The following is a 70,946-nucleotide window of genomic DNA, read 5'->3' as shown; positions in this document are numbered from 1 at the left end:
TCAATTTGCGGTGCGAGAGTAAAGGGGAGCATGATAGATACGTCTCCCGGAATAAGCTTAAGATGGACGCCAGCAGGGTCCCTCTTAATGAGGACGAGAAACGGGCAATGAGGCTGTTTGAGGCCGAGAAGGATGGGACGCCGAAGGGATGGATGCCCCCGACGCAGATCGTTCTTCAGGATGAGCTACTATGCCACGTCGGCCTCATACCGGCCCTCGAACGGGGTGAGTGGGGTCGGTGTGAGGCCCATCTTTGCTTTTTATGTTTCTGTTTTTGAACTTGTTTTATTTCTTTTGCTTAACTTCTGCTTCGTTTCTTTTGCAGACCGATTTGGCCCGGGACTGTCTGTCTCTGCTCTCCAGAGGTTGGGACTTGACGAGAACGGGAGAGTTGTTGAGCTGCATCTTAAGGCCCAGACACGTGATCGCCGACTGGCTCCTAACGAACTCATGGACCAGCGGTTGAAGGCACTGGATGTGACGGCGGCTCAGGCGAAGGTTGCCAGTAACGTGCCGCGCCGCAAACCAAAGGCAACGTCTATGGCGGCGACGGCGTCAACTCCGGCTCAGTCTTCAATCCCTGTGGTCCAAAAGCAGCAGGTGGTCATCGATGTTGAGGAGGAGGTCACTGTTGCAGAGGCTCCTCCTTCTTTGAATAAGAGAAAAGAGACCGAGTCTGCCGCCGCTGCTGTTACCGAGGCCGGTAAAGAAAAGGGTCCTCCAACCAAGAAGGCCAGGGCTGGTACGGATCTAACCTATGGCTCAGATTTAGCTGGTTCCTTAGGCATTCCTGATGACAGACTTTCTGACATGTCGATGAATGTTGACATGGATGCTCTGTCTGAATTTTTTGTAGATCAACCGCCGCCGTCTGCCGGTCCCACTGAACGGCAATTGGAGAAGCGGCCTATGCAGACGGTCAATCAAAATGTCACCGTCGACTCCTCATCCCCGAAGCCTACCGCCGCTCAGCTTATGGCGGAAGGCACAAGGTTGTGCAAGAAGCTGGCGAAGTGGAACGAACTAGCCGGCGCTCATATTATGGAGCAAGAAACGACCATGGCTGAAGCTGCCCCTATGCTTGAACGGCTTAGGCTCGAGCTTGCTCCCTCTAATAGGAGGCCGAGAAGTCGGCGAAGGACTTCCAGGCTGCTAAGAAAGACCTCCTTGCTGAGCGAAAGCTTAGGGAGGATGCTGATAAGGCGATCCTAGCCGAGAGAGCCAAGGTTGAGGCTGCGGAGGCTGACGCCTCTAAGCTGCGGGAGGAGCGAGAGAAGCTTCGGGGCGCTTTCGATGTTGCGGTTGATAAGAGGGAAGAATGGAAGTCTCTGTATACGGCTCAGGCGAAGGCGCACCGGAACACGAGGGCCATCCTTGCTCAGAGGGAGAAGGACATTGAGACGCTCCAAACTTCCATTGTCCCTGAGATGTGTGCCCGGTACCGGGACCAGGCCGAAGATGCCACCAGGGAGGTAATTAAAGAGCTCTTTCCTGACGGCTCCTTCCCGTGGAAAAATTTTGAACGGCTCCTTGATGAGAAGGCGACCGCTGCGGAGGCTAAGGCTGCGGAGGAGGCAAAGGCTGCGAAGGCCGCTGAGGAGGCTGCGGAGAAGGCGGCCCATGCTGAAAAGGTGAAGGCGGCTAGGGAGGAAGCTGAGCGGGCAAAGGCAGGTGAAGCTGTCAAGTCGGCTTCTGGGTCGCCCACCAAAGACGATGCTGCTGATGTCGCCGGTGGCGAGCAGCAACAGGCATAGGGAGACGGGCGGTCGTCACCAGATTCACCCGGCATCTCGGATAGCTTCAGCTGTTCGGGGGCCAACTATTGAGCCTTTCCTCCCTGTCATCTTTTGGCACTTCATGTCTTTATGTCTGTAACCTTTTGCTGTTCCTTCCTTTTTGTAAACTTTGGTAGGTAGTGTTTAGGCTATCCCTATGGGGACGGCCGTTGACTTCTTTCTTGTATTACCTGTAAACATTTTTAATAAGAGTTTGTTTATTTTGCCTCTGGCTTGGCCGAGGTCTTTATCTCATTTTCGTCTGAGTTGTCTTCTTGCGTTTTTAACATATTGAGTGCTTTTTGTTTTTACCTTCGGCCTGGCCGAGGCAGTTAGGATGCGCATCTCAATTGTACTTAAACGTCTTTAAACATGTTGGCATGTCGGTCGCTTCCTCCTTCACTCTCGGTCTGGCCGAGGCGTCAGATTTGCGCTTCCCAACCGCCGTTGTGAACATGTTAGCGTATCGGTCGTTGTGTCCCCGTCACTCTCGGTCTGGCCGAGGCAATCGAGGTTACGGCTCGATAGCGTTCGTATCTGTAGACGTGTCGATCGCTTCCTCTTTCACTCTCGGCCGGCCGAGGCGTCCGATTTGCGTTTCTCAACCGTACTTATACGTTCCTAAGCATGTTGGTCGCTTTCGCGAGTATCAATCGCTTTGTTGGCAGATCGCGTTTCCCTCGTCACTCCCGGCTTTGGCCGAGGCAACCGAGTTTACGTTTCGACTGCTTTCCGTATCTATAGACATATTGATCGCTTCCTCTGCCACTCCCGGATTGGCCGGGGCGGTCAGATTTGCGTTTCTCAACAGTGCTCATACGCTCTTCTTCTTGGGTAGTGACTGCCTGACCTTGGCCGCGGCGTCTACTTTGGTAGGACTATGGAGGGGGATTCTTCATTTTGATGGAAAACTTGGAACACTTTTCATTAGATATAATCATGCGTTGGGGTGCCCACAACGGTCTCGGACACCTCCGCCGCTATATGAAGTATTTTCTAAGGTTGTCGGTGTTCCAGTGGCTCATTAGAGGCACACCCTCCATGTCTGTCAGCCGGTATGTACCCGGCCTCATTTCTTCAACCACTTTGTAGGGTCCTTCCCAGTTGGCCGTTGTAACGCCCCGTAATTTCGGACCGTTAATATATTTCGGAAATAATTTATTAGTCAAATAAAATTTGATATTTAAGTATTTAAAGTAAAAATAATTCAAAGAAATATAATTTTATTATATTTTGAAGAAAAGTATTTATTTTGATAGTTTCGAAATGTTTAAAAATGGTTTAAACCGTGTAAAACTTTTTATTTCGAAGTAAGGGCGTATCGGGGGGAAAATGCAATTCTTTTGAACATTGGGTAAACGATTTTGGAAATGAGTCGTATGAATACTCAATTTTCTTGTAATCTCGTGTTTAAAAACTTTGGTCTTGTCGGAATTTGCATTTGACCTACGGTTTTAATTATTATCGAAACGAGTCAAAACCGACTCGAAAAATCCCGACTCAACCCCGCTCTTTCCTTTCCTTTCTCCCTTTCCCGCGGACCACACCCCCTTCCCCTTCATTTTTCTGATTTTTCTTGTTCATCTTCTTCAACTTTCCCAAAAAACAAAACAAAACACCATTTTACCCAAATTCAAGCTAATTTGGCCATAACTTTCTCATTTCTTATCGGTTTTTCGCATAATTTATATTTCCGGAATCCCCTCGTCGAGATCTACAACCTGGTATAATTTAATTTCAGTTTTCTTGAAGTTGTTTTAAGACGAATTTTCGGAAATTTCGGTGTTCATGCTTATTTATTGTGTTTTTATTGTTTATTTAGGTGAAGAATTGGAAGACGAGTTAGGGGACTCGTATATTGTCGAGGATAGCGGCTAGTTGTTGTTAGGGTTTGGGTTTTAAGGTGCTAATTGCTCTTTTTCTAGCTTAAGGTAACATATTTCGAGTTACTCGACGAAAGATCGTCACATGCTTTGTTGTTTTTGGATGTTTTGTGATTTTTGGTTTGAGTAGAAATTTTCACATGTTAAAAGTTGATGCATGCATGCTTAATTTATGCCTTTAGTTAGTTTAAGTTAACAAAGTTGAATTGGGAACGATTAATTAGTGTTCAGACGATGTTGTAATGAACAAAAATGGAAAAAAGAGAGGTGGGGGGCGAAGAGCCGGCAAAGCAGCAGCCGCGAGCCCACGGCTGGCCCGGGTTGGCCCGTTGCTTGTTTCGCGGTTTTCCATGCATTGTTCGTCATTTTAGGTTCATTAATGATATAATTAGAATAAGTAATGTATGGGTAAGCTTTTGAAGTAAATCAAATTAGTAGTAAAAATTATGTTAAAGGTAAAAATTATATTTATTTTGGTAGTTGCACATGTTAGTATAGGTTAGAAAATGAAATTGTAAAGATTAGACTCAGAATGAATTATATAGCGATAATTGTAATGTTTTGTTGATTGTGCCGAAAACTGAGCCTTAGTCCCTTTGACTGATGCGATGTCAGTTAATTGAGTGATTGGTCACCGCAATTTAACCGCACTGCCGCAGGTGGGGTTGCGGGTAAAAATTCGGTTGAATGAATTAGATAATCGGTCTTTTTCTTGTTTTAGGCCATCTATTGTATTTTTATTTCACATGTGTAATTAGTTGATTTAAGTAGCTTCTTATATTGTAGAAACGGCCCTAGATTCCCTGAAGCCTTTAACATGGTTAATATTGTTAGAATTGGAAATTAGTATTGAATTCTTATTGAGGACACTGTTGGATTATCTGCTGAATAGACATTTATATAGCCTTTCACATGATAGAATGTTAGCATTTAGGTTGGTAAGTTTGACTTTTTGTCCTCTTATGGTTAAGTGGGTGTCTTACTTGTCTTGTGTGGTGTGGGCTAAGGTATTCAAGCTGGGACTAGCTGGGACTAGGTCCTAGGTGAGTATTTCGGCCTTCATCATAGATAGGTCTTTATAGTCTTTGACGAGTATATGTTCACTGCTTGATAGCCTTTGTGTTCCTGACTAGTGGATTTATATCCAAGTTGGGGCATGACCTCGTTACTTATTTTGTTAGTAAGTGGTCAGCTTAAGTACTAGCCAACCCTTTGGTGGACTCCTTAGGGTACTCACTTTGTTTTAGAAAAATTGTGGGTCTTGGGTGCGGTGGTGTGTATCCGCATGTCTAGGTCTGCACAGATTTTAGGCTAGGGTTGTGTTGTGTCTTGGCCATGTTTTATTAATATTAACCGCTGAGCCAAGATACCGGTTCGATTACCTTCCCTACCTCGTGGTATAGACTCGAGTTACAGAGTGACTATTGACGGTGCTAAGAACTTATGCCTGTCTTTGATATATTGCCCTTTCTTGTTTGATGATTCTATGAATCATAGAAGGTGAGATGCAAGCCGGCTATGGTTGATAGAGTTTGGATTACAACTTGTTATATTTTTCACATGATAGTTTAAATTAGTCAATTTAGCATTCATATGTTAGGATACTTGGAAATTAGATTAATTATCATATAGTTTACATGTCTTACTACATGTTACATTAATTATGACGATTCGTGGCTGGGAGGACTCGAAGTTACTCCCCACTGAATTGTGGCTTTCGTGTTTGTATAAAATGCGATTGACAGGTACTTGATGCTTAGTTGGGGTCACAGACGAGCTAGTGAGCAAGGAACCTTGGACCTAGTTTGGCTTTCTTTTGTAGAAACCTTTTATCTTTTGGTTATGTATATAACCTTTTATCTTTTGGTTTTGTATATAATTTGAAGGGACATATGTCTCCCTTTTCTATTTTGTGTTTGTATCATTACATTTTCTTATCGTTAGCATTGCAGGTTTTGGCACCCGCCTCTTGGGACATGTTGGAAATGTTGTGATTGGTTTAGAAAAATTTTTGAAATTACAGGTTTTTATATAGTTGGACCAATTACAAACATATCATACCAGTTTTTCCGTAGATTTTAGAAATTTCCCGAAGTGAAAAGTAACTTAGACATCATAGGAGCAGGTATGCTAAAAGGATTCAAGCTACCAGTTTCGATTCATTCTTGAAAGTTTATATCCTACCAGTTTTTCCGTAGATTTTAGGCGCTAATTTATCGCGTTATTTAAGGGTGTCACAGCCGTCATTTTGCCATGGATGTTTCCTTTGTTGGTGGCGGCCGACTTTCTTAGGACTAGATCTCCTACTCTTAAGTCCCTTTTGTGGACCCTTCGGTTGTAGGCTCTTCTCATTCTGTTTTGGTAAACGGCTAAGTTGAGCCGTGCCGTGTCTCGACTTTCTTCGACCAGGTCTAGGGAGGCTTTCAGGCCTTCCTCATTTTCGACTGGGTTAAAGGTTTGCGTTCTGAATGTCGGCACCACCGCTTCAATTGGCGGGGACGGCTTGGACCCATAGACTAGGTGGAATGGATGTATCCCGTTGCTTCTTTCTCCGTGGTTCGAAGGGACCACGGGACGCCGGGTAGTTCATCACCCCACCTTCCCTTTAGATCTTCAACCTTCTTTTTCAGCCCGTTTAGGATTGTTTTATTAGTCGCTTCCGCCTTTGCCCGTTGCTCCGAGGGTGGCGAGACGGAGGAGTATGCAAACTTGATCCCGAGCTCTTCTAGCCGATTCATCACCATGTCACTCCAAAATTCTCGTGGTCAAATACCATGACTTGGGGTAACCCAAAACGAGTTATGATGTTCTCCCAAATCACCTTTCTTACGGCCGCCGTGGTCTTGGCAGGTACCGCGACAGCCTCGACCCATTTGGTGAAGTAATCAACGGCGACGATTAGGTACTTCCTTCCTCCGGAGGCCGTGGGAAATGGCCCTAATAAATCCATCCCCCACTGTGCAAATGGTAGGGGGCTAAGTACTGGTTGTAAGTCTCGGGAGGGTGCGTGTATCACCGGAGCATGCATCTGACAATTCTTGCACTTCTTGGTCTTAGCTCTGGAATCCTCAAGCATGGTAGGCCAGAATTAGCCGGCTCGGAGAGCTTTGTGGGCTAGCGTTCTTGCCCCCATGTGATGTACACAGATGCCTTCGTGAATTTCTGTCAGTATGAGCCCCGCGTCGGCTGGGCCGACACATTTTAAAAGTGGTCTTATTACGGACCTTTTATACAATTCTCCTTCAAATACCAAGTACCTTGCGGCGATCCTTTTTATCTTTTGAGAGAGACTGCGGTCCTCCGGTAACTCTTTTGTTAGTTTGTATTTCATTATCGGAGTCATCCACGTCGTCTCGGCTTCGATGTCGCCCACCATGCTGACGGTCTCAGTGATGCTTTTAGCATTCCTGATATCCACTAGCACGGTCCGGCTGACATTCTTGATGGTTGAACTGGCAAGTTTTGAGAGAGCGTCGGCTCGGTTGTTCTCAGACCTGGGGATGCATTGGATTTGGAAAGATTTCAATTTTGCAGTGTCAGCTTTTACTCTTTCCAGGTATCTTACCATCCCATCGTCTCGAGCCTCATACTCTCCTCTGATTTGGTTAGTCACCAATAGTGAGTCTGTCTTCAACACAATGTGTTCCGCCCCGGCAGCTCTAGCTAGCTCGACTCCAGTTATCACCGCCTCGTATTCGGATTCGTTGTTTGAGGCCGAGAAGGTAAACTTCAAGGCATACTCAAACTCGTCCCCGTTTGGGCTGATGATAAGGATGCCGGCTCCTGAGCTGTTCGCCGTAGAGGACCCATCGGTATATACTTCCCATACGCCGGGCTGTGATTCTTCTTGGTATGTGCACTCGGCCGGGGAAGTCTGCAAGTGCCTGCCCCTTTATCGAGGGCCTCGACCTGTATTGAATGCCGAAGCCGGATAACTCTACTGCCCATTTGATGAGCCTGCCGGATTGTTCAAATTTTTCCAATGCTTTCTCCAATGGTTGGTCGGTTAAGACCGTCACGGGATGCGCGTCGCGATAAGGTTTCGATTTCCTTGCGGCAACGACGACAAAGAAAGGCTGCTTTTTCAATCAGTGGGTAATTTCTTTCGGCGGGCAACAGTGTATGGTTGATAAAGTAGATTGGGTGTTCTTTGCTTGTCTTCTTCTCTCGATGATTACGGCAAGATCGACCGTGGCCGAGGTAATCGCTATGTATAGATATAGCGTCTCCCCCAAAGATCGGCCCGGACGGGGTTGGGAGAGTTAGAAGATGAGCTTGAGTTACCGAAAGGCGTGCTCTGTTCCTCCCCCCAGCTGAAGTCTTTATTCCCCTTCAACACTTTGAAGAATGGGGTGCTCTTGTCGGCTGACCGAGAGATGAAACGGGCGAGAGCCGCCATCCTCCCGGTCAACATCACAACCTCTTTTCGATTCCTCGGCTCCGGTAGGTCCAGTATTGCTTGGACTTTCTCTGGATTGGCATCAATTCCCCTGGCGCTGACAAGCACGCCGAGGAACTTACCTGCCCGGACACCGAAGTTGCATTTCATTGGGTTAAGTTTCATCTTGTATTTACTTAGTGAACAAAATGTTTCGCTCAAGTCGGCCAAGTGCTCACTGTCAGACTTGCTTTTTACAATAGCATCGTCGACGTAAGCCTCGATGTTTCGCCCTTTTTGATCTTGAAACACTTTGTCCACCAGCCTAGTGTAAGTTGCGCCAGCGTTTTTCAAACCGAACAGCATCATTTTATACATGTATGTGCCGTGTATGGTGATGAATGCGCACTTAGGCATGTCTTCTTCGGCCATGAATACCTGATGGTACCCTGAGAAGGCGTCTAGCAGGCTTAGCATAGTGTAGCCTGCCGTTGCGTCAATTAAACTATCTATTCGAGGCAAGGGATAGCAATCTTTAGGGCATGCTTTATTAAGATTTATAAAATCAACACACATCCTCCACCCCCCTGATGACTTCTTTACCATTACAACATTTGCTAGCCACTCAGGGTAAGTACAAGGCATGATAAAGCCCGCCTCTAATAGTTTGTCTACCTCGGCCTTGATGGCCTCATCTTTCTCGGCCGAGGAGTTCATCATCTTCTGCTTGACAGGGCGAGCGTTGGAGAGTACGTTCAGCTTGTGAACTATCACCTCTCGGCTCACGCCTGGCATCTCGGCGGCTGAGTACGTGAAGACGTCTTTGTTCTTTCTCGGCAGGTCTAGGAGGTCGGCTCGAATTTTGGCTCAGGCCGACACCGCGATTACGGTGCGCCCTGGGTCAATTTCTATTTGCTCGGTCTCGGCTCCCTCGACCATGCTGACGTTGTTGGTGCTCATCGGATCACCCTCCTGTCGTAAGGATGGGCTCTTCCTCTTCTCTGATTTCTTCGCCACTTTGAGGGATTGCATGTTGCACCCTCTGACAGATATTTGGACATTGACAATTTCGTCTCTCTCGTCCTTTGAGACGAGCTTTTGTGCCTCTCCCCGGTCCGAGACATACATCAATGTCAGGGCCCGGATGGACATTACAGCATCGGCCTCGCTCAAAGTGACCCGGCCTATTAAGACATTGTAGGCGGACGAACCATCAATGACCACGAACTCGGACCAAACGTTCTTGGCCGCATCGGCTTGGCCAAACATCACCGGCAACTTGATTGACCCCAGGGGTACCAGGCCGGCCCCAGAGAAGCTGTATAGTGGGTTAGTGCAGGGGCTCAGGTCCTCAATCTTCAGACCGAGATTGAGGAAGCATTCCCTGAACATGATGTTCGTGTAGGCGCCTGTATCAATTAGGCACCTCTTAACCAAGTGGTTGGCTATGTCCAGGTGGACTACCAGCGGGTCGCTGTGCGGGGCTACGACTCCTTCGTAGTCTTTCTTTCCGATGGTTATATCGGGGACGGTGGAAGCGGGGATCGCTGTGGTGGGCACAAAGTTGATGGCTTGGTAAAGCTCATTTAGGTGCCGTTTGTGCCCATTAGCTGACCCTCCGTTCTCGTTTCCTCCGGTAACCACCTGGATCACTCCCATCCTGCGGAATACGATTTCCTATTCGCCCCGTCGGAGCTCGTTTCCGGGGCCCCAGCTACATACTTGCTGAAGGCCCCCTTTCGGATCAGCTCCTCGATGGCGTTCTTCAGATGCCGACAATTGTCGGTCTTATGGCCGGGCTGGCCGTGGTAATCGCAAAATTGGCTTGCGTCGCCTTCCGCCCTCGTCTTGGGGGGTCTTGCCCATTTTTGCCCTTCATTCTTGCTTAGGGCAAAGACCTCGGCCGGTGATTTGACCAGGGGGGTGAGACTATTGTACCGCTTATGGGTGTAAGGCCCCGAACTCCCCCCGACGCCCGCCGAGTCCTGCTTCCTGTTCGATCTCTCAGGCCGTGACCGATTACTGTCACGGCGACCTTCATCAGCATTCTCCCGGCGGCTCCTCCTTTCTGGGTGCCCAGCTTCACTGTGGCCTACCCAGGTCTTGTGGTAATCCTCCACCTTTACGGCTCGGTCGGCCATCTTTCTGGCGGAGTCCAGGTTGAGGTCCTCGCACTTGATCAGCTCATTTTTGAGCTCGCCTTTCGGGAGGCCTTTCATTAGTGCGAAGGCCGCCAGTTCGGTGTTCAGCTCACGGATCTGCTGAGCTTTTGCGTCGAACCTCTTCACATAGCTTCGCAGAGACTCGTCATCCCCCTGTCGGATAGTGAGGAGATCCGATGTCTCCACGGCCCTTCTTTTGTTGCAAGCGTACTGGGCTATGAAGTTGTCTCTCAGGTCGGCATAGCAGTATACCGAACCATTAGGTAGCCCCTTGTACCAAATCTGGGCCATCCCATGCAGGGTTGTTGGGAAGACTCGGCACCATACCTCATCGGGCTGCTCCCATACCGACATGTACGACTCGAAAGCCTCGGCATGGTCGGTTGGGTCGCTATCCCCTTTGTATGATAGGGACGGCAGCTTCAGTTTGGTCGGCACGGAGACTCCGAGGACATAGGCACTGAGGGGCTGTCTGACCACGTGTCGAACGACACGTGGCGATCTGCTCCTCGCACCCCTAGTCCGGCTTCTCTCCCCGTGGCGGGAAGGGCTTCTTGTTGCCCGACTTTGGATAGTCGGACTTCTTTCTTCATTTCTTCGGGGCGGGCCTCGTTGTTGCCGCGGCGACACTGTCCTCCCGCGAGTGGGGGAAGGACTTTGGTCTGCCACTGGCAGCTCGGGCTCCGCCGGCGTCCTAGTATGCATGGCTCCTTGTATTGCCCCGGACAAGTTGTTCGGGGTCACTTTATGGGCCCTGGTCACTGCGGGTGTCTTTGCCGAAATCACCGTCGTAGCGGCGGGGTGATCGGCGTATTACCCATCAGTCCGGGAATAGCCGATTTGGTGCATCGACCACATGTCCCATGACAATGACGTGGCGGCAGTGCAGCGGTGTTCAGTAGTATTGGCATCCCGTACGCCGGTTGGATCACTCGGCCGGTTGGGGACTGCCTGATCTCAGAATTAGGGACTGTGTCATCTTGGTAGAATGCGGTTTCGTCACTCACAACTACGTCTTGTTGTTTTGACATCTTCTTAGCTTGCTGGGTGGGTTTTGTTTTGTTTTGTGTTTTTTTTTTTTTTTGTAAGGGATTTGACTAGCTTTTAGTATCACTTCCCCACAGACGGCGCCAATTGTTCCGGGTGTAATTCCGGAGCAGGATTTGTTACCACGTGAGCTTGTAGAATGATGACTTTGCTTGACTCTTCCTTTCGGCCTCTCCTGAAACAATGAACAAACTGAGGGCTCGGCTTGGTACCGAGCGAACTCACTCCGACGCTCAAGTCAGTAAACTTAAAAGGGATTAAGTTGTGTGTTACTTGGCAAAGTATATTGTAGAGAGATAAGGGAGTTAATACCAGATGAATAGTGAGTTTATTTGATTATTTTCGGATCCCCTTTTCTCAATGAGAGAAGTGGAGTATTTATAGACTTTCACCTTTTGTCACGTAGTGGCCAAGTGGCAGAGCAGGTGGAAAGACTGTTCTACCCTCGGCCGAGGGACCCATGGCAGGCCGGCTGGCCGAATTGACTCCATGCCGAGGGGTCTTGGATGTGAGTACGCGGATATGTCTCCCGGCTGGCTGGTTGCCTAGCCGAGACTCAAGTGACAGGCCGACAGGCTGCGTCGGTTAGGCTGTCTAATGCGTTGACTTGCTGTGGATATCTTTGACCTTGCTCAATATGTTGACTCGGTCAGCGGGTGCAGAATATGCCCCATCAACTACTAATTAACCTACTAAGTACTACTAACTATTACACAAATTTTAACACGTCAAAAAAAAAATGGCTTCTATCCTAATTCAACATGCATCAACACTAACTACTACTAATTAGACTAATTAAACAAAAAAATTAATTAAAAAGAGATAAAAAAATACCTAATTAATTTTACTAATAAGTAAAAAGGAAGGATGAGAAAGAAGGTGGAGGGGTGGACGGCGACGGCGGCTGTGGTGGACGGCAACGGTGGTGGCGGCAACAACCTATACAAATAACATAAATAAAGACAAGAAAATGAAAAAAGAAAAGGAAAAGGAAAAAGAAGAGATAAATGACAAACCTGGAGTGGTGGTGGTGGTCGCCGGAAGGAGAGGGTGGTGGTGGTGGTGGTGGTGTCGGATTTGGGGAAGAGTTTAGGGAAAAAATTGATTTGGGGAAAAATAAATTGTGCGATATGAACAAGGCTGTCGCGGCTGTGATTCTATTTAAGAAAGTCCTGACGGAATTTCCGTCAGGATACCGTGTTTTTGGAGAGTCCTGAAAAACACGGTATCCTGACGGAAATTCCGTCAAGATCTTTCTTTCAATTATTGTTGTTTGGGCAATAATTGAGGGAAATATACTGACGGAATTTAGGAAAGTCAACGTCTCTTTGACTTTCCTGACGGAAATTCCGTCAGAAGCTTTCTTTCAATTATTGCCGTTTGAGTAATAATTTGAAAGGAGGCATGTGACGGATTATCCGTCAGTTATTGAAACTTTACTGACGGATTTTCCGTCAAGATATAATGGCACCTTTAGATTTTTTAACGCGCCAGTATAGTCTGACGTATGCTGACGGATATTCCATCAAGAATAGAATACTGACGGAATATCCGTCACAAATCCGTCAGTATTTTTAAATATCTGACGGACTCCAAATTCCGTCAGTTTTCTGAGTTTTTTTTGTAGTGTATTAGTGAGGATGGTCACATATTGAGTAGAATTGTTTCCACAAGGGTCGTTAGTAGTCTGTCAAAAATGCAAATTACTGGCGGAAAATTCGTTAGGATTACGTTTTTCGTGACGAATCGTAGGGATACGTGTTCTTGACGGAAAAACCATTAGAAATCCGCATTTCTGACGGATAACGGTTGTTGTTGACGGATTTTGTCCGTTAGTATCCTTTGTTTTCCTTATAGTGTTATATTCAAGTAATATTTCGAATTTTGATATAAAAACTTTTATATTTCATTTGATAAAAAAAGTATTAATGAATAAAAATCGTACTACGAAAATAAACTCCCAAAAAAACAAAAAACGGTCCCTGTTATTATTTTATCCTAGCTTCGTCATGGGTGAGGGCCTAGATTAGGTATGCAGTTATGCTTATGCACCTGCCTTCCTTGATTAGGGTCTTGCCCTATATCCATGGCTTACCTCTTGGCTCACGCCTGAGAAAGATTTTATGGATAATATGTCTCTTTTTCAGCGATTGTTCAGACCGATTAATTTGTTTCTTCCATTTGTTGTTTTAGGGGAAAAAAAGAGTGATTATATTCACAAAAGTAGTGCAAATGATTGTGTTCACCATATACCCTCTCTGTTCCAATCGTTTTCTCATTTTGGTTGAGATTGCCTAGTTGGCTACATACATTTGACCCTTTTTTACAGCATGAACCTTTTACATAGGCACTGGATGATACTGACATAGTATGTACTTAGTTTGATCCGAGGCTCGGCCTCAGCTAAAGCAGGCCGCGCTGACAGCTCAATATAAAATATCCCTTTGCTTGTTATGATTTCCATTATTATTTTCAAGGTAAAATGAGTCGAGACAGCAGTTTTGATACTGCCGAGTCTTGAACCTAGATCATGGGTAGCATATCAGGCGAGTGGCGACAGTGCAATGTGATATGGGCCATCCTGGTAGCGGAGCATGTGCTGAGTTTGGAAGGAGCCCATAGCCTTAATGTCCTTCATTGCTCCAACTAACAAATCTGCTAGAAATAATACAAGTACTTGAATCACATGTAGTGTATTAAGGTGCTGCCAAAGAAACCTGGAATTCAATGAGTATATACTTATTTCGGTGCAATTATGTCAGGAAAAATAAGTTAAATTGCCGAGGCAGTAAACAAATGATCAAAGTTCAGGAACCCACTCTAGTATTGTGCGGTCTGATATGTTATTGTCCCATACTCATGCATCAGAACAGTAGGAAATTTGTCAGGCGCGGTATTAATTTTGGGTCACGACACTGTATCACTTGGACTCGAGATGTTTCAAAATGATGATATAGCCTATATGTATATTGACAAATGTTTTAAACAAAATTTGATAATAAATACATGAAAAATGTAGATTTTTTTTTTAATGAAATGGAATTGAAAGATCTTCGAGACACAAGATTTAAAATCATATACTCTGTAAATCCGTAATTCATGCTCTATGCTTCATATACTCGTCTTTACTTCCACTATTGCCATGCAAGCTTCCATTTTAGCTTCATTAGAAGAAATGTCAGACTAGTAAATGTCGAGTAGAAATCCCGTACCCATATCTTTGAGTTTCGTGTTGGACATGAGTATTGGCTCAAAAAATGAGGAGTCGGAGTAATACATTTTCCCTTCTATGATCAAGATATGGAGTTCCTCCACCTTCTAGGTGTTTTCCTGGTCTGTTCTGGTGGCGGCTGATCAGACCCATCATCATTCTCCAAATTGCTCGTCTTTCCAAGCCGGCTAAGCTTCTTCCACCCACTAGCCCAACCCGATGTTGAATGTTGTTTCGGTTTGGTAATCAACTTGTCAAATTGTTGCTGCATGCTCACCATCTTACTCTGTAGCTCAATGTACTTAGTCTTGACACTATCTATCTCGAATTTGAGGGTATTTATGTCTTTCTTTGCTGTTGTCCACCCTTCTTGGAATGATTGTGGGGTCCCTTCAAGCAGGGATTTCCGGTTTGAGACCATCGGCTGGTACTGAGTTTCTGCTGACGAGTCTTTCAATGAGTTATTGGCTATTGCATTGCTTATCTTGACCTGCTCAGAGAAGAGGACTTGAACAACTACCCTAAGGGGAAGGCGCTCATTCTGAGCAGCATGCATACAGGCGTCGATTGACAGCTTCTGGCAGTCCATTACGCGACACAACCTCTTCCTCTCGTGTTCTGATAGTGTAGGGTGTGCCTGCAGGTTTTAGATACACAAATATGAATCTTGAGTATCATTATTCGTGTAAAAATTCTGATCACATTGCTGTTTAACTCCAAATTCAGTAAATTCAGTAAGTTAATGCTGAAATACCTTGAGATACGAATCAATTGCTCGGTACAGGCCATCATCAGAAGTTCTAGCAGATTCAGGAAGAGCCTCGGCCAGAACATGAAACTTGGTGAGTGAAAGATTCCTATCCCGAGCAATCTCTGTAAGGTAACTATCGATCAGTCTAGCCACGCGCATCTTAGCATTAGAAGCATCCCCTTGTTGGCTCTCATCGTAGCTACTCTTGTCCAAGTATGCTCTCCTGCTAGGACTTGCACATTCAGTCGTCTCTTGCATTAAAAACTGCTCTAGGATTCTCTGAACCAAATCCACATCATACAACGTCTCACTCTTACTGTACGATGGTATAAGAAGGTTCGACAATGTTGCCTGCTCAAACTGCATTCCTACGCGCTTTTCAAGCTCGTTCACCAATGCAGGAGCCACTTTAAGCATGTTAGCCATCCTGAGAAGCTTCAGGAGGAAGCTGCAAGAAACACAGTCTCTTTGAGGTGGAATTATACTTATGAGACTCTCAACGATCATTCTTTGATCCTTGGCCTTAATGGTTTCCGGGTTTTCTGTGATTCCCAAAGCTGTCAAGTGAAGCCCCCCTTTCCAACTCCCGCTATTACTGCTGCTGCTGCTGCTACTGCTGACTTCTTCCGTAATGTTTCCTATTCCCGGCAACCACTTTGATGCATAATGCATGATTGAAGTACCGATGAGCTCAAACCTCATTCCCTTGACTCTAATGGCAGTTATAACTCGGACAAAATGGTCAATCCTTAGGATAGACACGTCCTCAAACCACCAATCTTGAGGGACTTGACTCGCGCTACTCGGACTCATGTCTTTCATCTCATTCCACTTTGGGCTAGCAACCATTGAAGGTCTCCCTGTATAATTCCATTTAATCCCCTTTGGATTTGCACAAGCCTTCCAAGCAATCGACTCACTACACCTCCGAACAATCTGGAGATTTTCCGCCCATGGAGAGAGGTCCTCACAGTTTTTAAGCACTATGATGGAGTCTCTCCAAGACGACAAAACAACGTAGCTTAAGAAGGCTTCAGTTTTGAAGATTAAGTTGCCTTCTTCTAGGTCTTCTGTCATCTCTAAATACTCTGCTGCACATCTTAGACCTGATATGTTGGCCGCTGTTAGATCAACAGCGATCCCATAGCAGAATTTTGCTGCTAGCTCGAATGACTCGGCCCCACCAGGTATGTCATCCATGGATATCTTGTTTAAATTACCATCATGTGTGTCATAGATGATTCTACTCAATTTCCCTGACCTTGAAATCAAAGGATACTGTGTTTTGTGCAAGAAATAGACGGAACAACCAGTTAGTTAATATTTGTAAAAAGGGATTCTTGAGAAAAAATAATTTCACAAGCACAAACAATGTTGTTTGGACTCGGCTACAAGTATCCAACATTTTCAGGCTGAAATAAAGCATTGAACATCAAGCGCTCATGCAGTGCCTGTGATGGTATTAAATATTTAAATCTAGCTTATGATACTGAACTGCGATAAAGCTACCGCATTTTGAAGCAGTATTGGCTGCATTTAGGATGCAATTATCGAGATCAGACCGTGATGATCATTTCGTTATAAGTTGTCACACTAAATTTAATACCATGAAAAGTTGAATAACGCATCCTTATAGGAATGATAATTACATGCTAGCTGATGATCCATTTCCAACAAAAATAAATTTGTTACCTTATGCAAGTGGAAGCTAACTTCACCAATTTTGACCAAGAAATCACTTGGAATATCAGTTGCAACAAACCTTGAAATGAAAACACAAAAAAAAAAAAAAAACACTCAGAATCTGTTTCAAAAAATATATGCCATAAACCAAGAAACTGATGTCCGATTCTTTGGAATTGCCTCATTTGTTTAAAATCCCCGCGCAAATTTTGAGAAATGAGACTATTCCAAAGAAACCAAGAAATTGATGTCTGGTTCTTTGGAATTGCCTCATTTGTTTAACAAAATCCCCGCGCCGCGCAAATTTTGAGAAATGAGACTATTCCAAAGAAACCAAGAAACTGATGTCCGATTCTTTGGAATTGGCTCAATTGTTTAAAATCCCCTCGGAAATTTTTATAAATGGGACAATTCCAAAGAATCCGAGGGAGTACCAACTACAGAGTTATTGGAGGAAATACCAGGATTGTCCTCTTTGCTCAAATCCATCATTGTGAAGGCCGTGTTTGGTTGCAGAAAGAGTTTCATCACCATACTCATTACCTCCAAAACACTCACTTTCTGACTCCCACATATTCAAACTTCTCTGCTCAAACTAACTTGAATGATGTTTTTTCGAATTTCGCTCAGGAAAAGTGATGGAAATTATGGAGAATGGAGTTCAGAAATGAGCAAGAGAATTGGCATGAAATGTTAAGAGTTTTGAGTTGTAATACATGGGTAATGTTTGGTATTATTATCTTCAAAAAGAAAAGCTGTCTGTCTTTCTAATTGGTTTTTGACTCAAATTGTGGATGAGTCTGAGTCTGAGTCTTGCTGCATTATACAGGCTGTTGAATGATGGGGTAAACATTTTTTGTTTCCGATGGACCCATAATATATTAATTTCTAGCTTCGAATTGTTAGAATCAACCAAAATTATTGCGCTCTAAATTGTTGGCGCAATTAAATTACTCCGTATGAAGTATTTCTGACAGCGGTGAATAGATGATCAAATTCGAACTTAATCCAAACACGGACCATTTTTAAGTCGCACAAGAAAATTTATTGGTTTGGGACAGCAAATATATTGTTTGTAGTTGCCTCTTTTGCGGTCCAACGAGTACGTTCCAATGTGTTGTCCTAGTCCTTAACCCACCCATTTACCACTCTCCGCTAGGGGTGGGCATAATCCGGTCCGGACCGGAAAAATGGACCGGTCCGGACCGGAATCGAGTGGACCGGAACCGGAATTAAAAATTCCGGTCCGGTCTCCGGTCCACCATTTTCCAAGTTTCCGGTTTCGGTCGGTCGTCCGGTCCGGTATTTTCCGGTCCGGACCGGTTTGGACCGGAATTATGGTTATTTTCATTTTTTTTCTTAAAATTGTATTTTTATTCCGGTCCAACCGGTCCAAACCGGTCCAATGAACCGGAATTTTTGGACCGAAATTGAAAAAGTGGGTAATTCCGGTCCAACGGTCCGTCCGTCCGTCTTGGGCCGGATTTTTCGGTCGTCCGGGCGAATTTTATAATCCGGTCGGTCGGTCATGAATTTTACCAATTCCGGTTCCGGTCCGGTCCGGTCCGGTTTTGGACCGGTGCCCACCCCTACTCTCCGCTATATTAGTTAGGTTAAACTAGGAGACACAAGAGTGCAATTTTGATGCTGACGGGTTTTAAACCTAAATCGGGATTTGATAATAATATTGTTGTTTAGTACAGTAACATGCATTATGCATAACAGTAACATTATCAGGAGTAGAATACTTTCAGAAATTTGATAGATGAATTTGTGGAGAGAGTTGGGTTTGTTTTCGCTGTCAGGAACAAGAGTAGTTATCAGAGTGGGCACTGCTACAGCATTGGCTTTGTCTGATCCCTGCCTGCCTTACTTCCTTATCAGGGTTTTTTTTCAAGTGTGCAAATTGTTACTGTTTTCAGGGCGGCTTTTATGATTCGACTTACACGATGTGGATGGATATTTTGTGCCTACATGTATCATCATCTTTTCGAGTTTTTTCAAACCTAAAATAAATTACGTTAGTTTGTTCCAATTTACAGGAAGTGATATTACAGGTAAAAATGTCAGTGAGGCGCGTAAAACTAAATACCGCTCCACGCCTATTCAAGTCAGGACGGGTGTGGGGCAGTATGACCCGTATGATTATAAGTTATCGCAAAATATAACCCATACTTGTGTCACCTGGCTGAGCATTTGACCCATTATATTAGCCAAATCTATTCCATAAGTTTGAGTTCCCAATACAGAAGAGTCCACGCAACCTCTTTCTCATTCATAGTAATCCAATCAATCATGTGATAATGGGGACAAACTTCAGTAGGTCTTGATTGTATTTGCTCCTTTCATCCATGAGTCTGGCTTTCACTAATTTTTTCGAATTTTACATTGTACTTCTCGTCTTTTTTAAAACATCACTGGTACCCCTAAAATTAGTGAAAAACTCTAAGAATGCCCAAAATGCATAATCTGCCTCTCTTAAACATCTATTTTACGTACTTTTTGTTGATCTTTTGGCAATAATTTGTCGAAGTGTCAATAACACCCAAAAACGTCAATTCCCAAAAAGAACTTTTGACGAATCTAAAAGAATACATAAAAATTATACAGCATTCCAGTAAACACAAATCTTGTTGATTAGAAAATACTTCCTGCTTATTTATTACACACGAAATTATAAATAACGAGTCATGAGCATATCATACAAAGTTACTTAGGCGATTTCAATAAGCAATATTTACATTCCTGTTAAGTTCTGAGGTAAAGATATTAGAGATGGGTTATGTCAACCCTAGTAGCTTAATCAGAAGGCTGCACATAGGTTAACCTTCAAGTTAGAGGAATGCTCGTGTGAAACTGGATTGGGCGAATTGCATATCCTGACTCGCTTTGACTCGGAAATTTTCATGCAGGAAATTGCAACTGCAAGTGAATCCACTAATCCACTGTCCTCTTCGATCTTACAAGAACTACTTGTTAACAAGTTATTAACATCAGAATCATCACAGCCGTAATGATAACCAGTCGACTGAACCCGGTTACTGTCGACTTCTGACACTACTTTTCTAGTTATGTTGTGTGAGGACAATCTCCTATTTTTGCTTGGCGATTTAATGGTCATTGTCTTCAGAGGTGGATCAGCATAATACGATATCCATGGATGTTCTGAAGAAAAACAAGTATAAATGTTTTGTTTAGATATATTAAGAGATACGAGTAGATATAACCAAACCAATATGGCATCCACCAGATGTTTCATCCAGAAAAGAGGAGCAACAAAGATGGTCAATTACTCGGTGGTGAAGCCATCTGGTATTTTCCAAAACACATTCCTTATTTTTCCGGATTATATATATACTGTATATAAGTATCGAACCTTGTTTCCATTTCAATGGAGCCAGAACTTTACTATTCTTTGGTTTTAGAATATGAAAGGATAAGGCAAAAAGGCTACTATACGGTATACGCTTTGGTGTATTGTGAAGCAGCAGTCGGTTAATACAAATCGCAACTCCAATTTCACTATGGGTCATCCAAACACAGTTTCTCTATGTTCAAAAATAGGGGTTCAGCTGCCTACATCTGATATTCTTTCCCCTTAACTCACCATAGTGAGAGTCTATGAGGCATTACTACATTAGAGTATCGAGCCTAGAAGAAGAAGTGAAAAGTATGCAAAACATCCCTTCCCTCCACGAAAAATCCTCTAAGAATTCTAAGATGTTAAAGATATATATCAGGATATTTAAAATGCTAACATCAGCAAGCCTTAAACAGTAAATCCAGTGATCTCGTGCAGAAATACAGTATGATGCCACACCATATATAAACTCATTTAAGGAAATCATAGCAACAGTAGTTTGTGCAGAGTCAAAAGTAGCAAGTCTTTCTAGAAGCAATATAGTGAAGGCAGCAGATCATCAAATGAGAAAGAAAGTGTGAAACTTACTTAATATGTCATCAGCGGATGGTCTTGCAGAAACATCTCTTGTTAGCATACGAGCAATTAAATCTCTAGCAGGCTGGGAAACTGACATCCATAAGCCACCATTAAAGTCAAGATCCACATTCTTGATGGATTCAAAACAAGCTTCTAAAGAACTTCCTTGAAATGGCAAGACACCAAGCAGAAGAGCGTGAAGAAGCACACCAGCACTCCAGATATCCACCTTCTCAGAATATTCCCCCGACAAAACTTCTGGGGCAACATAAGCCGGAGTTCCAACCACACCAGACAAGCTCTGACCTGAGGGAGTATAATAAAGGAAATATCAATACTCCCTCCATTTCGCTAAATATGACATTTAGATATTCACGAAAGCTTCTAAAAAGTACTTGGGAAAATTATGAAACCTATATCACAAGATTAGTGGTAAAAGATGATTGCATACCACTAATACCAGTACACATTTTATTATATGCACTTGTATATTTTAAGAGACGTTGAAGAGAGAAGTGTATAAAAATGTGAACAACTTATACAATAAGACATAAATGAAAAGTATAGAGGGAGTAGTTCTCTTTTTCTCGTCTCTATAATTCATTTATTTCACTTACATAATATGTACCAACTAAGAAGCGAATACAGGAAATCAAAGGAGAGGGCATTTGGATATAAGTTGGTTACGAAAATAAAGGAATCACCAATAACTGGCCCCTCTTTTGTAACAAACTTGTGTATTTTAGATGTGGTAAATACCATTACTCACTCCCCCAACCCGACCCCTAGTGTGTAACTTTGACTTGCTTTTATTTATTTGATGTTCCAACTTTCCAAAAAAAGGAAGGGGAGGGAACGCAAGAGAGACAAAATACGTTGTTTTGTTACAACATGGTCTAACATGGTTAGTTGATTTGAAAATATTAGACATTTCTACCACCTCTATACAAATATTTTTCTTTTATATAAATAATCCTTCAACATATTCCAAATTTTTCTAGGTTTTTAATTTTTTATATAGATTAAATTAAACAAGATGTTAATTTTAACATGAGATAAGTTGTGATATACCCTTGAATTTACCTTTTCTGTAAGCATGAAAAAGAATAATTGATTTTGTGAGGGAAAAGGAGGTTTACCTAACAGGAATGTTAGGTGAACAAGCATTCAATCATAGAAACCTTTTTTCTTAATTAGCTCAACTCCCTTCCACCCAACTGTATTAAGTAATCCCTCATGTAGATCAGTTATATACCCCCGTCCCCATACATGTGCTTTTAATTAGACTCACATAATCATTCACAAATCTCATTTTTAAAAAAGAAGCAGAAATAGAATTGATGGCAAGCGGAAGCAGGCAGGATGAGCGAGCAGGGGCAGAGATCGTCTGCGGGGCAGAGGCGTGCAAGAAGTCGTCGATGGAGATGCTTGAGGAGCTAGGGTTCCCAAAGGGAGTAATGCCCCTGAAGGACCTGATCGAGTGTGGGAGAGTACGTGACACAGGTTTCGTGTGGATGAAACAAGAAAAACCCTCCCAGCACTATTTCGAAGGAAGCAAAAGCCTTGTCAGCTACGCAACCGAGGTCACGTGTTACGTTGAAAAGGGGCGGATGAAGAAAATGAAGGGGGTGAAAAGCAAGCAATTTCTCATGTGGATTACAATATCTGAGATGAGCGTCGACCAACCTTGTTCTGGTCAAATACACTTCACCACTGCTCTTGGCATTACCAAGTCTTTTCCGGTTACTGCCTTTATGACCGAGGAGGATGAATCCAAGAGCTCTCTCACCTAGCTACTACCCTCTACCGCTCTACATGATATATACACTATCTCATTTCTATCCTGATTTTAAAATTTTATATTTGTGTTATTGTTATGGTACTTAATATATCAACCTGATCATATATGAACGATCTGGGTATAGCTCCTGTCTATCGTCAACTAAGCTACATTTCTTCTGTTTGCACTCATGTTTGTCTCCAACCCAAAAAATGAATTTATATGATTGTGGTCCACCAACCTACACTAGTATATCAGGGTCAGGGTTTTCGCAAATGGAGTTGTAAGGGTGTCGGCCTGTCGGGTGTACACAAGTACACAACTGTACCTTTCTACATAGCAGGTTTAAGAGCAGCTTTAATGAACATGACTTTCCCGGCCTTAACACTCTCCATCAACTTTTTCTGAAAGGGCCATAACGTAAACTCGAGAATTGCATTTACTGACTACCACTACATCATGCATGAAATAAGTGTTGAACAATAATTTCTAGATAATTATTTATTTTGTAGCTGTATCTTTATATCACTTCGACTGTGGGGGTGTGTTAGATTGAACTATGTACGGAGTAAATAATTTTGTATTTTCTGTCTATATTTGTTTACCAAATCGACGGTCGGAGAGTGATAGACAATATTATGTATGGAGTAAAATAATTTAGTATTTCTCAGCTATACTTCATTACAAAAAGAATGCAGTTTAGCTAAAGAAATTTTGCGAGGACATCAAAGATCCATTGCAAATAGGACATTTGCAACGGACTTTGCACATTCAGAAAGCCTCACTCATAATTACTAATTAGCACTGCAACATACTAAATAGATTAGTATAGGTGTCACTTACCAATCGAAATCCTCACTGCCAGTCCAAAATCTGCAAGTTTCAAGCTTCCTGATGATGTAAGAAGAACATTCTCTGGCTTTATATCACGATGCACAACACCCATTTCATGACAATACTTGATAACCAAAACAAGCTCCTTGAGTATGTTAGCAGCCCGATGCTCGGAATACTGCCTTTCTCTAGCCATTTGGTCAAGCAACCTTCCTCCAGAGCAAAACTCCATAACAAGGTAAAAAGATTGAGCATCCTCATAAACAGCCTTCAGTGTAACAATCCCAACATGTCCTGACAAATGTTGCATAATCTCGACCTCCCGATGCACAGGATCCTCCCCCTTGGACAACATCTTACAAGCAAATACCTCACCATTAACTTTGCTCCAGCACATTCTCACAGACCCGAATTTCCCTTTCCCAATAGTCGCTCCCAGATAATAATCCTGCTCAATTTTCTTCTTCCTCCCCGTTCTAGTCGCAGCATCAATACATCCTATTTTCCTCTTTAGACCCCTACCAGGCGAGCCTAACAAGCTCCCACAGGGTGGGGCAGTGACAGCTCCACTCACCCTAGTTTCGACCAATCCGACATCTTCTACAACTATATCTTCCTTACCCCTTTTCCTTAGCCTCGGATACCCTTCTAAAGATACATGAGACCTAATATTCGACAACGACTGCGAAACCTCACCTCCCTTCCTTTTCTTACTCAAGCAATTCATCTAAACCCTACCACTAACACCCACAATCAGTTAAAATCAATACACCCCCATCTACAACTATTCTACCTATCTAATTATCTATCAATACTCCATTCATCAAATCACAAATTAGCAATTACCCATGAAAATTATCATCAAAATCAACATCATAATCTAGCAAATCAAACTAATACTATTGATTAACATACATTAGATTAAAAAGATTGGAACTTTCACATCAAGGACCACATCTAAGTTCATCAAACCAAGCCCAAAGCATTAAAACCCTTGATTCCTCATCAAATTCTGAAAAAATTCAATTAAAACACAAACAAACACCCAAATTAAAGCTACATTCTTTATTCTTTAATAAATCAACAATCAATCAAAAACCCACAAAAAAGAAGAGGGTTTTAGTCATTGTACCTTGAAAAGTGAAGTGTTCTTCAATTGTAGGACCCATTTTCAGCTCAATACTTAAAAACACTGAACAAATAATTAATAAAAATGAAACCGTTTTAATGTTAAGATGGATATGACAAAAGATGAAGAGTGAAAGAGAAGGGAGAGGGTGAAAAGGGAGATGGGGGTAGGTGTGTTGGGTGATATGATGAGGTTAAATAAGGAGAGTAAATTGCGTAGGGAAGAAGAATAGCGTGAAGTGAAGTGGGGTGAGCCGTGAGTATTGATTGAGTGAATGAAGAGTGAAAAACAATGCAAAGAAGAGAAAACCCGTGAAAGAGTAAAAGAATGGATGAAGAAGGGAACAATGTGCGCGGGTGTCAAGGGGTGGTTGGTTGTCTTGGTTTTAGTGTTTTACCCCTTTTGCCTTTCCAATGGGGCAATTTTGGGCGGTGTCTCTTTATTCTAGGACTAGTATCTTTGGAGTATATACCATCCTCCCGTGTCAGTATCGGAGCCAGAATTTACGGGAAGATACTAAGAGCATCCATATTAAAGATGATATCCTCTTTAGAAGTAACAAGGAACAACACCCTCTCCTTCTCCCCCAACTCCCTCAAAGTCGCCTCCACCCAATCTCTCACCAAAGCAACACCCCGCCACACCCCCGTACCAAGCCCCACATCCTCCCAAATCTCCTTGCCCCAACCACAACCTCGTATAGCATGAAGGCAAGACTCGCGCTCACTATGGCAGCGAGGACACGCGACATCATCACTACCCAGACGACGAGCAATGTTAACCTTCGTTGGAATCGCTTCATGGCATAATTGCCACATAAAAACCTTAATCCGCGGGAGAACAGGTGCCTTCCAAATCGCCTTCCATAACCAACTTTCGTTAGCAAAATCGGACTGCTCAACCTCCGACGCCCCATCCTCAACTAGCAGCCTATATCCCGTCCTCACAGTATACTCCCCATCACGTGTATGATCCCATACCCAGCTATCCACACCTCCCCCGTCACCAAGTCGAATACTTCTCAATAGATACAATTTTATGGGAAAGGAGGAATAGGATGGTTTTTGAGGAGGAAAGGTGGGATGTGGGTGGGATTATGAGGAGAATTTGGGGTATCATATGGGAGATGGAGTCGGTGCAGGACAATAAGGTATCGTGTATTGTGGAAGGAAGCCGGCTGGGGAGCTGGGAACCGCCGGGTAGTGGTGTGTCTAAAATCAATACGGATGCAGGGGTCGTGGAGGGAGTAGGTGTGGGATTGGGAGCGGTTAGTCGGACTTCGGCGGGTGAGGTTGAGTGGGCTGTGGTGTTGCAACGTGGCTCGGGGTGTGCAGTAGATATGGCGGAGGCTGAAGCGATATTGTTAGGACTGCGTGAAGCAATCAGGATGCAGTCAAGAAAGGTGGTCATTGAAAGCGATTGTCTGATCGTGGTTGAAGATTTGAATAGGAATAGACGTGGTAGAAGTGAATTGTTTGCGATATATGAGGAAATTAGACAGCTTAGTTTAAGTTTTGAGTCGATTGTTTTTAAGCATATTAGTAGGAATTTTAATAAGTTAGCACATATGTTAGCACATGCTATGCCATGGTTTCATGGTAGTCGTTTTTGGACGTCGGATTTGCCAGCTGAGTTTGGTATTGTAGCTCTCTTTGATGCTAGTAATATATTTTAAGGCCTTTATGGTTTTTTACAAAAAAAAAAAAAAAAGATGATATCCTCTCCCTCTTTTTGATTTTTTCTAATCTTCCCAATTTTTTCATTATCTTCCCCTATTCTTCTCCGCATCAAAGAGGATCTCATTTCCTCTCTTTTAAGTAGTCCCTACCACCCATTTTCTCTCTTATTTGGCACATGAGTCAAGACAAGGGGATGTCTTCCTCTTCAAAGAGGATGCAATGAGAATGTTGTCACATTGAAGAAGACATCATCTTAGCACTCTCTTTCATCTAAGTGGATGGACAATTTTCTTCAATATGGATGCTCTAAGAAAGACGGAAATGAACAATTAATAACATAAAAGTAAATCCATCACTGCCCACCTCATTTTCATTGTCTCGAAATGTAAAGACGGTATTCCATAAATGTATCACAATTTTTTTTATTGAAGAGGGTCTTAATTTAAAATGGTTTTCATCTTTAATTAAAATAGAGGTGAAAATGATGAGTAACGCGAATCAACAATCAACATACAATTTTTATATGAGTGAAAACACCTCTCGGCTCTCTCTAAATTTTTTTTTACATGTGAGGGTTGTCCCACATTGATAAAAGAGGAGAAGAATTACCACTTTATAAGGCAAGAGGCTACTCCCTCTATTGCAATTGGTTTTAGACTGGAACCCTCTTGGGCCTACGTTGTGGATTCTTTCTCTTCCGTTTGGGTGCGGCCCAGGCCCGTTGTTGAATTTAACAAATATCAAATTTTTGTAATTTTTAATAATGTGTCACTAAAGATATTCACGTTGCAAAACGTGCCTCGGCAAGTGTGATAAAGCAACTGTTATCTTTGGTTTGGATGGGAGGGAGTATTGAATTTCTCATGAGATTTGGGTAAGGGGCTTAATTTCACTTTTTGTACAATTAATGGGGCGTAAATGCGTAATCACTAGTTCACTACATTCTAAACTTAGGGGGCTTACTCTCACGATTAGCCAAAGTAATAGAGCTCAATTACCACTTTCGCAATTCCCGAAGTTACTACAACTTTTAGGTCAACTAGTTAAGCCGTGGAGGAGCATAACGGCTTTACCTAAATCATTCCTTCATTTTCTCTTAAAAGTTGCCACCATTTCTGGCCATATGCTAAGGAGACAAGCCGCTGGGTAATTTCACGACTTCACCTAAAAAGCGGAAAAAAATACATGTGATAACGTGGATCCATTAGTCCTAAGGGGGTGTTTGGTTCACGCGTAGGTATGGGTTTGGAATCAGGAATCATACCCGGGTGGTATGGGTTTGGAACTTGATTCCTCATACCATGTGTTTGTTTCAATTTTGGGTGGAATGAGATCGAACTTCATGAAAGTTAAAAAAATCTAAAATACAACATTAAAAATATTTATTTTTGATATTAAAAAATCATGAAAATGAAGAGTTGATCAAATAAATGTAAAAAAAATTTCATTTAAAATGTTCTATTTAAGTTTTTTTCATGTTTTTTTTCGTTTTTTTACTTGATACCCATGGGTATCAATCTCATACCCACCTCTCCCCTTGGGTATGAGAAACCCATACCTCATGGGTTTGAGGTATGGGTATGAAACCTCTATTTTTGCCAAACAAACACTTGGTATGGGTTTGGCTCATTCCAAACCCATACCTCATACCTTTATGAGTTGAACCAAACACCCCCTAAATAGTTTGAAACCGACTCCAAAATGTCAATTAATTTGTCAAATAACCCCATTTAGCCAAAAAAATTCTGAATGTGATCCACAATGTATAGATATAGTGTTAAATGTGTCTCATAATTTGGTGGGTAGATTTTATCTTAATCATAATTTTTAAAAAATATCACAAAAAAATGTATTATAAATGGTAAATGTATAAATTAGACAAGTCAACACAATTCTCATCAACTCATTGAATTATTTTGATTTGAGAAAAAAAAATTAATCTCAAAATTAATTAAGACCGTCCCTCCCCGACCTTGAAAAACTGACCCAGACTCCAAAGTGAGCTGAACTTGCTTACCCGAATATGACCCAAAATCAGATTGACCTAACGCAGATCAGACCCAAATAACAATATTTAGCCTACCCAAAAAGATCGACCTGTAATTGACTTGATTTGAAATGACTTGAAGTGAAACAATGATCTGAAATGGCAAGTACTAAGTCATATTAATATTATTATACACCATTCGTTCCATTGTGTTCATTACGTATTCCGTTTTGGGTCGTTCCATTTCATTGTTTAGGTTTCCTTATATGGACATCCTTTAATCTACTAAATGACTAAACTTTCCCTATTATTACCCTTCTTTAGTGATTGTGACAGTAAAATTGTTAATTTGCTAATCCAACATATAAAAAGAGTAGATACCCCACTTATTTGCACTTTCTTAACATTTGTGCAAAAGTAAATGTAAAAAATTCAGGCAATATAAATCAAAACAAAGGTTCATTTGATATAAAAATCCCTATTAAAGAGTAAATAATTAATTTTGCAAAAATAGTGTTTCCTAGTTAAAATATTACTTGTACTTCAATAAAGCTGTTCCGGGTGTAATTTCGGAGCAGTGTTGTTACCACGTGAGCTTGTTGAATGATGCCGTTGCTTGACTCTTCCTTTCGCTCTTTCCTGTTTAAGATAAACAAACTGAGGACTCGGCTTGGGGCCGAGTGTACTCACTCCGACGCTCAAGTCAGTAAACTTAGAGAGATAAGTTGTATGTTACTTGGCGAAGTATATTGTAGAGAGATAAGAGAGTTTATACCAGATTATGTGGTTTTAGGTTTGATTTGTGATAGATTTCGGATCCTTTTCTCGTTGAGAGAAGTGGAGTATTTATAGACTTTCATCTTTTGTCACGTAGTGGCCAAGTGGCAGAGCAGGTGGAAAGACTGTTCTACCCTCGGCCGGGTGACTCATGGCAAGCCGGCAGGCCTGGTTGACTTCATGCCGAGGGGACTGGATGTGAGTACACGGATATGTCTCTCGGCTGGCTAGTTGCCGGAGCCGAGACCTAAGTGACAGGCCGGCATGCCTCGTCGGCTAGGCCGTCCTTCTTGTTGTCTTTTATCTTTGACCTTGGTCAATATGTTGACTCGGTCAGCGGGTGCAGAATATGCCCCATCAATTTGCCCCCAGCGTAGTCTATGCCGTGGTATGGGCTCCGATGCGTGTTGAGCGTATATTCTGCGCATGTTTGAACTTCTCCATCGGCTTCTTCTTCTTCGGCTTGACTCTGTTCCCTTGGTTCTGTTCAGACCGTACCATATCCCCCCTCCACATGGTTGTGTAATGGACATCCAATGTGGAAAAGGAAAGGGCGCTGGCCGAGACCAAGGTTTGAGAGTGCCGCGTGCTTTTGATTGCCCCCGGCCGGTGCTGTCAAGCTTGGTTGATCAGCTGGCCGGTTTCCAAGTACATACCAAGGAGCGTGTCAAAGAAGTTTGGTAACTGTTGTGTCGATTGACATTCCGTGGCTGCATGCGTGACACGTGTCCTGGTGTCGGTTGGTGGACGCTTCATGGGCTTTGCCCTGATTGGTCAATTGAATGGGCTTTGCTTCTATAAATAGAGCAGTGTGTCCCTCAATTTTCCGCACAATCTTCATTCTTTCAAAAAATTTCTTCTCTCTAGTTTTTTTCGAAGAGTTTCTTTCTCTTTCTAGTCTTCAAAGCGTTACTCGGCGTAGCACTTTTTCCAAGGTAATCAAACAAATTTTTCCAACTTTTTACTTGTTAATTATTTGTTGTCAACATGTCTTCTACTGATGCCGGACCCAGTACCTCTGTGCCGGGGGGCGAACCGTCGCGTCCTTATGAAGAGGAGCCACTGGCTGCCACCCCGATAGAGTTTGGGGGTCCCAAGTCGCCTTCTCCGGAAATTGCTGATGAATTTTTGGAGGGTTTTTCTGATGAAGATGATAATGATGATAATGATGATGAGGCGACCCCATATGGTTCGAAGAGGCCGCGTTTCTTGGATCACGGCGGCGCCTGCTCGATCAATCCTGATCGTGTTTGGACAAATAAATTCGCCTCTTGTTCTGGGCCCGATCTTTTTGAAAACCATTACTCCTTCGGCAGGGAGTATAGAATAGTTGTCCCTGAGGGTGATCAGGCCGTCTGTTGCCCTCCTGAAGGCTGTGTCGGCGTGTACATCAGACACCTGGAGTATGGGCTCCGGTTTCCTCTTAATGTACACGTTGCTGCCATAATCAAAGCTATGAACGTCGCCGTGGCGCAACTGCATCCGTTGGCCATTAGGACGATTGTGAGCTTCGTATGGCTCTGTCTCTTTAAAGGGGAGGCTCCAACGGTTAACCTGTTCCGCCGGCTTCATCATCTGCGGCAGACCACCCTAGGCGGCCCGGGGTGGTACAGCGTTCAGACGGAGCCGGGTTACGTTACCGTTTCTAAGTTGTCATCTTGCAAGGACTGGAAGGGGCGGTGGGTGTACGTCGAGGTGCCGGAGGATTACCCACTGCCTCGGTCATTCCAGAGCCGCGTCAATTTGCGGTGCGAGAGTAGGGGGAGTATGAAAAATACGTCTCCCGTAATAAAATTAAGATGGACGCCTTGAAGGTCTATCTTAATGAGGACGAAAAGAGGGCAATGAGGCTGTTTGAGGCTGAGAAGGATGGCACGCTAAAGGGATGGATGCCCCCGACGCAGATCGTTCTTTAGGACGAGCCGCTTTGCCGCGTCGGCCTCATACCGGCCCTTCGCCAGGGTGAGTAAGGTCGGTGTGAGGCCCACCTTTGCTTTTAGGTTTCTGTATTCGAATCTTGGTTTTACTTCTTTTGTTTAACTCTTGCTTTATTTCTTGCAGACCGGTTTGGCCAGGATCTGTCTATGGAGATCCTCGAGAAGTTGGGTCTTGACGAGGACGGGAAAGTTGTCGAGCTGCATCCTAAGGCTGAGCCGCGTGATCGCAGACCGGCCCCTAACGAACTTATGGAGCAGCAGTTGAAGGCCCTGGATGTGGCGGCGGCTCAAGCGAGGATTGGCGGACGTGTGCCGCGCCGAACACCAAAGACAACGTCTACGATGGCCACGTCGTCGACTCCAGCTCAATCTTCGATCCCCGAAGTCCAAAAGGAGCAGGTGGTGGTTGTCAATATCGAAGAAGAGGAGGTCACCGTTGTGGAGGGTCCTCCTCCTTCAAGGAAGAGGAAAGATCCAATGCCTGCTACCGCTGCTACCGAGGCAGGGGGAAAGAAGGACGCAGCCGACCCTCCATTCAAGAAGGTCCAGACTGGTACGGATCTAACCCACGGCTCGGATTTAGCCGATTCTTTAGGCATTCCTGATGATAGGCTCTCTGACATGTCAATGAATGTTGACATGGATGCTTTGTCTGAATTTTTTATAGATCAACCGTCGTCGGCCGTCGCTCTCACTGAAGTGCAATTGGGGAAGAAACCTGTGCAGGCGGGCGATCAAAACGTCACCATTGACTCTTCATCCCAGAAGGTTTCCCCTGCTCAGCTTGTGGCGGAGGGCGCAAGGTTGTCCAAGAGGCTGGCGAAGTGGACTGAACTAGCCGTCGCTCACATTATAGAGCAAGAAAAGGCCGCGACTCAATCCGCTCATGAGCTTGAACGGCTTAGGCTTGAGCTTGCCGCTACTAAGAAGGTGGCCGGGAAGGCGAAACTGGACCTCCTCGATGAGCGGAAGCTTAGGGAGGATGCTGAGAAGGCGGTCTTGGCTGAGAGAGCTGATGCCGCTAAGCTGCGGGAGGAGAAAGACAAGCTTGAGGTCGGCTATAAGACCATGGTTGAGCACAGGGAAAAATGGAAGTCCCTGCATGGCGCCGAGGCGAAGGAGCACAGGAACACCAAGGCTGTCCTTGCTCAGAGGGAGAAGGACATTGAGACGCTCCAAACCGTCGTCATCCCTGGCATGTGTGCCCAGTATCGGGACCAGGCTGAGGATGCTGCCAGAGATGCAATCAAAGAGCTCTTTCCCGAAGGTAAATTCTCGTGACAAGATTTTGACCGGTTTCTTGATGATAAGGCGGCCGCTGCGGAGACAAAGGCCGCGGAGGAGGCAGAGGCGGCGAAGGCCGCCGAGGAGGCTGCGGAGAAGGCGGCTCATGCTGCAAAGGTGAAGGAGGCCAGGGAGGAAGCTGAGAGGGCTAAGGCAGATGAAGCTGCCAAGTTGGCTTCTGGGCCACCCAATGATGGTGATGCTGCTTCTGCTGCCGGTGGCGAGCAGAAACAGGCATAGGGAGACGGGCGGTTGTCACCGGATTCACCCGGCGTTTCGGACAGCTTCAGCTGTTTGGGGGCCAACTATTGAGCCTTTCCTCCCTGCCAAGCTTTTGGCGCTTCAAGTCTTATGTCTGTAACCTTTTGTTGTACCTTTTGTTTTTTGTTAAACTTTGGTAGGTTGTGTTTAGGCTATCCCTATGGGGACGGCCGTCGTCTTTGTTTTTGCCTTCACCTGTAAACATTTTTCAATAAAGTCTGTTTATTTGCCCTCGGCTTGGCCGAGGTATTACGTTTCAACATATTGAGTGCTATTTCATTTTTACTTTCGGCTTAGCCGAGGCAGCTAGAAGGCGCACCCAATTGTACTTAAACGTTTATCAACATGTTGGCATGTCGGTCGCTTCCTCCTCCGCGCACGGTCTTAGCCGAGGCGGTCAGATTTGCGCTTCCCGACCACCGTTGTGAACATGTTAGCGTATCGGTCGATGTGTCCCCGTCGCTCCCGGCCTTGGCCGAGGTAATCGGGGTTACGGCTCGATAGCGTTCGTATCTGTAGACATATTGATAGCTTCCTCTGCCACTCCCGGTTTGGCCGGGGCGACTAGAATTGCGTTCTCAACTGTACTCATACGTTCCTAAGCATGTCGGTCGATGTGTCCCCGTCACTCCCGGCTTTGGCCGAGGCAATCGGGGTTACGGCTCGACAGCGTTCGAAGCATGTTGGCCGCTTTCGCGAGTCTCAACCGCACTTGTAGTGACTGCCCGGGCTTTGCCGTGGCGTCTGCGTTGGCATGACTTATGGAGGGAACAAGTCTTTTGATGGAAAACTTGGATCATTCATCATAAGGTATAATCATGCGTTGGGGTGCCCACAACGGTTTTGGGCACCTCCACCGCTATACGAAGTATTTCCTTAGATTGTCCGTGTTCCAATGGCTCATTAGAGGAACACCCTCCATGTCTGTCAGCCGGTATGTACCCGGCCTCATTTCTTCAACCACTTTGTAGGGTCCCTCCCAGTTGGCCGTCATTTTACCATGGATGTTTCCTTTGTTGGTTGCGGCTGACTTTCTAAGGACTAGATCTCCCACTCTTAAGTCCCTTTTGTGGACCCTACGGTTGTATGCTCTTCTTATCCGGTTTTGATACACTGCCAAGTTGAGCCGTGCCATGTCTCGACTTTCTTCGACCGGGTCTAGGGAGGCTCTCAGGCCTTCCTCATTTTCGGCTGGGTCAAAGGTTTGCGTTCTGAATGTCGGCACCGATGCTTCAATTGGCAGGACGGCTTCAGACCCATAGACCAGGTGGAATGGACTGTATCCCGTCGCTTCTTTCTCCGTGGTTCGAAGTGACCACAGGACGCCGGGTAGTTCATCAGCCCACCTTTCTTTTAGATCTTCAACCTTCTTTTTTAATCCGTTCAGTATCGTTTTATTGGCTGCTTCCGCCTGCCCGTTGCTCTGAGGGTGGCAGACAGAGGAATATGCGAATTTGATGCCGAGTTCTTCTAACCAGTTCATCACCATGTCGCTCCAAAACTCTCGGCCGTAGTCGAACACCATGACTTGGGGTAGCCCAAAGCGAGTTATGACGTTCTCCCAAATCACTTTTCTTACGGCCGCCGTGGTCTTGGCTGGTACCGCGACAGCTTCGACCCATTTGATGAAGTAGTCAACGACGACTATCAGGTACTTTTTTCCTCCGGAGGCCGTTGGAAATGGCCCTAATAAATCCATCCCCCACTGTGCAAATGGAAGGGGACTAAGCACCGGTTGCAGGTCTCGGGAAGGAGCATGTATTACCGGAGCATGCATTTGACAGTTCTTGCACTTCTTGGTCTTAGTTCTGGAATCCTCAAGCATGGTAGGCCAGAAGTAGCCGGCTCGGAGAGCTTTGTGGGCTAGCGTTCTTGCCCCCATGTGATGTCCACAGATGCCTTCGTGAATCTCTGTCAGTATTAGCTCCGCGTCGGCTGGGCCGACACATTTCAAGAGTGGTCTTATTACGGACCTTCTGTATAATTCTCCTTCGAACACCAAGTATCTTGCGGCGATCCTTCTTATCTTCTGAGACAGACTGCGGTCCTCCGGCAACTTATTTGTCAGTTTGTATTTCATTATCGGAGTCATCCACGTCGTCTCGGCTTCGGTGTCGTCCACCATGCCAACGGTCTCAGTGATGCTTTTAGCATTCCTGATATCCACCAGCACGGTTCGACTGACATTCTTGATGCTTGATCTGGCAAGTTTTGAGAGAGCGTCGGCTCGGTTGTTCTCAGACCTGGGAATGCACTGTATCTGGAAAGATTTCAATTTTGAGGTGTCAGCTTTTACCCTCTCCAGATACCTTATCATCCCATCGTCTCGAGTCTCATACTCTCCTCTGATTTGATTAGCCACTAAGAGTGAATCTGTCTTCAACACAACGTGCTCCGCCCCGGCAGCTCTAGCTAACTCGACTCCAGTTATCACCGCCTCGTATTCGGATTCGTTGTTTGAGGCCGAGAAGGTAAACTTCAAGGCATACTCAAACTCGTCCCCGTTTGGGCTGATGATAAGGATGCCGGCTCCTGAGCTGTTCGCCGTGGAGGATCCGTCGGTGTATACTTCCCACACCCCGGGGTGTGATTCTTCTTGATAAGTGCACTCGGCCAGGAAGTCTGCAAGCGCTTGCCCCTTTATCGAGGGCCTCGGTTTGTACTGAATGCCGAAGCCGGATAGCTCCACCGCCCATTTGATTAGTCTGCCTGATTTTTCGAATTTTTCTAAGGCTTTCTCCAATGGTTGGTCGGTTAAGACCGTCACGGGATGTGCGTCGAAGTAAGGTTTTAACTTCCTTGTGGCAACGACGACGGCAAAGGCCGCTTTTTCAATCAGTGGGTAATTCCTTTCGGCGGCCAGCAGTGTATGGCTGATAAAGTAAATTGGGTATTGCTGCTTGTTTTCTTCTCTGACGATTACGGCGCTGACCGTGGCCGAGGTAACTGCTAAATATTGATATAGCGTCTCCCCCAGCATCGGCCTGGACATGGTCGGCAGTGTCAGAAGGTGAGCTTTCAGTTGCCTGAAAGCTGTGCTCTGTTGCTCGCCCCAGCTAAAGTCTTTGTTTCCTTTTAGTACTGTAAAGAACGGTGTGCTCTTATCGGCCGACCGGGAGATGAAGCGGGCAAGAGCCGCCATTCTCCCGGTCAGCGTCATAGCCTCTTTTCAATTCCTCGGCTCCGGTAGGTCCAGTATTGCTTGGACTTTCTCCGGATTGGCATCAATTCCCCTGGCGCTGACAAGTACGCCGAGGAACTTGCCGGCCGGACACCGAAGTTGCATTTCTTTGGGTTGAGCTTCATTCTATACTTCCTTAGTGAACAAAATGTCTCGCTCAAATCGGCCAAGTGCTCGCTGTCAGACTTGCTTTTTACAATAGCATCGTCGACGTAAGCCTCGATGTTTCGGCCTTTTTGATCTTGAAACACTTTGTCCACCAGCCTAGTGTAAGTTGCGCCAGCGTTTTTCAAACCGAACGGCATCATTTTATACATGTATGTGCCGTGTATGGTGATGAATGCGCACTTAGGCATGTCTTCTTCGGCCATGAATACCTGATGGTACCCTGAGAAGGCGTCGAGTAGGCTCAGCATAGTGTAGCCTGCCGTTGCGTCTATTAAACTATCTATTCGAGGCAAGGGATAGCAATCTTTAGGGCATGCTTTATTAAGATTTGTAAAATCAACACACATCCTCCACGCCCCCGATGACTTCCTCACCATTACAACATTTGCTAGCCATTCAGAGTAAGTACAAGGCATGATAAAGCCAACCTCTAATAATTTGTCTACTTCGGCTTTGATGGCTTCATCCTTCTCGGCTGAGGAGTTCCTCATCTTCTGCTTGACAGGGCGAGTGGTGGAGAGTACGTTCAGCTTGTGAACGATCACCTCCCGGCTCACTCCTGGCATCTCGGCTGCTGAGTATGCGAAGACGTCTTTGTTCTTCCTCAGCAGGTCTAGGAGATCGGCTCTGAATTTTGGCTCCAGGTCGGCACCGATAGTTACGGCGTGGCCTGGGTCAATTTCCACTTCTTCGGTCTGGGCTCCTTCGACCATGCCGATGTTGGTATCCATTCGGTCGCCCTCCTGTTGTAAGGATGGGCTCGTCCCCTTCTTTGACTTCTTCGTCACTTTGAGGGATTGCATGTCGCACCCTCTGGCAGATATTTGGACGTTGACGATTTCATCTCTCTCGTCCTTTGAGACGAGCTTTTGTGCTTCCCCCCGATCCGAGACATACATCAGTGTCAGGGCCCGGATGGACATCACAGCATCGGCCTCGCTCAAAGTGACCCGGCCTATCAGAACATTGTAGGCGGACGAACCATCAATGACCACGAACTCAGATAAAACATTCTTAGCCGCATCGGCCTGGCCGAACATCACCGGCAGTTCGATTGATCCCAGGGGTACTAGGCCGGCCCCAGAGAAGCTGTACAGAGGGTTGGTGCAGGGGCTCAGGTCCTCAATCTTCAGACCGAGATTGAGAAAGCATTCCCTGAACATGATGTTCGTGTAGGCGCCTGTGTCAATCAGGCACCTCTTCACCAAGTGGTTGGCTATGTCCAGGTGGACCACCAACGGGTCGCTGTGCGGGGCTACGACTCCTTCGTAGTCCTTTCTTCCAATGGTTATATCGGGGACGGTGGAAGCGGGGATCGCTGTGGTGGGCACAAAGTTGATGGCTTGATAAAGCTCATTTAAGTGCCGTTTGTGCCCATTAGCTGACCCACCGTTCTCGTTTCCTCCGATTACAACCTGGATCACTCCCATTCTCTGGAATACTGATTTTCTATTTGCCACGTCGGAGCTTGTTTCTCGGCCCCCAGCTACATACTTGCTGAGGGCTCCCTTTCGGATCAGCTCCTCGATGGCGTTCTTCAGGTGCCGACAGTTGTCGGTCTTATGGCCGGTTTGGCCGTGATAATCGCAAAACTGGCTAAGGTCGCCTTCCCCCTTCGCCTTGGGGGGCCTTGCCCATTTCTGCCCTTCATTCTTGCTCAGGGCAAAGACCTCGGCCGGTGATTTGACCAGGGGGGTGAGACTGCTGTACCGCTTCGGGGTGTATGGTCCCGAACTCCCCCCGGCGCCCGCCGAGTTCTGTTTCCTGTTAAATCTCTCATGCCGCGACCTATTAACGTCACGACGTCCTTCATCTACATTGTCCCGGCGGCTCCTCCTCTCTGGGTGCCCAGATTCGCTGTGGCCTACCCAGGTCTTGTGGTAATCCTCCACCTTCACGGCTCGGTCGGCCATCTTCCTGGCGGAGTCTAGGTTGAGGTCCTCGCACTTGATGAGCTCGTTTTTGAAATCGCCTTTTGGTAGGCCTTTCATCAGTGCGAAGGCCGCCAGTTCGGTGTTCAGCTCACGAATCTGCTGAACCTTAGCGTCGAACCTCTTGACGTAGCTCCGGAGGGACTCGTCCTCCCCCTGTCGGATAGTCAGGAGATCAGAAGTCTCCACGGCCCTTCGCTTATTGCAAGCGTACTGGGCTATGAAGTTGTCCCTCAGGTCGGCATAACAGTATACCGAGCCATTGGGTAGCCCCTTGTACCAACTTTGAGCCATGCCGTGCAGGGTCGTTGGGAAGACTCGGCACCACACCTCATCGGGTTGCTCCCATACCGACATGTACGACTCGAAAGCCTCGGCATGGTCGGTCGGGTCGCTGTCCCCTTTGTATGATATGGCTGGCAGCTTCAGTTTAGTTGGCACCGGGACGTCGAGGACATAGGCACTGAGGGGCTGTCTGACCACGTGTCTAATGACACGCGGCGATCGGCTCCTCGCACCTTTAGTCCGGCTTGCCTCCCTCAGTCGGGAAGGGCTTCTCGTCCGACTTTGGTGAGTCGAACTTCTTTCTTCTCTTCGGGGCGGGCCTCGTTGTCGCCGCGGCGACGCTGTCCTCCCGCGAGTGTGGGAAGGACTTTGGTCTGCCACTGACAACACGGGCACCGCTGGCGTTTTGGTACGCCCAACCTCTTGCATCGCTCCGGTCAGGTTGTTCGGAGTCACTTTATGGGCCATGTTCACCTGTGGGTGCGCTGTCGTCACCGTCGTCGTGACATGGGTGATCGGCGTACTACCCATCAGGTCCAGGAATAGCTTCAGTTTGGCTGCATCGACCACATGTCCCATGACAGTGACTTGGTCGGCGGGCAGCGGCGTTTCTAGCTCCTTCGGCATCCCGTACCTCGGTTCAGTGAACCGGCCGGTGGGGGACTGCCCAATCCCAGAATTAGGGACTGTGTCATCCTGGTAGAATTCGGTTTCTACATTCACAAGTTCTTGCTGTTTTGACATCTTCTTAGCTCTTTGAATGGTTTTTTGGTTGTTTTTTTTTTAAGGTAGGTGACTAGCTTTTAGTATGTAGTTCTCCACAGACGGCGCCAATTGTTCCGGGTGTAATTTCGGAGCAGTGTTGTTACCACGTGAGCTTGTTGAATGATGCCGTTGCTTGACTCTTCCTTTCGCTCTTTCCTGTTTAAGATAAACAAACTGAGGACTCGGCTTGGGGCCGAGTGTACTCACTCCGACGCTCAAGTCAGTAAACTTAGAGAGATAAGTTGTATGTTACTTGGCGAAGTATATTGTAGAGAGATAAGGGAGTTTATACCAGATTATGTGGTTTTAGGTTTGATTTGTGATAGATTTCGGATCCTTTTCTCGTTGAGAGAAGTGAAGTATTTATAGACTTTCACCTTTTGTCACGTAGTGGCCAAGTGGCAGAGCAGGTGGAAAGATTGTTCTACCCTCGGCCGGGTGACTCATGGCAGGCCGGCAGGCCTGGTTGACTTCATGCCGAGGGGACTGGATGTGAGTACACGGATATGTCTCTCGGCTGGCTAGTTGCCGGAGCCGAGACCCAAGTGACAGGCCGACATGCCTCGTCGGCTAGGCCGTCCTTCTTGTTGACTTGTTGTCTTTTATCTTTGACCTTGGTCAATATGTTGACTCGGTCAGCGGGTGCAGAATATGCCCCATCAAAAGCGTTTTAACATTAACCCGAAAGTAAACCGAGACAAATAACTCATATCCACAAATGACCCAATCCGCTATAACTCAATCCAAAATAACCCGACAACGGATTACTCAAAATCCGAAATAATCCGACCCCATGAATCACTCAAAATTAGCCCGAAATCACCCGAAATCAAAATGACCGGACCTAATGCGAAAGATATAGTAAACCGGAATAGATGTGAGTCATACCAAAATCATGTGCCACCTTCGACGGCTCTACCTCCACAACTCCGCCGAAACTAGTAATGTTATAACGTGCGATTTGAAGTCAACGCCTTATAATGTGAATCTCGAAAGTCTTATTTTAATAATTAATTAATCCTCAGCAAAGTTGGATGACTATAATACTCCATATAGTGTTTCTTCTATTGCTCTATTACAAGCACCTTACATCTCTTGGATCCTCAAGATTACTCCTGAAAGGTACTCCATTTCATATTGTATTTCGCTTTTATTAAGTTTGAGTTTCGATACTACTCTCTCACAAACACGATACATCTCATATTTTGTTCTCTTTTTAATGTGTAGGACTTGTATTCTGCATGTGGAATTTGGTACTTCAAATTCGATACCATCATACCAAGTTATTGATCCGCTGAAGGTTCCATTATCTTTCTCAGGTTAGCCGCTTCCATCCTCTACTCTCTGCTAATTCTTGTTTTATATCTACATTATCGACTTTTTGGGTTTTTGGGAACATTATTTGTTTCTAAAATATGGTGAACCAACAACTTCAAGTCTTCGACCTTTTTATTTCAGATCCGTTTTATAACTAAAATGAGTAATAGATTACACTATTTAGTCATTTAGATACATGGAACGAACCTTTGGTTATCCCACTTGACCCGTTCTAGCTATGAGAATTTATACTCCCTCCGTTCCGACCAATTGTTGTCCTGATTTTGGCACAAATACCAAAAAAAGAGGAATGAGCTAATTACTAAATAACAAGTGGAATAAATTGAGTATTAATGATCAAATTGTTCATCAAGTTCATTCTTTATAATTCTTGTTTAAGACGGACACGATCCGTTTTAAGCTTATGACGGGTCAAATATACCCATGTGGGATAAATAGAACAAAAGCATAATGCATTGGAAATGATAAAAGATTTGTCCTATATAGCCATGTAGGTGATATTTGATCCGTCTTAAGCATATCTAATTGAAATTGAATGATTAACCGTGAATAGTGTACAAAATAGATAATGGTAGTGTGGAGTTGAATGGATGGTTTTTTGATATGGTATCAGAGCCGGTGGTATGGGGATTTTGCAGTTACATCCACACTTCACACTTTGGTTGAGATGGTTTATTGATACCACAAATCATATGAAATAATAAAGATATTATTTACATATCTAATAGAGACTTCAAGTCACATTCTAACACATACGGTTGATCATAGATGATACGGAGTCTGAAGGAAGGAGTCAAGGGCTTCAATGCATCACTCATACATGCTTATGGCGAATATACCAAGTTTCCAAGCATGGAGCTGCCCATGTCTGATATAGAGTTCTTTGATTTGCTATTGAATCTGACAGAGTTTAAGGAAAATGATACTTATAATCCAGATCAAATTGGAATACTGCATGATGATTTATCTACTTGCTTTTCTTTTCTTCAACCTTATACAATGAGGCACGACAAACCAGAGGAAGTCAAGCAGCTATGGACTCAGATTATGAAATTGGGTCGTAAAGTGGACAATATGATAGACACATTTGAGGAGTTTCCTACATGGTATAATAAATTACGAGTTTCTTATGTCTCAGAAGAGGTCAAGCTTATTAAAGAAAATTTGCCGAAAATTTCCAGCACGGAAACATCCAAGACTAAAGTTGAGGGCTCAGGTGCACATGCTGAAAACCAAATGGAAAAAGGCCACGCGACAGAGCATTCCAACGATGAAGTCAGTTTTGAGGAGGAAGATAGACTGAGGACACAACTTACCACAGGCTCACGGAGTTTAGAGAAAATATCGATAGTTGGTATGCCTGGTTTAGGCAAGACAACCCTAGCCATGCGTCTATACAAAGATTGTGCCAAGTCTTTCACTGCTCATGCTTGGTGTTATGTTGGTCAAGAGTTTCAAAGGAAAGAGCTCCTCCAACACATCATAAGTCAGATTAGTGAGCGACCTAGCAGTGAAACCAATGTCATGACGGTGGAAGATTTAGCTAAGCTCTTGAAACAATGTCTACTTCAAAAAAAGAACTATCTCGTAGTCTTAGATGATGTATGGGATGTTGATGCTTGGGATGCTCTTTGCAAAAGTTTCCCACCTAGCCACAATGGAAGCAGAATACTAATAACAAGTAGGTACAACATTGTCGGAAAGAAAGTTTGTGGTGATAAAAATGTAACAAATGTCATAAAACTCAACCTCCTAACTGCAGACAAAAGCTGGCATCTATTGCAGAAGAAAGTATTTGGGGCGAGGATTTATCCTAAAAGATTACATGAAGTCGGGAAAGGAATCGCAGAGAAATGTGGAGGACTGCCACTTTCAATTGTTATGATAGCTGGTGTTCTTAAAAATAAAAATGAGACGGAAGATAGTTGGAAGGAAATTGAAAGGAGTCTTGATGATCACCTCTTAAATGCTGGTTCTAGTACCGTAGAACTAAGTTACAGACATCTATCAGTTCGCATGAAACAATGCTTTCTATATTGCGCAGCATTCTCTAAAGGTGCAGAAATCCCTAGGTCGAAACTAATACGACTATGGCTTGCAGAAAGATTTGTAGAGACTTCATGTGATCAAGAAAGCTTGGAAAGCGCTGCAGAGAAGTACTTGTGCGATCTAGTGGACAGAAGTTTGCTAATCGTTGCGAAAAAAGGTTCTAATCATCGAATTCAGACCTGCAGGATCCACGATTTGCTGCTAGATTTTTGCATACAAAAAGGAAAAACTGAGAAGTTTCTGTTCGCAATGAACAGGTATGCGCTAGTTATTCCTCCATTTTCATTACTTTACATGTCTCCCCAACTCACGTTACCAGCCACACTCAGAACACGAGTAGACTGTTACCCTCTCATACATGTACTTCAACAATCACAAAGCCGCTATAGTTTATCCTCAAATATAGATTGATATTAATTAGGTCGTCCATGGCTATGACAAAATGAAAATAAGCCGGAGTGCTCAAAAATCACAGCAGTTAAATATACTCGACTGTTGCCCTCTCATACATGTACTTTAAACTGTTCATAGTCTTGCATTGCTTATGTGTTTTACATTCCAGGTGTGATGAGCCTGCGAGTTGTCAACAGCATGGTCGCGTATGCTTTCGCGAAACTTACAATCCATCCGTGACATACATATTGAAAGGATTAACACTGGTAAAACCGCGTACCTTGATTTGCTCTTCTGGGTTATATGGACCATTCAAAAAATTCGAGTTTGTGTTTAAGGATTTCAAATCTCTTACTTTGCTGGATTTGGAAAAACATGAAGTGGGGTTATACGGAATTTCTGCAAGTGTAGGAGAACTGACATTGTTGAGATACTTGTCCCTAAGGGGTTATATAAAAACTATCCCATCATCAATTAGTCGTCTCTTGAACCTTGAAACGCTCATTGTGAGAGGAACCCGCGGTGAAGTTGATGTTCCTCACACAATTTTCAGTCTGAACAAATTAAGAGATCTCGTGGTGGATAAACGTGCAAGTATCGGTGTGCATCCGAGTAACAACAACTCTTTAAGTGGTCTTCAAAACTTCTCTACCCCAGTTCTTTCAGGGAGCATTGCTGATCAGATAATTGTAAGGTTGCCAAATCTTCGAAAGCTAAGATGCATAATATTGGAAGAGTCATTCGACTTGTCTATTCTTGATCGCCTTTGTCACCTTAAATCTTTGAGAATGTTCTATCAAAGCATGAATCCATTTTGTGGTAAGCTTAGCTTTCCCTCGAACCTGTACAAGCTGACACTTTCTAGATTTCAGTTACCCTGGTTGGAAATAGAAAAGATTGCTGTTATGCTGCCTCGGCTTGAGATCCTCAAGTTACTGTTGAGAGCCTTTGAAGGGGAACAATGGAGCACAACGGCGACCTTCAAAAACCTGAAATACTTGAGAATGGAGGGGCTTAATATTAAAGAATGGGAAGCATCAGATGATAACTTTCCAAGTCTAGAGCGATTAGTTGTCCGCCGATGTAAGTCGCTTGATAAAATTCCGGAAGAATTTGGAAACAAAGGAGATTTAATGGGCATTGAAGCACACTGGTGTGATACCTCTCTCGTGAAGTCGGTTCTCAAGATAAAGAGGAAGCAGATTGATGGAGGGAACATGAAGTTCGAGGCCATAATATATCCCACTGTGCTCGACCTTAGCGATGATGAAGAGCTCAGTGAGTAGATAACTCCCTCTTACCTCGTTTTCTGAAGGAATCAGTAACATTAAAGGATTCTGAACATGAACTTTGCGGGTTGTGGTTTACCAGTATTCTATACTGTTGTAAATTTTCCATCGGTATCTGTCATTTTCCTCTTTATTGTAAGACTCCGGCGTTTCACTTTCACATGAGTGATTCATGTCAACAGATTTCAGATTATTTTCGGATTAAATCTATGTTTTTGCATTGTAAGCTTTATTTGTGGGTTGTGGTTTACGAGTATTCTATTCTGAACAGGAATCTGTAACATTTTGGCTTCCTCCGAACTTGATAGAAAATTAAAGGTTCCCCTCCTTAGTAAGGATATGCTACACCAGATTTGAGATTTTCAAAACCCTGTATGACATGAGTTTCTGTCACACATGTTTCCAGATTTCATTGGCAAATTGAGTGTACAATATAGACATTTTAATAGGTTCACTAACATTTTGTGATATCCAAGATATTACAAGGCTATTTTCTGTCATCCAAGCTTTTATTCTCACATTATCTTCTTTGGGTTTTATTCTCACATGATCTAGTAACTTAGATGAATAGCTGGAGTATTTGGGCGTAGAAATTGATTGGATTTTAAGAAGAGATGAGAAGAGAGTAAATTTTTGTTTTTTTAGATAAAGGGTAGTTTATGGAAATTTTATGGCAATATGTTTGTGAAAGAGTAAAACTCGTATGTGAGAAAGTAGTTCCGTTTACTTAAACCTAAACAAATTAACTCTTATATGTATTTTTTTCCCCAAAAAATCGAATCTAATTGTTCTAAAAACCCGACTAATGGATTATAATCCTTCAATTGGTGAGTAATTTGTTGTTTAGTAATTATTAATTTGTTTTGTTAAAATTATTAGGGTTTATAATTATCAATTGATAGAAGTGGGAGTGGCGACTTGTTTATGAATTATCAATTCTGCGTAAATCATTGGAGTCATACAAATTGATAGGAATGGTCAAACATCTAATACACTGAATTCAAAAAATCAAGGCACTGTCATAAGATTTATTGCTACTCTTACTAATACTAATAACAATTCTGCGTTGCGAGAAGTGTTATCGTAGAAGGACGAGAACGTGGTTGACGCCAGAGGGAACGGGGTGGTCCGGACAGGGAGTGCAGGGAGGTCGGCCAAGGGTAGTCAGCGAAAGGAGGTGCTGAGGTTGGCCTTAGCATGGTTCGTCGGAGTACGGTTGGGTGGAGGGAGGTGAATTGAAACGGTGAACAAAAGGGAGTTCCAAAAATTATTTGGGTGGGAGAGAAAAAAATAACAAGGGTATAATTGTAAAAGGCAATCCGTATGTGAAAAAGCACGACCCTAAGTAAAAGGGTATAATACGGAAAGTTAATGAAAAAGTGTATGTGAAAGAGTAAAGTTCGTATGTGAAAAAAGTAATTCCGTATAATTATTGATCGAGAATTAGGTCCTTGACACTCTAGAGTGTAGACCTCTTATTCATGTTCGCTAATCCTAAATACACATCCGACCAAAACTCTCTAATGCATACCCCTTATTCATGTTTAAACAATGTCAACCGACTCATAATCAATTTCATTCATATAAATTGCATAACTATTAAAACAATTTAAGAGATTCGAGATAGTCTCTAAATAAATTATATTGATATAACATTGTACCCAATTTTGCGTTTTCATGACCTTTATATAATTATATTGTTAATCATGACATGAAACAACTCTTTAACTTTGTATCTGTACTCATTATATTTTTAACCGTGTTCTCACCTGTTTTATTGCCCGTGGTACTGTTTTGTATTACAATTATAAAATAATCTCATAATAAATTTATTGTGAGAGTGTCTCCAAACACATTTACCCAATGCTTCTCAAATCCAATTTGTTAGTTGTTAGATTATTTAATTTACTTGTATAAGAAAAGGGACATGCTATGATAACATGATAATCGAAGATCGGCAACAAAATAGTGTTAAGTTCATAGTAAAAAAAAAAAATTAATCAAGAAAATACTATGGCAAATTGTTATTGTTTTATTAATTAGTATGGGTAGATAGATTGAAAGTTATGAACACTTCAACATATAAATTAGCCACTTTAACAAATATCTATTCGCACCAGTTTAAAAACGTAAAAAGAATGATTTTGAGACTAACGATTATCTAAATTGTATGGTTGAACAAAATTGTCTAATTGATTAAAAAAAGCGATACTTAAAAAAAATTAAATTCATGCTAAACAATTGTATATAGAGTACTATATAAGATATGAAAATTATTTAAAAAAAAAACCGCAAAATTTTAAAACTGATTATGATATTATGAAGACATTAGAATATAGAGAAATTAGTAAAAATAACAATAAAATCATGATGGTATAAATTGTATGCTAACACGCCAAACACGGTAAAAGATTCATGTATTGAGGTATTTAGGCCCTGTTCTTTTGGACTTAAAGTAACTTAATTTCAGTTCACTTCAGATCCTATAAGTTCAATTGATTCGATTCGAGATCCTATAAGTTGATTCGATTCGAGATCCTATAACTTGATTCGATTCGAGATCCAATAAGTTCAGTTCAGATCCTATAAGTTCAGTTCAGAAAAATTCAGATCCTATAAATTTAGTTCAGAAAATCTATATATGGAGTATTATTTTTAAAGACCGATACAAAAACATTTGACATTAATTATTCGATACATACATTATTATTTTAAAAAAAACACTCATCTCATTAATAATTTCAGCGTAATAGTAGATTCGAGCATGTTTGATAAAAAGCGGAATAAGGCCATGTATTAGGTACGAAACAACATAGTCAAAAACATTTGGCGAGGCAATGGATCTGTTGTTGAGAGTGATAGTGAAGATGAAAGTGATGAGGATTATGATAATATGAAAATAAATGGTTAGATAAAAAGATATAATATGTGATTTATTTGTTATCGTAATGTAATTGTAGTATAATGTATGGACAAACCAATGTATATAAAGCGGAAAAATGTTATTATTTTACCTTGTGTTTTAGACTATAATTTCTTTATCAATGTTCTCTCTTGGCAAGTAATAATATTATATTAATAATGATAGTAATATTATATCGTAATAATTTTTTTTTTCTTTGCTGGGAGAGCTGGATACGGATGTTGTGGCTTTGCTCAAGCGGATTCAAAAATTCTCTGTTTCTCAGGATGCAGGGGCTCGCGCGGCCGCTTACATTTTTACTAGACTTAGCCTTGTTATCACTAAGGGAGTGGGGGTCCAGATTGTATCTCGGCTGCCCACTAATTTCTTGTAAATTTTTTGATTATTTTTAATACAAGTTCCAGTTTATAATAAGGAAAATAATAATAGTTAAGTTAAATAAAATAAAATTAAGTTAATTTAAATTCGACTCATATAAGTTCAGTTTATAAAAGTTCAGATCTTATAAGTTTGGTTCAGATCTTATAAGTTCAGTTCAGTTCAGATCCTATAAGTTCACTTCAGTTCAGATCCTATAAGTTCAGTTCAGATCCTATAAGTTCAGTTCAGTTCAAATCCTATAAGTTCAAATCAGTTTAGATCCTATAAGTTCAGTTCAGATCCTATAAGTTTAGTTTAGTTCAGTTCAGATCCTATAAGTTCTGTTCAGTTTAGATCAGATTCGTTTAAGTCCAAAAGAATAGGGCCGTAGTTAATGAGCCTATTGTTGAAGGATCCTAAAATATATGTTCAGTGTGAGGTGGAGATTTAGAGGGAAAAAACACGATGTGGTTATTGTTTTATTATATTATATAGATACATTAAGAGGTTTTATTACAAATTTTTTAAAAACAATGAATTAAATAGGAAAAATGTTAATAATGGTGAGTGTTTAGTAATATGAAGAGGTTTAATTAATTCCTTAACATGTTTTATTACAAAAATTTCAATTAAAATTTTAATATTAATTATAAATCATGAAATTTATTAACATGTTTTATTACAAAAAATTCAATTAAAATGTCAATAGTAATTATAAATTATGAAATTTGATGTAAACTTGTAAGGGTTATATAAATTTAGAAGACAATATATTTAATATACAAAATTAATTTAAGAATAATGATAATATCCTTTCATATTATAGATATAAGTGAATTAAATTAATTTATAGATAAATGATTTAAATTAATGTCATGTAATAAAAAATTGATAATCCATGTCAAATTAATTCGTCATGTCACATTAAAAAATATGCAACATCACATTTATATATGTCACGTCACATTAAATTTTAATCTAGGTGGCTTTTTGGATCCTAGGTGGCTTTGTCTAAGTGGCGTTTATTTGTCATTTTAGGGTAGCCTTTTAATTATATTTTTAGATGTGAAATTCGATCCCATACCAATTTCTCCTCAAAATCTCATTAGAAAATCAAATACTACTCCATACACTTCTAATATTATACGTACAATCTACGTATAAAAATAATTAGTCGGGTAAGGATTTGATGGGTCGTGGGGCAGGGATGGGTTTCAAAAGTGACATTTGTCGCGGGTTGTGGGGCGGGGGCAGGTATCATGTGAGATCCGCCCCACCCCACACCCGCCCCGCCTCGCTCCGCATGTCCCCGCTCCGCTTGCAGCTGCCTTACTCGTAAACTTAGACAAATTAATACTAGGAAAATTTACAAATAACCACCACGTATTTGCGTTTTTTTACAAATAACCACCACGTATTTGCGTTTTTACAAATAACCCCCAAGGTTCATTGTATATGTAATACTCCGTATTTATAGTCTTAGGGGTACTCTATAGAGTAGCCCTTACTCTGTCGAGTAAGGGTAAGTGTCGCAGCAAAATAGTTTCTGACCTGTTGGGCACTCGATCGAGTAGCTCGGGCACTCGATCGAGTAGGGGGGTACTCGATCGAGTACCTTGGGTACTCGATCGAGCGCCCGGTTTTACGGGGGAGTTTTCGCGGGTTTTGTTAATTATGCGATTAGGGTATTTAAACCAATTCGTCTTTGTTTTAAAACACTTTTACCAAAACCTAAAACTTGTTTAAGAGAGAAAGCGGCGAGTTCTTCTTCCTAATCGCATCCTTAACGATTCCGGAGTTCGAGACGGTCGATTCTCGTTGTTTTTCGTGTTGTTGGATTCCTTGCGTCGAGGGTAAGCTTCTAGCATATTTTTATAATGTTTTGCTAGTTTTGGTCAAACCCTAATTTAGGGTTTGGGGGTTTTATGAGTAAGTAAGTAATTGGTAGCCCTTTATGTGTTATGTGTGATAGGAGGAGAATTCGTAGAGGAGCCGTTTAGAGACAGCTGTTTAGATCGTCTGCGTGTTTGCTTTCCGGGTAGGATTTCTACTCGGTATTAGTCCCATAATGGGATATTGGTGATGTCTTTGTAGTTATCGTTTGTTTGATTGTGATTGTGATTGTGATTGTGATTGTGATTGTGATTGGTTGTGATGGTTCTCGAGATGCGTTCTCGGCTGAGTGGGGTCACTTGCGGGAGTGATCTCACGCCCTAGTTTCGCCCTTCGTGGAACCCGCCACGAAAGGGGATGTGCACATTAATGATACAGGGTTATCGCTCGTACGATGAGCGGGGCTTAGGTGGGAACGGCTGCGGTCCCCCTTTGGGGCCGGTCCGGTGGACGATCGGTGTTGAGATGATGATGGGAGTTGGTGTTGTGTGTATGTGTGTGATTCAAATTTGTCTGTTTGCCTTATTATTATTATCTATTTTGATTGTGTGATTAATCCGACCCGGTGTTGTTTTGTAAAACTGCGGTGATCCATTCGGGGATGGTGAGCAGATATTGAGCGGTATAGAGATGGTTTGGATAGCTGGGGATGGCCACGACATGACGATAGAGTCTTCCATTTGTAGTTTAGCCTTGATTTACATTTCGTTTGAGAACAGTTAGTTGGAATAATGTATTGTACTTTCAGTTGGTTTGAGGATTGTAACTTTTCATTAAAGCACCTATAATAAATGTTGTTTCTATTTTGTCTATTTGATTATCATACCTCGGGCAACCGAGATGGTGATGTCTCCATACCTGAGTGGTCCTGGTAAGGCACTTGGGGTATGGGGGTGTTACAAATGGTATCAGAGCGACGATCCTGAAACCTGTAACCAATGAACTTAATGAACATAGGGAGTCAATTAAAATGAACCCGGGGTAAAAGTTGTAGGAGCTAGTGCAAAGGCTTGGGAGACGTCCTAAAGTCGCGGGGGTCGCCCTACAACTTTGAACCGGTCACATGGGTCACATGGGGGAAATGTGTGTTGAGTCATGTGTGTGCTAAGTAACTTGCGTGACAATGTGATGGAATGTGTGATTTGATTGTTGGATGTTGAAGGAGAAGTTGAGAATGTGAAAGAAAGGTAATATGTATATGTAGACGTGATGATGGAATAACATGTTGGATGTTTACAATGTGGCTTTAATAGCATGATGAATTGATTGGAAAGGATGGAGTATCAATTGCATAAGAATATGAATTTTGTGATTATGAATATGTTTAGGTGACGGAGTGTATTTGTATTGTTGTTGTATTAGTAACATGGAAATAGGATTTGTAATGTATGAGAGTGTTGTGTTACGAAAAGTTATAAAATTTAAAGTATGCGGCTAGTACATGACTAATGAGTTAGATAAACTATGTGCATGATTAATGTTGTTGCTTGGCTTTTGAAAATAGTAACATATGATTATGAATACTGGTTTCATGAGTTTTGGACTGGTTTTGTTTGCTTGGTTGTCGTTTAAGTTGTTTGGAAGTAAAATCAAGTAGTTGTGATTTTCGATTATAAAGAGGTTGTCTTTAAACTGTTATAACTTGAGATGCATAAATGATTTTGATGTGATTCCAATTGGAGGTGATAGCTTGTCCTTTTACGATTCTAACGATAGGTCACACGCCCAAAAAGACCAAGTAATGAGTGAGTTATGACTGTTTTACGAAAACTGGACAGTGCTGAGAATTGGGGTACTCGATCGAGTATCCTTGGTACTCGATCGAGTAGGGGGGCACTCGATCGAGTGCCTCAGTTACTCGATCGAGTAGCCCTGGTGATTTATTTTACGTGCTTCTGATCTTCACCTACTCGATCGAGTAAGTCCCTTACTCGATCGAGTGGCCTGTACTCGATCTAGTGACCCCTATTTTGGGTCATATGCTTATCTTTTGACTTGTTGCATATTATGTTTAATTCAAAGGCGTTATTTTGCTTCTTTATGCATTGTTTTACTTGTAAGTTGGTCTTGATACGTAAGTTACCCAATCTTATGTTGAAGTGAGTGACGCCTGTGGTGAGTAGGAATTTGGTGGGAGGACATGGGTTATATGTGTTGTGATAAATAGTGGAAAAAGAAAAGGAAGATTGTTATGGCTTAATTGAGACATAGAGCATGTTTTCTGAGATGAAATGAGATGAGTGATATGGTTGTGTGTTGAGTAACGTAAAAGTAAGTGAATGTGGGCAGGGGATGATGTGAGTTTATGGAACATGAGAATGAAAAGATTGAAAGAAAGGATGTGGATAGTAACAATCTGAGACGTATAACGAATTATGGAGGGAGATGGTTAGGAATAGTGTTGAGTAGGAATATATGTAATGAAAGGTCATTTTAGAGGAATTGAGAAGAGTGGTATATAGTGAACTTAATGGAGACATGTCGCGAGGTGGATTTGCAGATAGTGACTGAGTTTAGGAATTTGTGTTATCGAGAGACGAAACTAATGTGTGATTTCATTGGACGATTAACGATATAAAAAGAATTTTGATTTCTAGAGATGTAAAAAGGGAGATGTAATTGTTTGAACATTAAACGTTGATTTTTATGGACAAATTAGTGACAAGTGTGAGTGAGTGGAGTGATGAGAAAGGATCCAAGGTAAGAAAGAATGAGATGATATAGACGTGAAATAGTGAGATTTGAGTTTTGGGGCGATGAGAAGGTAATTGGAGCACTAAAGGGGTTAGGTAGAAGTAATAGGAGTTGAGATATTAAATGGAATTGTTGAGTATGAAGAGAAAAGAAGGATAAAAGTAAGCTGAGAAAAATATTGACCGGAGATATGTGACATAAAAGTAAGGAATCGTCGAGATGTATGATACTATCAAGAGTAAGTAAGTTAATGCTTATACAGAAGCTTCAGGACAACATGATTAATCATGAGTTTCTGGGAATTAAGGGAGTAAGAAGTTGGTAGAATATCTGCATGATATGAGATTTTGAGTAGAGAGTTAGATAATGACACCATTAAGGATAGTATTAGGAAGAATGTTGAGGTAGTGTTGTTGATGGATTTGATGTTCGTTATTTGGGATGTTAACCACAGATAGGAAAGAAATCGTGATGTTTAGAGATGAGTGTAAGAGGTTTGATGCCCGGACAGTAGTAGTGTTATGGTTTGTGACTAGTGGTTAAGGATGACGGTATTTTAGAAAAGCAGCAATTCTAAAGAGATTGATCTTGTAGGGACAAGATTGATAAGTATGGTTATGAAAGAGTATAAGATGTGGTTAGATGAGGCGGATGCTAATAGTTGAGTAATGATGGTATGGTTATGCTTGGCAGGAAGTGATGATTGTGCGAATGAAGGAAAATGTTATGAGGGGTTTACGAGTTAAGCTCGGGCGACAGGTACCCTTTATCGAGTGGTAACTTACGTGACCAGGATTGACTAGTTGGTTGTGATTACGGGTCTATGATATGTGTAAATGTTTATGTGAGGTTCCGACCTCACAAGAAGTGGTATGGTGTGATAATTATAAAGTTGTTTTATGAATGTTCTGTAATATATATGTTGGACACGGTAATTTAATTGAATGATATCCAAAAAGGTAATAATTTGATTAATTTGACATGGCTAGTTATAATTTTATGTGTATTAATAACACATGTGTATTCCGTGAAATGGTAGAGATGATGTTCATGAGATGCTTATCTGTTATTCCATATAATACGTTGCGTGGTGATTTAATAAAGTGGATTTGAGTAAGTTTTTCTTGTCTGAGAAGTTATGCTCAGTCAGTGTTTATGGGAATCGTATGCAGTTGTGATGTCTATCGGTGTGGTTGTGGTGCCTCGGGTGGTGATCCGGGCACGATATTTAGTGTTGTGATGCGGGTATTTTCGCACTGCGGTGTGGCTGTTGGTGGCGGTGTTGTGATGCCGTCACCGGTTGTGGTGGAGTAGGCAGGATGATTATGATTCGAGTTTCGAAAGTACATAGCAGTTATACATAGATTGTTGTTTTGTTTGATGTTGTTCCCTGCGAGTTTCAGTTTGTGCAGATAGACAGTTGTCTTGTTTATTGATGTTTTCTTTACCTGGTTAAGTTGGGAATGAGGGTAGCGTATGATATACATAGAGTTGTATATGTTTTCGTTGTTGTCATAGTATAGTGACATTCTGTTAATGGGACACGGTTGTGAGAGGTTGTTACAATAATTTTGATCTTGTTCTAGTTAAGGTTTCAGTAGACATGGTAATGGCAAGTGAGTCGTAGAACATGTGTTGTATTGATCTGGACGCTGCAGGTGGTTCATAATCAGATTTTGGGACAGTGAGTGTAGGGTGTTGGGGATTAGTGTCATGTTAAGTTTTGTATGAGTTTTGCGGTAATTAAGAAAAGAACTTGAGGATCTAGTGTGAGTATACGTAACGAGTGTGGATCGTGAGTTATGCTTTTGGGAGATAGGTGCTTTACGTAGAGAGGTATGTTGTTTTGCAGAAATAATGGAGAGTTAGTATGGTGATTTTGCTACGAGCCTTATGGTATAGGTTAGAGGTGTGCCGAATGAGTGAGTTATGAGAAATGTTTAAGTAAGAGAGCCTTGGATATGTGCATGGCGAGTGTTTAGGTCCTAGGTGGTTATCTTTGACATGTGATGATGATGAGAATAACGAGAAGATATAACTAAGGATATAGTATTAGTAGGTTACGAGGACGTAACATTTATCTTAAGAGGAGTAGGATGCGATAAAAGAGAGTTTCATGGTGGTGCATGTTGTAGTATATTTGGAAGTAGAGTGTTGGTGTAGCATAAGATATGGATTGGTATATGTTGTGGTTGATGGTGTTAAAAGGTCATGGACGTGCTTGTAGTAGTTTGATGTTAGGAATGCGAGAATACTTCGATAGTGTTGACAGTTGGATGATGAGATTATGAGTGTGAGTAAACTTCGAGGACGAAGTTCCTTTTAAGGGTGGTAGAATGTAACATTCCGTTTGATGTCTATGAGTGTCCTTGATTTTGGATTTGATAGTGGATGATATTATGGAGCTAGCAACGTTAGAGGATGGTAGTTGGTTATGTATGGAGTTGGCGTCGTGAGAGATATATATATGTGGAGTTGATACGATATCGTGAGCCATGTTGTGGAGGTAGGAATAGTTAGTGGAGTTGGTGTTACGAGTTCATGTTTGGGTTGGAATTTTGTTTTGAGTTCTTAGTTACGTTGTTGTGTCTTGATCGAGTTAGCATGTTTGTTTTTATGTATGGGTTGAACTTCGGGGACGAAGTTCCTTTTAAGGAGGGAAGACTGTAATACTCCGTATTTATAGTCTTAGGGGTACTCTATAGAGTAGCCCTTACTCTGTCGAGTAAGGGTAAGTGTCGCACAAAATAGTTTCGACTGTTGGGCACTCGATCGAGTAGCTCGGGCACTCGATCGAGTAGGGGGGTACTCGATCGAGTACCTTGGGTACTCGATCGAGCGCCCGGTTTTACGGGGGAGTTTTCGCGGGTTTTGTTAATTATGCGATTAGGGTATTTAAACCAATTCGTCTTTGTTTTAAAACACTTTTACCAAAACCTAAAACCTGTTTAAGAGAGAAAGCAGCAGTTCTTCTTCCTAATCGCATCCTTAACGATTCCCGGAGTTCAGACGGTCGATTCTCGTTGTTTTTCGTGTTGTTGGATTCCTTGCGTCGAGGGTAAGCTTCTAGCATATTTTTATAATGTTTTGCTAGTTTTGGTCAAACCCTAATTTAGGGTTTGGGGGTTTTATGAGTAAGTAAGTAATTGGTAGCCCTTTATGTGTTATGTGTGATAGGAGGAGAATTCGTAGAGGAGCCGTTTAGAGACAGCTGTTTAGATCGTCTGCGTGTTTGCTTTCCAGGTAGGATTTCCTACTCAGTATTAGTCCCATAATGGGATATTGGTGATGTGCTGTAGTTAGCTGTTTGATTGTGATTGTGATTGTGATTGTGATTGTGATTGTGATTGGTTGTGATGGTTCTCGAGATGCGTTCTCGGCTGAGTGGGGTCACTTGCGGGAGTGATCTCACGCCCTAGTTTCGCCCTTCGTGGAACCCGCCACGAAAGGGGATGTGCACATTAATGATACAGGGTTATCGCTCGTACGATGAGCGGGGCTTAGGTGGGAACGGCTGCGGTCCCCCCTGGCAGTGGCTGGTCCGGTGGACGATCGGTGTTGAGATGATGATGGGAGTTGGTGTTGTGTGTATGTGTGATTCATTTGTCTGTTTGCCTTATTATTATTATCTATTTTGATTGTGTGATTAGTATCGACCCGGTGTTGTTTTGTAAAACTGCGGTGATCCATTCGGGGATGGTGAGCAGATATTGAGCAGGTATAGAGATGGTACTGGATAGCTGGGGATGGCCACGACATGACGATAGAGTCTTCCGCTGTAGTTTAGCCTTGATTTACATTTCGTTTGAGAACAGTTAGTTGGAATAATGTATTGTACTTTCAGTTGGTTTGAGGATTGTAACTTTTCATTAAAGCACCTATAATAAATGTTGTTTCTATTTTGTCTATTTGATTATCATACCTCGGGCAACCGAGATGGTGATGTCTCCATACCTGAGTGGTCCTGGTAAGGCACTTGGGGTATGGGGGTGTTACAGTATATTCCCCAATCACCACCATATTTTTATCCCGAGTATTTTTTTTCTTATTTTCCGTCTCGTTAAATAACGACTTAAGTGAAATACCTAGATTACCCTCCTATTCTTATTACAACCCACTGATTAATCCCAAATCCTTTCATTTTTATTTCCCCTAACCCTAAATCCCCAAATTCTTAATCTCTTCCCCAATTCAATCAGTTAAAGGATTTACAATTTCAGAAAAGGTTAAAGATTTGACTAGTTCAATACCATAAACACACTGAGTCACTGAGGTTATACTCTTATATTCCATCAATACTTCAATTTTATTATGTGATTAGAGATGGTGAATTGGATGGATGGATCGATTGCGGATCAATTCGCAAATCTCCAAATCTCTCCTCAATTAACCTAACACCAAATCACCAATACCCAAATTAACTCACCTCAAGAATCAATTGATACTAACTTCCCTCTATTAACACTACTAAATGAACCGCCATAAACATCGCCTTTTCCTTGAGATGAAGAGGTGCAAAGGTGTTATGCCAGTGAGACTGAGTGATGGCGAAAGGCGATGGTGGTCAACGACGAGGATAACGTGAGAAAGTGAGATTTATTTCGACATAAAGAACAAATTGAATATGTGGGCATAAATATCGTGCTTTTTTTTTGTGATTTACCCATATTAATTTATGGTGAGTAAGACTTCTGGTAAATAAAGAAGGCACATAAAGGTTTGTATCTTTAGGAAAGATGGGTAGGATGAGGAAGTGAGAGATTGTTTTTGGGATGTTTTAATGGTGAAAACTGGATTTGGGAAAGAAAGGGGTGTGTTGTAACTTGTAAAGGAGTGGATGAACATACTGGGAAGTGGCAAGAGAAGAAGAAGATGATATTGTTATTGTACGGTTAATCAGTGGGTTGTAATAAAAATAGAAGGGTAATCTGGGTAATTTACTTAGGTCGTCACTTAATGAGACGGAAAATAAAAAAACAATGCTCGGGGCAAAAATACGGTGGTAATTGGGGAATATACAATGAATCTTGGGGGTTATTTGTAAAAATGCAAATACGTGGTGGTTATTTGTAAAAAGATGTAAATACGTGGTGGTTATTTGTAATTTTTCCTTAATACTATATAAAAATAAAATTTATAACTTAATAAAAAGTTTAAACCGTTTTTTCATAAACCTAAACAAATTTCATCTAGTTCTTAGTTCTTACCCATCCAAATACCCAACAACCTAAACCCCCAAACAAAAAAGAAACCATAATCCTCAAACTATTTCGTGATTTGAAAAACTTGTGTACTACTCCCTCTGTCCCGGTCATTTGTTGTCCTTTGGTTTTGGCACAAAGACCAAGAAAAGGAGAGGGAGCCAATGACTAAATGACAAGTGGAATAATTTGAGTGTGATTGATCAAATTACTCATTAAATTCAATCTGAAAATAGAAAGGACAACAAATGACTGAGACACCCAAAAATGGAAAAAGACAACAAATGACCGGGACGGAGGGAGTATTTAATTGAATGTTAAACCATTTTGTGGAAAATTACTTGTATAAAGACGTACGAGACTAGTATATTTTAGATTCAAGATTTATATTTTTAAAAATTATTTTGTAAGAAAATAGGTAATTTGGCGGGTCAACGGGTCCCCGTGGGATGGGGACGGGTTTAAAAAGTTCAACCCGCTACAAATCGTGGAGCGGGTGCGATTGTGCGAATATGCTTTATAGGTCGTGGGTGCGAATGCGGATTACCCCTTCTCCGCACCCATCCCATTGACATCCCTAACCGTACCTAATGCGGAAGATAATGTAAACCGGGATAGACGTGACTTGTGAGTCATACCAAAAACACGTGTGCCCACCTCTACGGCTCTACCTCTACAACTCCACCGAACACTATGTTATAACGTGCGATCTGAGTCAACGCCTAATAATGTGAATCTCGAAAAGGCAGGTCGTTTTTGTTAAATCATACGGAGTACTTTATTTGCAATTGAAAGTCTTATTTTAATAATAATTAATTCTCAGCAAATTAAAGTTGGATAACTATAATACTCCATACTCCATATATGGTTTCTTCTATTGCTCCATTGCAAGCAGCTTACATCTCTTGGATCCTCAAGATTAGTCCTTAGGTATTTCATTTTGTATTTTGCTTTTTGTTAAGTTTGAGTATTCGATACCACCCTCTTACAAACACGATACATCTTATATTTTGTTCTATTTTTAATGTGTAGGACTTATACTCTGCATGTGAAATTTGCCCAATACCAAGCTCTTGATCCGCTCAAGGTTCCATATCTTTCAGGTTAGCCACACCCATCCTCCACTCTACTCTGCAAGTCCATGTTTTTTATCTACATTATCGACTTCTTGGGAACATTTGTTTCAAAAACCATTATATGATAATATATAGTTGTTTTATTAAATTCGCATATGGGACTGGTCTCGCTCATTAAGGAGGAAAAACGGAGAGAGTATCCACTTTATATGTGTAAGGAGGTTACGTTAAAACCAATTGACAATGGATGAAGTAATTCCTTGATTCACTTTTTTCAATATGGAGATCAACATGTCACGTCACTACTAGCGGTACTAATGAGCCGAGCCGAGCCCGAACTTGGGCTTGGTCGGCTTGTGCTAAGAACCAAAACTCAAGCTCGAGCCTACCTGAGCTTGAAAAAAATGTGCTCGTTATCAAGCTTGCGAGCTTTAACGCGAGTTCGAAATCGAGTATATATATAACTTTTAATTTTTTTTTTAAAAAAAATCTTCTGATGTTTTCAATAACATGGCTCGAAGGTTATATGTAAAAATATTTGCCAAATTAATGAGACATTTGATATGCGTGATACAAAGATATAATCATTATAAATATTTTTATAAAATATGAGTAATATCTCATCTAATCACACAAGTTCGAGCCGCTCGCGAACTTTTCGAGTTGAGTCACGGCTGACGGCCTAACTCGTTAAGCTCTCGAGTCAAGCACGAGCACGCGCCGAGCTTTGACCGAGCCGATCTCAAGTTGCTCACGAGGTTTCTCGTCTCATTATCACCCCTAATCAGTAATCACCACATGTTTCATCCACCAAAAGTCAATAAAAAGGACTTCGGGGATTTTTCATTTTTTTTTAACAAAATGTATTTAGTGAAGCGGCGTTAAAAAAACACGACATTTTGCACGGCGTGTTTCAAGAGGGAGCACTAGTGATAGTGTGACACCGTATTTCAAGTGACGGATCCAGGAATTTTCATGTGTTCCTTCCTTTACTGGTTTATTCATAGTTATATATGTTTAATAGGTTGGGCGGGTAGGTCACGGGTTGGTTAATTTCACGTTCGGCTAAACCGACGTCAAGTTGACTTCAGATTTGGAGAATACGGGTTCTAGTTTGGGTAAAGGTCAAAACATTGTTGAGTGATATATAATTATAACACATTATCTTTTCGATGATCCTAAGATTATGTTTACCCTTAATTTATAACCCATTTTATTAACGTAATTGCTCACTAGTGTAGATATTTGGCGCGGTAAATATAGGCATTTTAATTTTTACTGTATTAGTTATAGATTTTAGATTTTTATATCTCACGAATTTTTATAAAAAATAATTAATATTAAAATTAATCAAAAGAATTGAATAATTCCGCGAATTGTGTTTTTTATGGAAATATTTTAACTAACTCAAGTTATTTTAATAAATTCTTTTTTCATCACGAAGTTAATAACAGGAGATACAATTTATATATATAGATTATTTTAAATGGAAAATTAGTTTAATAAATGAAAATCTAATTTGTTTCCATATATAAGCTTGAGCACTTTGGAGGGAAAACTTTAGAGAAATTTTCTCTTAGTATATGGGAGGATTTATACTTTTTAAATTTGCAGCTCATTAATATTTATCAGTTCACTACATTGTATTTTGATATGATACAAAAAATTTGAAAATGGAAAACTAATAAAAAAATTTATTTAAGTTGTGATTTTTTTAATGCATTTGTTTTTTTGTCACGAAGCTAATAGTAAGAATGTGTCAAGTTATATATTCTCTACGGTAATAATTATTGCATTACTGAAAAATTTAACTACTTATAGTTATAATTTAATATCAATTTTATTTTATTTTAATGAAAAAAATCATAATTATGAATTTATTTAAAAAATTAGAGTTTATTTATAAAAATATATTCATTGAAAAGATAATAATGTAATGAAAGAAAATTTATTTATTGCCTTATTTAGCTAGATGCTTTTTGGAGGGAAAACTAAGAGAATTTTTATTCTCTTAGTAGTAGGATTTATGGACGCATTTTACTATTTCACGGACTTTTTGCCATTTGTTTTCTATACCTTAACCTTCCCCCAAAAAGCAAAAAACAAACACTTTCTAATTCTCTTTCTCGCAAAATTAACTAAATCTGTCAGATTAATCAACTATGGACGCTAGTTCTCATGTCAATCAAGTATTAATTTGTATTTACTTTTTATTTACTTCATAGATTAATTTATTTAGATTAATGAAATTAGAGTTTGTAGAAATAATTGTCACTTGAAAATTTTGGTTTGAGTCTTGCGTTATATGGATGTGGCACGTCATACACTGAATTGGACGACAAAAAAGGTGCTTTGGATTCAAACAAAGAAGCGTATCATAGTTTGGTGTGATAGTTTTGCCAGGAAAAAAAGCCAATATTCACTGAATTTATTTGACCAACAGTAACACATCTTAGTTACGATTGATCGCTGGCGCTATCATTGCTAATTTGATAGGACTAAAATTGTTTTACACAAAGGGAGCATATTTTCAATTTGCAACAGTGAAAAGGTAACGGATGGTCGGTCTGAGGAGGTGGCAGGGGTGGTCCGGTGGTGTTAGGAAAGGGGATGTATTGGGTGGGAGGCGGATCTGATCGTTTGATGACCGGTCTGAGGAGGTCGTCAAGACCGAGCGGTGGTGTATGAGGGGCAGCGCTAAGGGTGGTGGATTGTGACTCATGGCCTCATGGGTGGTGGTGATTGAAGGGTGGTAGTTAGAGTGAGAAATTTGAAACAAATTGAATTGGAACAAAGAGAAAATAAAGTCATTAAAATTAATAAAAGGGGTATAATGATCATTTATATCCATGAAAGAGTAAAATCCGTTCATGAATGAGCACCACCCTTTAGTAAACCCTCCTTAAATTTGCTACCTTTATCAAGACCCACCTTTGACCTATTTTAACTACACCTCTATTTTACACCTAGGGGTGTTAACGAGCCGAATCGAGCCCGAGCTTGGCCTTGCTCGGCTTGTGCTCAAGAACCAAAACCCGAGCCCGAGCTTAAAAATGTGCTCGTTATAAAACTTGCGAGCTTTAACGCGAGCTCGAACCAAACTCGAGCCCAACTAGAGCTTATATAAAATTGTTTATTTTTTAATTTTTTTTTCTTTCGATATTTTCAATAACAAGGCTCGAAGTTTATATGTAAAAATATTTGACATTTGATATGTGTGATACAAAAATATAATCATGATAAAATATTTTTATAAAATATGAGCAATATCTTATGTAATCACACAAGATCGAGCCGCTCGCGAGCTTTTCGAGCCGAGCAAAGGCTTGACTCGTTAAGCTCTCCAGCCAAACCCGAGCCAAGCTTTGACCGAGTCGATCTCGATTAACTCGCGAGTTGTCTCATTTCATTAATACCCCCTAATTTTACCCCACCCAAATTTAAAGACTTTTAATTAACCAACAAGACCAATAAATATGTGACACATAAGAAAGTGGTGAAAGAGTGAAATGGCCGGTTGGGGAGAGGACTCAAAAGTATCGAAGGTGAAGTTGGGTTCAATTTTTTTTATTACTTCTTTTCCTTTCACCCTCTTTCTAAACCTAATCCCCCACCCCGATAAAACATAGTCTAAGGGGGCGTTTTGTTGGGTGGTTTACACTGACCTGGCAAAATGGGTCAGACCCGAATGACCCGACTCGAACTTGTTTGACCCGAATATGACCCGAAACTCGAATTGACCCGATCTGACCCACACCTGAGCCGAACCTTGTCTGACCCAATATTGACTCGACCCGAAAAGACCTGACTCATAATTGACCAAATCCAAAATGACTTGAAATGACCAAAATAACTAGAAATGATTATTGATAAGTACTACTAGAAAAAAAAAATAACGAAAACTTAAAGAAAAGTATATGTAGAACGATTATCGGTTAACCGGTAACGGAACTGCTAATAACCATTTATAGTGGTTAACCAAGCTGTTTATAATCGTTAGAAATGGTGCGGTTTCGGTTCGGAGTTTTGACGGACGAACGTGTGCAAACCGAATAAAATTAGCGGTTTCACCGAACCGCGAATGAACACCCCTACCCTACCCGATTGACCCATTTTGCCAAGTCTGGTTTTTTTTTTTTTTTTTTTGGTGTTGACCAGGAGTATCCCCTCGATAGCTTGTGCTATCTTCTTCGGGTACTGAAAGCAATTTAATGGATTGCTTTCTCCCAAGTTTGGCTTTTTCATTCGCAAGAATCTTGAATCCCTGACCACTTGTTTAAGAAATAAGAGCATTTACCATTTACACTAGACAATTTTGGTTAGTCTAGTTCCCAACTCCTTAATTGTTGTCGTTTGTTTTACGTTTCCCGTCTACCCCTTTCCCTTCTCTATTCCTCCCTACACCCTCAAAGCCCTCTGTTTCTACACAAATTCTTGTTTGTGACGGCACATATTCGTCACTCTTGAGTGACGGATACCATTTTACCTCACAAAGTACCCACTTTTTCCCTCTCCGCAACACTATTCATGTGGTCCCCTTTCTCTACTAACCCATTTTGTTACCATTTTAACTCACAAAATATCTGCCACAAATGGTAACCCGTCACAAGGGAGACCAATTGTTGTTTCTATTCCCTCAGCCCCAAGGTATGGAATTCCCTTTTCATATTCACAATAACTTCCCTATTTTATTTTTTGATAAGTGTTTGTATGATCCAAATTTAATTGTATGATGGGTAGTATATTTGTGTGGTTCAAGTTTATTTATATGGTGGGATGATGTGTTTTATTCATTTTTGATTCAAAATAAAATGGTAAGTTTATTATGAATAGGAGAGAGTAATTATTTTAGTTAAAAATAGATTATTTAATAGGAATAATTCAAATTATTAGACCCTTCTTATACAGCAATTCTCCCTTGTAACGGTCACAATTTGCGACGGGCAAATGTGACCACTTTTTGATAAAATGTAACCACTCAAGTACTGTTCAAAAACTGTCACTTTTTTTTTTATAAAAAAATGGTCACATTTTTTCAGAAACTGATGACATTTAGCCCGTCGCAAATGTGAATAGCGTTTGTGACGGAATAGTACTCGTCACAAATGAGAATTGGTGCTTCTTATATTACTATTCAAATTTTAACCCAATTTAATCCTCTTATCCCCTCCCTTCCCTGATCAACCTAATTTACTCCAAACTTCAACTTAACCCAATTTGCATATTCTATCTAATTAGGAAAATGATTTTTAACTATAAAATGAATATAATTATTTTAACTACTCCACCTTACACTGCTACACATGTCATTGTGTAACGATTGATCTGGAGTCAACGCCGAGGTTGGATGATTATAAACTCTTCGTAAATGGTTTCTTCAATTATTGCTCCATTAAAACCAGTTTATATCTCTTGGATGCTCATGTTCTCTTTTTAATATGTATGCGAAAGGTGATGATACTTCAAATTCAATACTAAACTCTTGATCGCTCAAGACTCCAAATAAATCTTTCTCAGGTTAGCCGCCGCATCCATCCTCCACTCTATAAATTCTTGTTTTTCAATTCTGCTTTTGTCTACATTTTCGAGTTTTTATCCACCTTTATTTGAAAAAAAAATATTTTAACGGCTGATCCGACTGTGAGCCCTCAAAATCAGCTCGGTCAACCCGAGCCCGTTGTTGACCTCGGTCAAAATCCGATACAGTCTCGAGCTAGGTAAAGCTCGGATTGAAAGCTTTTGTGCTTTTTTTTTTTTAAATTGTTGTTTTAATATTTTCAAATTAGACTAGTTTTTAAGTTGTTCGTATATTCTAACATCTATAATTATTAATGTTTTCCTATAAAAGACTAGATTTCATGCCCGTGCGTTGCACGGATACTAAAACATTTTGTAATAATAGATGAGTAGCATATTTATTCTGTTTGTAAGGTTGAGCTTGGGCCGGATTGAATTGAACTATAGATGGAAATATGAAATGTAGGGAGCCAATTTAAACTCGAACTTAAAAAGTATAAATATGGTCCTCCATATTAAGTTACTTTTAAAATTGGATAGGTTACATAAATTAGTATCTCCGTCTCATTTATTTGTTTACCTTCTTTATTCTTTGTAATGAGTATTTTACTCACGTAAACAAATAATTGAGACGATGGGAGTATATGGATGATCATATTTTCAACATGATTCGTGATCATTATTGATCAAATGAAATAAATTATATTGATGCATGATTGTTAAGAACTAAATTGATCGTAATTCTAGATAGTTAGTTGAAACTTGAACAATATGATTAAGATCCAATTAACTTACCCAACCGATTCATCTTTTGTTGATGAGTTATTATTAAATATTTTATATATAATGGAAGAAATTTATACTTTCATACCTTAGAGATTATATTAGTTACTCATTTGATTTGTTTGGACTCCTATTTTAATAGGGGCTGAATTTTTAATTATACATAACCGTGACTCCGTGATGATTTGTCGTGGGTTATCCCTAAATATTTCCTAAATTTACCTGCTCTAACAATTTCTGTTACCCTGATATCAGTATAATGTTATGTTAAGTGTCTGTGTTGGTATAAAATTCATCTTGCTCAACCATGAGGTTAGAATTTGTTACGTGCCATCAAATTTCCAGCTCACGGATTAACTATAGTTGCTGACGATGAACAGCAAGCCCAATCTCATACTCATGCTCCCTCCGTACCAGACCAATGGTAACACTTACCTAATACAGCCGTACCACACCAATGATAATATTCCTTATTTGGCCCACAACATTACCAAATTATCCTTATACTCATTTGATATTTACATAAAATGCCACTAAATAACCCATCTACCAACTCACAATTAAACCCACAATTACATACTCCACCTATTTTCTTCCCCCTTCTTTTACCTTCTTTTCTTAAAACCCCATTTTTTACCACGTTATCATTTGTATGGTGCGGAGGGAGTAATTATTAACCATTATATTATAGTATTGATTTGTTTATTCCTTATAACTTAAAAAAAATACATTTAGAAATATTTTCCAATCCCCACGTCTATTATACCCCTGGCACAAAAATTCTTGTTTCAGACGATTATTTTTCGTCTAAAGTTTAAGACGGGTATATGTGACTATTTCATGGTTAAATGTAACCACAATTGTATAACCGGTATGACATGACAGCTTATGGTAACTTGTTTTTCAATAGTGCTCACATTTAACTGTAAAATGGTTACAAAATTCCGTCTTATCCTTAATTTAGACCAAAATAGCCCGTCTGAAGCAAGACCAACACTACCCTATAGTTTGCATACTTCCATATTGAAGTCATATGATGCTAACCATGCATTTCACGTAAACAACAAACATATGTACCCTCGTTTATATTGTCCGATTGTCCAAATTAAAAGTGTGGGATGAACTTGTAACAATCATGTTCCATGCATAATGAAAGAGTACTCCCTTCCTCTTAATTTAACTAAGCGCGCTAAAACTGCTCTTTCGGCCAATTACGATTCGCCTTGCCTACTTGCCAAAACAAATGAGTTAATGCGCAATCAGATTCAAATCGGATTCATCCCGGCGGAAGAGGATGCTCTATCTGCTCTCGTTCTGCGATTCTTTAAACAAAAAGAAGAAGACTATCTCACCCGAACAAAAGAGAAAGCGCCTAAAATCTCTGCTAATATTTTATTCCTAAATTTAGTATGTTGTATGAATGGACTACTACTATTATCCCCGATTTTGTTTACAGAAATAAAGGTTATTAGTAAGTATGAATAATATCAGACACATTCTTGAAACTTATAGATGTCATTGTTGAGCATAAAAAATTTCGACGACAATGGCATGTAAAATCAAACAATAGTATTATTATTACTAAAAAGTTAAAAGAGGTGTGTCATCAATTCATCATTATACGAAGCCGTGTGACGATGGCCTGGAAAATTGCACAACACAAAACACATGCATTAGTATACAATTATAAGATCAAATATAGATGTAAGACTATTAAGTTTTTGTTTTTGTATTTGGTTTCCCAAAATAATCTTATATACAAAGTAATAAACAAAGGAGATTAGTAAGAGATCGACCGTCTCTCTCTTAAGAATTTGTGAAACTAATATATACCATCATCATACTTTGCTCGGTAACCTATAGCGTTGGCCATGAACACATAAACCTGCCAAAAAAAACACAACTATTAATATTAATATAATAATATGTACATCAATGAATCTGAATTTAAAATAACATCATCAATCATCAATCATAAATATAATCCTCTAAATATAAAATAGAGAAAAGTAATAATAAAATTCTCTAATGATCAACAATGTGAAAGCAGACGTTGAAATTTTTGGTGCAGAGAATACAATCCGTGAATGGTGATGGTATGGAATTTATATATACTCTCAGTATATGCTAAAGATGAATGGGTTTGAGTCCTATTCAAATACGTTGCCTATATATTATTATTATCTTAATACTTCTTATTATATTTTATATATTTATTTTTATTATCTAGAATTTTTGAGTGTTTTAAAATTACTGGGGACTACCACGTGTTCTGAAAAAAGCTTCTTTTATATATATACATTGATTGATTATTTAGTTATGCATAAAAAGGGTGTGTTTGGATGAGCTCCAGCCAAATCTGAGCTTGTAATTGTCTTTTCTGATTGCTTGTTCATTCATTCATCAAACTAGAGGTATTTATACAAGGCCAATTCATAAACTAAGGCTATGTTTGGATTGAAAGATTTGGAGGGAAAAGAAAGGGACTCTTGTTTGGATAGCAAATGAGGGTGAAGGGAAATGGAGGGGGAGAGATTTGGAGGGAGATTGTATCCAAAAAATTAAGATTTTATTTTAACAACTTAATCTGAAATGTAGAATAAAAATGTCATCTTGGACCGTCCTCTCCTTGGAATGCGTGCCACAATCAGTCCAAAGCTGCTCCTTGCTTCATACTTAGCCAATTCACATAGGAAGAATAGTTTAAGCCCATAGGATGAGAACTACGAACCGAGCTCATCGAACCATCACCACTAGTGTTCACAACCAGCTCATCAATTAACTCCGAGTTGCTAGCTTGGATCGCATCACTACCCCTTTCCTTCCCTTCACTTTTACTATCTAAACACACCCTAAGACATTCAGTTCTGACATACTATAGATGATACGGAGTACTTCGTACTTGGTATTTGCTTGAGGTGACTATGTTTTCTTATTCCGACGCAGGTGGACATGCCTGGATGTAATATCTGATCCTACCTGGCATATGGGATAGGGAAAAATGAGCTTATACAGGAACATATTGCAGGACGTAGACTTAATAGAAGCAAATGTCGAGAGATTTTGTGGATCCTCAACGGGTAATCTCGAAAGTTGAATTGAGTCGCTCAGGCATGGGTTGCTGTACATCATACCATATTGGGATTCGCGTCTAGGGGAGACATACTTTCTTAGACAACTAGAAGATTTTAAGGATGGGAATGAATTCATTGATTATTGGTTGCGGAAAGTGGAGTGTAACACCGAGTCCTTGTGTGAAGGAAATGGGTGTCTCTGGCACACGGCCGATTACTTTTACTCATGTAGTTACCCTGAAGATGGAGAAAATGATTGGTTCAAATGCGTAGAGGAAGTGGTGCAAAGTCTGGACGTAACTCTTTCAATGTCAGATGAGTTTAGAGCCATGAAACAAGGACTTGGACTCTTGCTATGTTTTCACACGTCGATGGTGAATTGGAACATAGAAAAGAGGGAAGAAATTAGGCCACATACACATGATATGTCTAGGCGTATGAAAGATTATGCCCAGAGAGCTATGTGCTTCTTTAAGCTACTGCCATTGACCAACATAGATGGAAAGAGTGGCATTTCTATATTAGCGCAGGAGATAGCAAATTATGTACGTTTCTGGCAGAATATTAGGAACAGCAGAACCCTGAATGTAACCTGTGAAGACCCATATCGACCCGAGTATGAAACTCTTGTTTGCTTAACTGATGATCTGCAATACGTTCTGATCACACTACTGGATGATCATGATCTTCCTTCGCAGATGGTATCGGACATTAGACGCATTGCAGAACAAATGGAAGATATTCTATGTGCACTTAGTCCTACATGGGTTAAAATATTTGTGGAGAGTGGGATATCATTTGCCATTACAAGAGAGATATTTTTCTTGGCTGATGAGGCCTATAATAAAATTTCGGATCTCAACACACCTGATAATATTATACTTGATGATGCCCTAACTAGGATTTGTCACGTCAGATATGTTATCTGGGAGATAAACATGAAATATACAGTAATTCCCAGTTGTATTGACGATTTCTTCAGATGTGCGAGGCTGATATTGGCGGATGTTGTGTTAAGTAGTACTCCAGCTACCAGATATGTAAGGGAGCTCAACGTACTCCACACATTTATCAAGGACACCGGAAATATGAAGCTCCAGGATAAGTATGACCAAATTAAAAAAATCTTCTATAAATCTTGGATGCAACTCTGGTCACTCTGCTTAAGAAAACTTATGAGTAAAAATGAATTTCTTACTCTTTCTCTTGACATCTTCAAAGATATATTACTGGACTTGATCGAATATTTAGTCCAGATGCCTAATGCTAATGAGCTTTTGCATGATCTTCGCGGCACAGCGGAAGCTGACAACCTATTTGTAAAGTTAGTTTACTCCCTTGAGAAAAATCTAGTGAAAACTCTCACGACGGAGGGAGTGGGTGATGTGGTTGAAGATGTTGAGGTTGAGGTCCTTGAAGCAGCACAAAATTATATCTTATTTTTCAGGGAATTTAAAAATGATGGCAGATCTGATCTGAAGGAAGGAGTTGTGGGCTTCAACGCATCGCTCAGACACGCTTATGATGAATATACCAAGTTGTCAAGCATGGAACTGTCCATGTCTGAGCTAGAGTTCTTTGATATGCTACTGCATCTGACAGAGTTCAAGGAAAATGATACTTGTAATTCAGATCAAATTGGAGTACTCCATGATGATTTATCTATTTGCTTTTCTGTTCTTCATCCTTATACGATGAGGCACCACACAACAGAGGAAGTTACGCAGCAATGGACTCAGATTATGAAACTGGGTTGCAAAGTGAACAGTATGATGGACACATTTGAGAAGCTTCCTACATGGTATAACAAATTACGAGTTTTTTATGTCTCAGAAGAGGTTAAGCTTATCAAAGAAAATTTGTCGAGAATTTCCAGCACGGACATATCCACGATTAAAGTTGAGGGTCCAGATATACATGCTAAAAACCAAATGGGAAAAGGCCACGCGACAGAGCATTCCAAAGATGAAGTCAGTTTTGAGGAGGAAGATAGATTGAGGGAGCAACTTACCACAGGGTCACGGAGTTTGGAGAAAATATCAATAGTTGGTATGCCTGGTTTAGGCAAGACAACCTTAGCCATGCGTCTATATAAAGATTGTGCCAAGTCTTTCAGTGCTCATGCTTGGTGTTATGTTGGACAAGAGTTTCAAAGGAAAGATCTTCTCCAATACATCGTAGGTCAGATTAGTGAACGGTCTAGCAGTGAAATGAATGCCATGAGGGTGGAAGATTTAGCTAAGCTCTTGAAGCAGTGTCTACTTCAAAAAAAGAACTATCTCGTAGTCTTAGATGATGTATGGGATGTTGATGCTTGGGATGCTCTTCGGATCTGTTTTCCACCTTGCCACAATGGAAGCAGAATACTAATAACAAGTAGGTACAGCATTGTCGGAGAGAGAGTTTGCGGTGATGGAAATGTTCTAAAACTCAACCTCCTAACTGTAGACAGAAGCTGGCATCTATTGCAGAAGAAAGTATTTGGCTCGAGGAGTTGTCCTAATAGATTATGTGAAGTCGGGAAAGGAATCGCAGAGAAATGTGGAGGGCTGCCACTTTCAATTGTTATGATAGCCGGAGTCCTTAGAAATAAAAATGGGACGGAAGATGGTTGGAAGGAAATTGAACGGAGCCTGGATGATCACCTCTTAAATGCGGGTTCTAGTACCGTAGAACTAAGTTACAGACATCTATCAGTTGGCATGAAACAATGCTTTCTATATTGCGCAGCATTCTCTAAAGGTACAGAAATCCCTAGGTCGAAACTGATACGACTATGGATTGCAGAAAGATTCGTAAAGGCTTCGTATGAGCAGGAAAGCTTGGAAAGCACTGCAGAGAAGTACTTGCACGACTTAGTGGACAGAAGTTTGCTAATGGTTGCAAAAAGAGGTTCTAATCATCAAATTCAAGCCTGCAGGGTCCACGATTTGCTGGTAGATTTTTGTATACAGAAATCAAAAGCGGAGAAGTTTCTGTTCAAAATGGACAGGTATGAGCTAGTTATTCCTCCGTTTTATTACTTTACATGTCTCTCCCACTCACCACACTCAGAATGTCACTGGATACAAAAAAACACAGTAGCAATTTATCCATGGTGCTCACAAATTACAAAGCCGCTATGATCTGATGAACGGACAATAACAATTTATCCATGATGCTCACAAATTACAGCAGTGAAATATACTCAACTGTTACCCTCTCATACATGTACTTTATACTGTTCATAGTCTTGCATTGCTTATGCGTTTTACATTCCAGGTGGGATGATACTGCAGGTTGTCAACAGCGTAGCCGCATATGCTTTCCCTCAATTGACGATCAGTTAGTGAGATTCGAATTCCATGGCTTAACACCGCTAAAACCGCGTTCCGTGATTTGCTCTTCGGGGCGTTACGACCCATGGAGAAGCAACAATTTTGTGTTTAGGAATTTGAAATCAGTTAGTTTGCTGGATTTGGAAAAACATGAAATGGGTGAATTCAGTTTTGCAAGTGTAGGAGAACTGACATTGTTGAGGTACTTGTC

The 70,946-nt window shown here is 41.5% G+C and overlaps 6 protein-coding genes across 9 annotated transcripts in view; 4 read left to right on the top strand and 2 right to left on the bottom strand.

Moving 5' to 3' along the window:
- Window positions 1–14,181: 14,181 nt before the first annotated feature.
- LOC141611349 (root phototropism protein 3-like) lies at window positions 14,182–17,737 on the bottom strand. The gene is made up of 4 exons (XM_074429874.1): window positions 17,352–17,737; window positions 16,900–16,969; window positions 15,211–16,485; window positions 14,182–15,093 (listed from the first exon to the last, which is right to left on the bottom strand). The coding sequence occupies exons 1-4, from the start codon at window positions 17,462–17,464 to the stop codon at window positions 14,539–14,541; spliced, it is 2,013 nt and encodes a 670-aa protein (XP_074285975.1). The 5' UTR covers window positions 17,465–17,737; the 3' UTR covers window positions 14,182–14,538.
- Window positions 17,738–19,444: 1,707 nt separating this feature from the next.
- On the bottom strand, window positions 19,445–24,931 carry LOC141611347 (serine/threonine-protein kinase PEPKR2-like). 2 transcript variants are annotated; one of them, XM_074429870.1, is made up of 4 exons: window positions 24,577–24,931; window positions 23,454–24,456; window positions 20,840–21,136; window positions 19,445–20,055 (listed from the first exon to the last, which is right to left on the bottom strand). In XM_074429870.1, exons 2-4 carry the CDS (start codon window positions 24,169–24,171, stop codon window positions 19,694–19,696), a joined length of 1,377 nt encoding a protein of 458 aa, XP_074285971.1. In that variant the 5' UTR covers window positions 24,172–24,456; window positions 24,577–24,931; the 3' UTR covers window positions 19,445–19,693. The 2 variants fall into 2 exon arrangements, with proteins under 2 accessions (XP_074285971.1, XP_074285972.1); XM_074429871.1 differs by having other exon boundaries at window positions 23,454–24,184; window positions 24,577–24,741.
- Window positions 22,073–22,850, top strand: LOC141611348 (uncharacterized). The gene has a single exon (XM_074429872.1). The coding sequence runs from the start codon at window positions 22,171–22,173 to the stop codon at window positions 22,621–22,623; it is 453 nt and encodes a 150-aa protein (XP_074285973.1). The 5' UTR covers window positions 22,073–22,170; the 3' UTR covers window positions 22,624–22,850.
- Window positions 24,932–25,630: 699 nt separating the features above from the next.
- LOC141613073 (uncharacterized) lies at window positions 25,631–26,248 on the top strand. The gene has a single exon (XM_074431810.1). It carries the CDS (start codon window positions 25,631–25,633, stop codon window positions 26,246–26,248), a length of 618 nt encoding a protein of 205 aa, XP_074287911.1.
- Window positions 26,249–39,738: 13,490 nt separating this feature from the next.
- Window positions 39,739–44,247, top strand: LOC141611346 (putative late blight resistance protein homolog R1B-23). The gene is made up of 4 exons (XM_074429869.1): window positions 39,739–39,950; window positions 40,056–40,147; window positions 40,935–42,472; window positions 42,778–44,247. Exons 3-4 carry the CDS (start codon window positions 40,935–40,937, stop codon window positions 43,892–43,894), a joined length of 2,655 nt encoding a protein of 884 aa, XP_074285970.1. The 5' UTR covers window positions 39,739–39,950; window positions 40,056–40,147; the 3' UTR covers window positions 43,895–44,247.
- A 13,549-nt stretch (window positions 44,248–57,796) lies between these two features.
- Window positions 57,797–70,946, top strand: part of LOC141611344 (putative late blight resistance protein homolog R1A-3) — a 14,194-nt gene continuing 1,044 nt past the window's right edge. The window contains exons 1-5 of one of the 3 annotated variants that reach the window (XM_074429866.1): window positions 57,797–57,898; window positions 58,001–58,071; window positions 63,496–63,561; window positions 67,291–70,410; window positions 70,680–70,946. The exon at window positions 70,680–70,946 is cut by the window's right edge and continues 1,044 nt beyond it. In XM_074429866.1, the coding sequence (XP_074285967.1) occupies window positions 67,727–70,410; window positions 70,680–70,946 (2,951 nt within the window). In that variant the 5' untranslated portion in view covers window positions 57,797–57,898; window positions 58,001–58,071; window positions 63,496–63,561; window positions 67,291–67,726. Of the gene's footprint in view, window positions 57,899–58,000; window positions 58,072–63,161; window positions 63,562–67,290; window positions 70,411–70,679 lie in introns of those variants that run through there. The other 2 variants (XM_074429868.1, XM_074429867.1) reach the window with 2 other exon arrangements.

The sequence above is a fragment of the Silene latifolia genome, chromosome 11, assembly GCF_048544455.1.
Source record: "Silene latifolia isolate original U9 population chromosome 11, ASM4854445v1, whole genome shotgun sequence".
Classification (NCBI taxonomy): domain Eukaryota; kingdom Viridiplantae; phylum Streptophyta; class Magnoliopsida; order Caryophyllales; family Caryophyllaceae; genus Silene; species Silene latifolia.
This window is presented reverse-complemented; position numbering and strand designations above follow the sequence as displayed.

Excerpts from the sequence above, each read along its gene's own strand:
- LOC141611349 (XM_074429874.1), bottom strand. The coding sequence starts at position 17,464 with ATGTGGGAGTCAGAAAGTGAGTGTTTTGGAGGTAATGAGTATGGTGAT. Across the intron at positions 16,970-17,351 it reads GAGCAAAGAGGACAATCCTG|GTTTGTTGCAACTGATATTC; the intron begins GTATTTCCTCCA and ends TTTCATTTCAAG. Across the intron at positions 15,094-15,210 it reads CAATTGATTCGTATCTCAAG|GCACACCCTACACTATCAGA; the intron begins GTATTTCAGCAT and ends TAAAACCTGCAG.
- LOC141611348 (XM_074429872.1), top strand. The coding sequence starts at position 22,171 with ATGGCAAGCGGAAGCAGGCAGGATGAGCGAGCAGGGGCAGAGATCGTC.
- LOC141611347 (XM_074429870.1), bottom strand. The coding sequence starts at position 24,171 with ATGAATTGCTTGAGTAAGAAAAGGAAGGGAGGTGAGGTTTCGCAGTCG. Across the intron at positions 21,137-23,453 it reads GGCAGTGAGGATTTCGATTG|GTCAGAGCTTGTCTGGTGTG; the intron begins GTAAGTGACACC and ends ATACTCCCTCAG. Across the intron at positions 20,056-20,839 it reads ATCCGCTGATGACATATTAA|AACATCCATGGATATCGTAT; the intron begins GTAAGTTTCACA and ends GTTTTTCTTCAG.
- LOC141613073 (XM_074431810.1), top strand. The coding sequence starts at position 25,631 with ATGGTTTTTGAGGAGGAAAGGTGGGATGTGGGTGGGATTATGAGGAGA.
- LOC141611346 (XM_074429869.1), top strand. The coding sequence starts at position 40,935 with ATGATACGGAGTCTGAAGGAAGGAGTCAAGGGCTTCAATGCATCACTC. Across the intron at positions 42,473-42,777 it reads TTTCTGTTCGCAATGAACAG|GTGTGATGAGCCTGCGAGTT; the intron begins GTATGCGCTAGT and ends TTTACATTCCAG.